Consider the following 72,089-nt stretch of genomic DNA (forward strand, 5'->3'; position numbering starts at 1 on the left):
ATCTTGTGTTTAGGTCCCCTGGAAGCTTGAAAATCACTTAAAACATCTAATTTTATCTCTAAAAGTGATTATCCACGTACAAATGTGAATTGTAGTTCAAAGACGCAACATTTGAAAATGGACCATTTTTTTCGTTTCTGAAGCATGTCGTAAGGGGGGGTGGTTATCTCTTTCACCAAAAAACGGGTGTTTTTGATTGAACAATAAAGGCCTCCAAATGTTATTTTATTCACTTCCCGTGGAGGAGAAACACTTTTTAAGGCCGCAGAGTGAGTAAATTGGCCATTTTCATTCACGTTTACCCATTTCTCAAATCTTGTGTTTAGGGCCCCTGGAAGCTTGAAAATCACTTTAAACATCTCATTTTGTCTTTAAAAGTGATTTTCCACGTACAAATGTGAATTGTAGTTCAAAGAGACAACATTTGAAAGCGGACCATATTTTTTAGTTTCTGAAGCATGTCGTAAGGGGGGGTGGTTATCTCTTTCGTCAAAAATCGTGTGTTTTCGCTTGAACAATAAAGGCCTACAAATGTTATTTAATTCACTTCCCGTGGAGGAGAAACACTTTTTAAGGCCTCAGAATGAGTAAATTGGCCATTTTCATTCATTTTTACCCATTTCTCAAATCTTGTGTTTAGGGCCCCTGGAAGCTTGAAAATCACTTAAAACATCTGATTTTATCTCTAAAAGTGATTATTCACGTACAAATGTGAATTGTAGTTCAAAGACGCAACATTTGAAAATGGACCATTTTTTTCGTTTCTGAAGCATGTCGTAAGGGGGGGGTGGTTATCTCTTTCACCAAAAAACTGGTGTTTTTGATTGAACAATAAAGGCCTCCAAATGTTATTTTATTCACTTCCCGTGGAGGAGAAACACTTTTTAAGGCCGCAGAGTGAGTAAATTGGCCATTTTCATTCACTTTTACCCATTCCTCAAATCTCGTGTTTAAGGCCCCTGGAAGCATGAAAATCACTATAAACATCTCATTTTATCTTTAAAAGTGATTTTCCACGTACAAATGTGAATTGCATTTCAAAGAGGCAACATTTGAAAACGGACCATTTTTTTAGTTTCTGAAGCATTTCGTAAGGGGGGGTGGTTATCTCTTTCACCAAAAAACTGGTGTTTTTGATTGAACAATAAAGGCCTCCAAATGTTATTTTATTCACTTCCTGTGGAGGAGAAACACTTTTTAAGGCCGCAGAGTGAGTAAATAGGCCATTTTCATTCACTTTTTCCCATTCCTCAAATCTCATGTTTAAGGACCCTGGAAGCATGAAAATCACTTTAAACATCTCATTTTATCTTTAAAAGTGATTTTCCACGTACAAATGTGAATTGTAGTTCAAAGAGGCAACATTTGAAAACGGACCTTTTTTTAGTTTCTGAAGCATGTCGTAAGGGGGGGTGGTTATCTCTTTCACCAAAAAACTGGTGTTTGTGATTGAACAATAAAGGCCTCCAAATGTTATTTTTTTCACTTCCCGTGGAGGAGAAACACTTTTTAAGGCCGCAGGGTGAGTAAATTGGCCATTTTCATTCACGTTTACCCATTTCTCAAATCTTGTGTTTAGTTCCCCTGGAAGCTTGAAAATCACTTTAAACATCTCATTTTATCTCTAAAAGTGATTATCCACGTACATTGTTAATTGTCGCTCAAAGAGGCAACATTTGAAAACGGATCATTTTTTTAGTTTCTGAAGCCTGTCGTAAGGGGGGTGGTTATCTCTTTCGTCAAAAATCAGGCATTTTCACTTGAACAATAACGGCCTCCAAATGTTATTTAATTCACTTCCCGTGTAGGAGAAACACTTTTTAAGGCCTCAGAGTGAGTAAATTGGCCATTTTCATTCACTTTTACCCTTTCCTCAAATCTCGTGTTTAAGGCCCCTGGAAGCATGAAAATCACTTTAAACATCTCATTTTATCTTTAAAAGTGATTTTCCACGTACAAATGTGAATTGTAGTTCAAAGACGCAACATTTGAAAACGGACCATTTTTTTAGTTTCTGAAGCATATCGTAAGGGGGGGTGGTTATCTCTTTCGTCAAAAATCGTGCGTTTTCGCTTGAACAATAAAGGCCTACAAATGTTATTTAATTCACTTCCCGTGGAGGAGAAACACTTTTTAAGGCCTCAGAATGAGTAAATTGGTCATTTTCATTAATTTTTACCCATGTCTCAAATCTTGTGTTTAGGTCCCCTGGAAGCTTGAAAATCACTTAAAACATCTAATTTTATCTCTAAAAGTGATTATCCACGTACAAATGTGAATTGTAGTTCAAAGACGTAACATTTGAAAATGGTCCATTTTTTTCGTTTCTGAAGCATGTCGTAAGGGGGGGTGGTTCTCTCTTTCACCAAAAAACGGGTGTTTTTGATTGAACAATAAAGGCCTCCAAATGTTATTTTATTCACTTCCCGTGGAGGAGAAACACTTTTTAAGGCCGCAGAGTGAGTAAATTGGCCATTTTCATTCACGTTTACCCATTTCTCAAATCTTGTGTTTAGGGCCCCTGGAAGCTTGAAAATCACTTTAAACATCTAATTTTATCTCTAAAAATGATTATCCACGTACAAATGTGAATTGTCGTTCAAAGACGCAACATTTGAAAGTGGACCATTTTTTTCGTTTCTGAAGCATGTCGTAAGGGGGGGTGGTTATCTCTTTCACCAAAAAACGGGCGTTTTTGATTGAACAATAAAGGCCTCCAAATGTTATTTTATTCACTTCCCGTGGAGGAGAAACACTTTTTAAGGCCGCAGAGTGAGTAAATAGGCCATTTTCATTCACTTTTTCCCATTCCTCAAATCTCATGTTTAAGGCCCCTGGAAGCATGAAAATCACTTTAAACATCTCATTTTATCTTTAAAAGTGATTATCCACATACAAATGTGAATTGTAGTTCAAAGAGGCAACATTTGAAAATGGACCATTTTTTTCGTTTCTGAAGCATGTCTTAAGGGGGGTGGTTATCTCTTTCACCAAAAAACTGGTGTTTTTGATTGAACAATAAAGGCCTCCAAATGTTATTTTATTCACTTCCCGTGGAGGAGAAACACTTTTTAAGGCTGCAGAGTGAGTAAATTGGCCATTTTCATTCACGTTTACACATTTCTCAAATCTTGTGTTTAGGGCCCCTGGAAGCTTGAAAATCAGTTTAAACATCCAATTTTATCTCTAAAAGTGATTATCCACGTACAAATGTGAATTGTCGCTCAAAGAGGCAACATTTGAAGACGGATCATTTTTTTTGTTTCTGAAGCCTTTCCTAAGGGGGGTGGTTATCTCTTTCGTCAAAAATCAGGCGTTTTCGCTTGAACAATAACGGCCTCCAAATGTTATTTATTTACTTCCCGTGGAGGAGAAACACTTTTTAAGGCCTCAGAGTGAGTAAATTGGCCATTTTCATTCACTTTTACCCTTTCCTCAAATCTTGTGTTTAAGGCCCCTGGAAGCATGAAAATCACTTTAAACATCTCATTTTATCTTTAAAAGTGATTTTCCACGTACAAATGTGAATTGTAGTTCAAAGACGCAACATTTGAAAATGGACCATTTTTTTAGTTTCTGAAGCATGTCGTAAGGGGGGGTGGTTATCTCTTTCGTCAAAAATCGTGCGTTTTCGCTTGAACAATAAAGGCCTACAAATGGTATTTAATTCACTTCCCGTGGAGGAGAAACACTTTTTAAGGCCTCAGAATGAGTAAATTGGCCATTTTCATTCACGTTTACCCATTTCTCAAATCTTGTGTTTAGGGCCCCTGGAAGCTTGAAAATCACTTTAAACATCTCATTTTATCTTTAAAAGTGATTTTCCACGTACAAATGTGAATTGTAGTTCAAAGACGCAACATTTGAAAATGGACCATTTTTTTAGTTTCTGAAGCATGTCGTAAGGGGGGGTGGTTATCTCTTTCATCAAAAATCGTGCGTTTTTGCTTGAACAATAAAGGCCTACAAATGTTATTTAATTCACTTCCTGTGGAGGAGAAACACTTTTTAAGGCCTCAGAATGAGTAAATTGGCCATTTTCATTCACGTTTACCCATTTCTCAAATCTTGTGTTTAGGGCCCCTGGAAGCTTGAAAATCACTTTAAACATCTCATTTTATCTTTAAAAGTGATTTTCCACGTACAAATGTGAATTGTAGTTCAAAGACGCAACATTTGAAAACGGACCATTTTTTTAGTTTCTGAAGCATGTCGTAAGGGGGGGTGGTTATCTCTTTCGTCAAAAATCGTGCGTTTTCGCTTGAACAATAAAGGCCTACAAATGTTATTTAATTCACCTCCCGTGGAGGAGAAACACTTTTTAAGGCCTCAGAATGAGTAAATTGGCCATTTTCATTAATTTTTACCCATTTCTCAAATCTTGTGTTTAGGTCCCCTGGAAGCTTGAAAATCACTTAAATCATCTAATTTTATCTCTAAAAGTGATTATCCACGTACAAATGTGAATTGTAGTTCAAAGACGCAACATTTGAAAATGGACCATTTTTTTCGTTTCTGAAGCATGTCGTAAGGGGGGGTGGTTATCTCTTTCACCAAAAAACGTGCATTTTTGATTGAACAATAAAGGCCTCCAAATGTTATTTTATTCACTTCCCGTGGAGGAGAAACACTTTTTAAGGCCGCAGAGTGAGTAAATAGGCCATTTTCATTCACTTTTTCCCATTCCTCAAATCTCATGTTTAAGGCCCCTGGAAGCATGAAAATCACTTTAAACATCTCATTTTATCTTTAAAAGTGATTTTCCACTTACAAATGTGAATTGCAGTTCAAAGAGGCAACATTTGAAAATGGACCATTTTTTTAGTTTCTACAGCATGTCGTAAGGGGGGGTGGTTATCTCTTTCACCAAAAAACTGGTGTTTTTGATTGAGCAATAAAGGCCTCCAAATGTTATTTTATTCACTTCCCGTGGAGGAGAAACATTTCTTAAGGCTGCAGAGTGAGTAAATTGGCCATTTTCATTCACGTTTACACATTTCTCAAATCTTGTGTTTAGGGCCCCTGGAAGCTTGAAAATCAGTTTAAACATCCAATTTTATCTCTAAAAGTGATTATCCACATACAAATGTGAATTGTCGCTCAAAGAGGCAACATTTGAAAACGGATCATTTTTTTTGTTTCTGAAGCCTTTCCTAAGGGGGGTGGTTATCTCTTTCGTCAAAAATCAGGCGTTTTCGCTTGAACAATAACGGCCTCCAAATGTTATTTATTTACTTCCCGTGGAGGAGAAACACTTTTTAAGGCCTCAGAGTGAGTAAATTGGCCATTTTCATTCACTTTTACCCTTTCCTCAAATCTTGTGTTTAAGGCCCGTGGAAGCATGAAAATCACTTTAAACATCTCATTTTATCTTTAAAAGTGATTTTCCACGTACAAATGTGAATTGTAGTTCAAAGACGCAACATTTGAAAACGGACCATTTTTTTAGTTTCTGAAGCATGTCGTAAGGGGGGGTGGTTATCTCTTTCGTCAAAAATCGTGCGTTTTCGCTTGAACAATAAAGGCCTACAAATGTTATTTAATTCACTTCCCGTGGAGGAGAAACACTTTTTAAGGCCTCAGAATGAGTAAATTAACCATTTTCATTCACGTTTACCCATTTCTCAAATCTTGTGTTTAGGGCCCCTGGAAGCTTGAAAATCACTTTAAACATCTCATTTTATCTCTAAAAGTGATTATCCACGTACATTGTTAATTGTAGTTCAAAGACGCAACATTTGAAAATGAACCATTTTTTTAGTTTCAGAAGCATGTCGTAAGGGGTGGTGGTTATCTCTTTCATCAAAAATCAGGCGTTTTTGCTTGAACAATAACGGCCTCCAAATGTTATTTAATTCCCTTCCCGTGGAGGAGAAACACTTCTTAAGGCCGCAGAGTGAGTAAATTGGCCATTTTTATTCACGTTTACACATTTCTCAAATCTTGTGTCTAGGGCCCCTGGAAGCTTGAAAATCAGTTTAAACATCCAATTTTATCTCTAAAAGTGATTATCCACGTACAAATGTGAATTGTCGCTCAAAGAGGCAACATTTGAAAACGGATCATTTTTTTTGTTTCTGAAGCCTTTCGTAAGGGGGGTGGTTATCTCTTTCGTCAAAAATCAGGCATTTTCGCTTGAACAATAACGGCCTCCAAATGTTATTTATTTACTTCCCGTGGAGGAGAAACACTTTTTAAGGCCTCAGAGTGAGTAAATTGGCCATTTTCATTCACTTTTACCCTTTCCTCAAATCTTGTGTTTAAGGCCCCTGGAAGCATGAAAATCACTTTAAACATCTCATTTTATCTTTAAAAGTGATTTTCCACGTACAAATGTGAATTGTAGTTCAAAGACGCAACATTTGAAAACGGACCATTTTTTTAGTTTTCGAAGCATGTCGTAAGGGGGGGTGGTTATCTCTTTCGTCAAAAATCGTGCGTTTTCGCTTGAACAATAAAGGCCTACAAATGTTATTTAATTCACTTCCCGTGGAGGAGAAACACTTTTTAAGGCCTCAGAATGAGTAAATTGGCCATTTTCATTCACGTTTACCCATTTCTCAAATCTTGTGTTTAGGGCCCCTGGAAGCTTGAAAATCACTTTAAACATCTCATGTTATCTTTAAAAGTGATTTTCCACGTACAAATGTGAATTGTAGTTCAAAGACGCAACATTTGAAAACGGACCATTTTTTTAGTTTCTGAAGCATGTCGTAAGGGGGGGTGGTTATCTCTTTCGTCAAAAATCAGATCGGGCGTTTTCGCTTGAACAATAAAGGCCTACAAATGTTATTTAATTCACTTCCCGTGGTGGAGAAACACTTTTTAAGGCCTCAGAATGAGTAAATTGGCCATTTTCATTAATTTTTACCCATTTCTCAAATCTTGTGTTTAGGTCCCCTGGAAGCTTGAAAATCACTTAAAACATCTAATTTTATCTCTAAAAGTGATTATCCACGTACAAATGTGAATTGTAGTTCAAAGACGCAACATTTGAAAATGGACCATTTTTTTCGTTTCTGAAGCATGTCGTAAGGGGGGGTGGTTATCTCTTTCACCAAAAAACGGGTGTTTTTGATTGAACAATAAAGGCCTCCAAATGTTATTTTATTCACATCCCGTGGAGGAGAAACACTTTTTAAGGCCGCAGAGTGAGTAAATTGGCCATTTTCATTCACGTTTACCCATTGCTCAAATCTTGTGTTTAGGGCCCCTGGAAGCTTGAAAATCACTTTAAACATCTCATTTTATCTCTAAAAATGATTATCCACGTACAAATGTGAATTGTCGTTCAAAGACGCAACATTTGAAAATGGACCATTTTTTTCGTTTCTGAAGCATGTCGTAAGGGGGGGTGGTTATCTCTTTCACCAAAAAACGGGCGTTTTTGATTGAACAATAAAGGTCTCCAAATGTTATTTTATTCACTTCCCGTGGAGGAGAAACACTTTTTAATGCCGCAGAGTGAGTAAATAGGCCATTTTCATTCACTTTTTCCCATTCCTCAAATCTCATGTTTAAGGCCCCTGGAAGCATGAAAATCACTTTAAACATCTCATTTTGTCTTTAAAAGTGATTTTCCACGTACAAATGTGAATTGTAGTTCAAAGAGACAACATTTGAAAGCGGACCATATTTTTTAGTTTCTGAAGCATGTCGTAAGGGGGGGTGGTTATCTCTTTCGTCAAAAATCGTGTGTTTTCGCTTGAACAATAAAGGCCTACAAATGTTATTTAATTCACTTCCCGTGGAGGAGAAACACTTTTTAAGGCCTCAGAATGAGTAAATTGGCCATTTTCATTCATTTTTACCCATTTCTCAAATCTTGTGTTTAGGGCCCCTGGAAGCTTGAAAATCACTTAAAACATCTGATTTTATCTCTAAAAGTGATTATTCACGTACAAATGTGAATTGTAGTTCAAAGACGCAACATTTGAAAATGGACCATTTTTTTCGTTTCTGAAGCATGTCGTAAGGGGGGGGTGGTTATCTCTTTCACCAAAAAACTGGTGTTTTTGATTGAACAATAAAGGCCTCCAAATGTTATTTTATTCACTTCCCGTGGAGGAGAAACACTTTTTAAGGCCGCAGAGTGAGTAAATTGGCCATTTTCATTCACTTTTACCCATTCCTCAAATCTCGTGTTTAAGGCCCCTGGAAGCATGAAAATCACTATAAACATCTCATTTTATCTTTAAAAGTGATTTTCCACGTACAAATGTGAATTGCATTTCAAAGAGGCAACATTTGAAAACGGACCATTTTTTTAGTTTCTGAAGCATTTCGTAAGGGGGGGTGGTTATCTCTTTCACCAAAAAACTGGTGTTTTTGATTGAACAATAAAGGCCTCCAAATGTTATTTTATTCACTTCCTGTGGAGGAGAAACACTTTTTAAGGCCGCAGAGTGAGTAAATTGGCCATTTTCATTCACTTTTACCCATTCCTCAAATCTCGTGTTTAAGGCCCCTGGAAGCATGAAAATCACTCTAAACATCTCATTTTATCTTTAAAAGTGATTTTCCACGTACAAATGTGAATTGTAGTTCAAAGACGCAACATTTGAAAACGGACCATTTTTTTAGTTTCTGAAGCATGTCGTAAGGGGGGGTGGTTATCTCTTTCGTCAAAAATCGTGCGTTTTCGCTTGAACAATAAAGGCCTACAAATGTTATTTAATTCACTTCCCGTGGAGGAGAAACACTTTTTAAGGCCTCAGAATGAGTAAATTGGCCATTTTCATTCACGTTTGCCCATTTCTCAAATCTTGTGTTTAGGGCCCCTGGAAGCTTGAAAACCACTTTAAACATCTAATTTTATCTCTAAAAATGATTATCCACGTACAAATGTGAATTGTCGTTCAAAGACGCAACATTTGAAAATGGACCATTTTTTTCGTTTCTGAAGCATGTCGTAAGGGGGGGTGGTTATCTCTTTCACCAAAAAACGGGCGTTTTTGATTGAACAATAAAGGCCTCCAAATGTTATTTTATTCACTTCCCGTGGAGGAGAAACACTTTTTAAGGCCGCAGAGTGAGTAAATTGGCCATTTTCATTCACGTTTACCCATTTCTCAAATCTTGTGTTTAGTTCCCCTGGAAGCTTGAAAATCACTTTAAACATCTCATTTAGGCCATATGTAGGTAGCCTAATACCGGTCGGTAGCGGCCGATTTTCGGTAAAAATCCCGTTACCGACCGGTATTCAGGCTTCTGGTATGTAAGGTGGACATTTCAGGATTCGGTAATTTACCGAATCGGTAATTTTACCGATTCGGTAAATACCTAATCCTGAAATGAGATGTAGGGGGAGTGTGTGGGTGTTGTGTGGATTCGTTATTTACCACCAACTAAAAGTTGGTGGTAAATGATGAATGTCTTATAAAAAGCATTTTTGGGCCCTTAGAAGTGTGCAATGTGGCAGACATACATGCCCTTAGGTCATTTATGTGTGCCACATGTGCACACATGCAGGAATCAGGGGTGCAACAGGGTGTCACTGTGACACCCTGCCACCCTTGATTGTGCTCCCCCCATTACCGAATCGGTATTTATCGATTCCGTAATGGTAACTGGCTTCCCATTGATTCCTATGGGCCTCCTGGCCCATAGGAATCAATGGGAAGCCAGTTACCATTACCGAATCGGTAAATACCGATTCTTAATTACCGACCAATTCCGAATCGGTAATTTTTACCGACTGATTACCTACATAGCATTTACCACTTCATAAATACCGAATCGGTAAAATTCGGTATTTATGAAGTGGTAAATGTTAGGCTACCTACATAAGGCCCTAAATGAGATGTTTAAAGTGATTTTGATGCTTCCAGCGTCCTTAAACACAGGATTTGTGGAATGGGTAAAAGTAAATGAAAATGGCCAATTTACTCGTTCTGAGGCCTTAAAAAGTGTTTCTCCTCCACGGGGAGTGAATTAAATAACATTTGGAGGCCTTTATTGTTCAATCAAAAACGCCCGATTTTTGATGAAAGAGATAACCACCCCCTTACAACATGCTTCTGAAACTAAAAAAATGGTTCTTTTTCAAATGTTGCGTCTTTGAACTACAATTAACATTTGTACGTGGAAAATCAGTTTTAAAGATAAAATGAGATGTTTAAAGTGATTTTCATGCTTCCAGGGGCCTTCAACACGAGATTTGAGGAATGGGTAAATGTGAATGAAAATGGCCAATTTACTCACTCTGCGGCCTTAAAAAGTGTTTCTCCACCCCAGAAAGTGAATTAAATAACATTTGTAGGCGTTTATTGTTCAATCAAAAATGCCTGTTTTTTGGTGAAAGAGATAACCACCCCCCCTTACGACATGCTTCAGAAACTAAAAAAATGGTCCGTTTTCAAATGTTGCGTCTTTGAACTACAATTAACATTTGTACGTGGAAAATCACTTTTAAAGATAAAATGAGATGTTTAAAGTGATTTTCATGCTTCCAGGGGCCTTCAACACGAGATTTGAGGAATGGGTAAATGTGAATGAAAATGGCCAATTTACTCACTCTGCGGCCTTAAAAAGTGTTTCTCCTCCACGGGAAGTGAATAAAATAACATTTGGAGGCCTTTACTGTTCAATCAAAAATGCCAGTTTTTTGGTGAAAGAGATAACCACCCCCACTTACGACATGCTTCAGAAACGAAAAAATTGGTTCATTTTCAAATGTTGCGTCTTTGAACTACAATTCACATTTGTACGTGAATAATCACTTTTAGAGATGTTTAAAGTGATTTTCAAGCTTCCAGGGGCCCTAAACACAAGATTTGAGAAATTGGTAAAAGTCAATGAAAATGGCCAATTTACTCACTCTGAGGCCTTAAAAAGTGTTTCTCCTCCACGGGAAGTGAATTAAATAACATTTGGAGGCCTTTTTTGTTCAAGCGAAAACGCCTGATTTTTGATGAAAGAGATAAGCACCCCCCCTTACGACATGCTTCTGAAACTAAAAAAAATGGTTCATTTTCAAATGTTGCGTCTTTAAACTACAATGAACACGGTACGTGGATAATCACTTTTAGAGATAAAATGAGATGTTTAAAGTGATTTTCAAGGTTCCAGGGGCCCTAAACACAAGGGGGCAGATCTATATCGGAGATGCGCCACTTTTACGCCGCCGTTGCGTCACTTTTGTGACGCAGCGGCGGTGTAAACCCTGCGCCACGTTGCGCCATATTTACATCGTGACGCATCTTTGGAGATGCGTCACGGTGTAAAGCCCTGCGCCACGTAAAACCTGCGTCAGGTTTCACGTGGGCGTGTCGACAGAGGGGGGGGAGTTCCGTCGCAGGAACGCCCCTGAAAAGTGACTCAGTCAAATTAATAAGATTTGACTGAGTCACTTTCCCAACGCTGATGCGCCAAAACCCTGCGCCTGCTTGAAGCAGGCGTAAGGCTTGACGCACCATGTTAGGGATAGGGTAGGTTGGAGCAGTGCTGGAGTTGCGTCGCGCTTGCGACGCAACTGAAGCACTGCGCCAACCTTACGCCATCGGATGCGTCACGCATCTGTTTATTCCTGCGCCATGATGCGCCGCATTGTAAATGCGGCGCATCATGTGTGGCGCAAGGGTAAACTTGCGTGACGCATCATTCCTGGCACATCCTTGCTGATTTGCAGGGATGCGCCAGGCAACATAAATCTGCCCCAAGATTTGAGAAATGGGTAAACGTGAATGAAAATGGCCAATTTACTCACTCTGCAGCCTTAAAAAGTGTTTTTCCTCCACGGGAAGTGAATCAAATAACATTTGGAGGCCTTTATTGTTCAATCAAAAACGCCCGTTTTTTGGTGAAAGAGATAACCACCCCCACTTACGACTTTCTTGTGAAACTAAAAAAATGATTCATTTTCAAATGTTGCCTCTTTGAACTACAATTCACATTTGTACGTGGAAAATCACTTTTAAAGATAAAATGAGATGTTTAAAGTGATTTTCATGCTTCCAGGGGCCTTAAACACGAGATTTGAGGAATGGGTAAAAGTGAATGAAAATGGCCAATTTACTCACTCTGCGGCCTTAAAAGTGTTTCTCCTCCACAGGAAGTGAATAAAAGAACATTTGGAGGCCTTTATTGTTCAATCAAAAACGCTTGTTTTTTGGTGAAAGAGATAACCACCCCCACTTACGACTTTCTTGTGAAACTAAAAAAATGATTCATTTTCAAATGTTGCCTCTTTGAACTACAATTCACATTTGTACGTGGATAATCACTTTTAGAGATAAAATTAGATGTTTAAAGTGATTTTCATGCTTCCAGGGGCCTTCAACACGAGATTTGAGGAATGGGTAAATGTGAATGAAAATGGCCAATTTACTCACTCTGCGGCCTTAAAAAGTGTTTCTCCACCCCAGAAAGTGAATTAAATAACATTTGTAGGCGTTTATTGTTCAATCAAAAACGCCTGTTTTTTGGTGAAAGAGATAACCACCCCCCCTTGCGACATGCTTCAGAAACTAAAAAAATGGTCCATTTTCAAATGTTGCGTCTTTGAACGACAATTCACATTTGTACGTGAATAATCACTTTTAGAGATGTTTACAGTGATTTTCAAGCTTCCAGGGGCCCTAAACACAAGATTTGAGAAATGGGTAAACGTGAATGAAAATGGCCAATTTACTCACTCTGCATCCTTAAAAAGTGTTTCTCCTCCACGGGAAGTGAATATAATAACATTTAGAGGCCTTTATTGTTCAATCAAAAACGCCTGTTTTTTGGTGAAAGTGATAACCACCCCCCCCTTACGACATGCTTCAGAAACGGAAAAAATGGTCCATTTTCAAATGTTGCGTCTTTGAACGACAATTCACATTTGTACGTGGATAATCACTTTTAGAGATAAAATTAGATGTTTAAAGTGATTTTCAAGCTTCCAGGGGCCCTAAACACAAGATTTGAGAAATGGGTAAAAGTGAATGAAAATGGCCAATTTACTCACTCTGAGGCCTTAAAAAGTGTTTCTCCTCCACGGGAAGTGAATTAAATACCATTTGGAGGCCTTTTTTGTTCAAGCGAACACGCCTGATTTTTGATGAAAGAGATAACCACCCCCCTTCCGACATGCTTCAGAAACTAAAAAAATGGTCCGTTTTCAAATGTTGCCTCTTTGAACTACAATTCACATTTGTACGTGGAAAATCACTTTTAAAGATAAAATGAGATGTTTAAAGTGATTTTCATGCTTCCAGGGGCCTTAAACACAAGATTTGAGGAATGGTTAAAAGTGAATGCAAATGGCCAATTTACTCATTCTGAGGCCTTAAAAAGTGTTTCTCCTCCACGGGAAGTGAATTAAATAACATTTGTAGGCCTTTATTGTTCAAGCGAAAACGCCCGATTTTTTAAGAAAGAGATAACCACCCCCCTTACGACATGCTTCAGAAACGAAAAAAATGGTCCATTTACAAATGTTGCGTGTTTGAACGACAATTCACATTTGTACATGGATAATCACTTTTAGAGATAAAATTAGATGTTTAAAGTGATTTTCAAGCTTCCAGGGGCCCTAAATACAAGATTTGAGAAATGGGTAAAAGTGAATGAAATGGCCAATTTACTCACTCTGAGGCCTTAAAAAGTGTTTCTCCTCCACGGGAAGTGAATTAAATAACATTCGGAGGCCTTTATTGTTCAAACGAAAATGCCTGATTTTTGATGAAAGCGATAACCATCCCCTCTTACGACAGCCTTCTGAAACTAAAAAAATGGTTCATTTTCAAATGTTGCGTCTTTGAACTACAATTAACATTGTAAGTGGATAATCACTTTTAGAGATAAAATGAGATGTTTAAAGTGATTTTCAAGCTTCCAGGGGCCCTAAACACAAGATTTGAGAAATGGGTAAACGTGAATGAAAATGGCCAATTTACTCACTCTGAGGCCTTAAAAAGTGTTTCTCCTCCACGGGAAGTGAATTAAATAACATTTGGAGGCCTTTATTGTTCAAACGAAAATGCCCGATTTTTTATGAAAAAGATAACCACCCCCCCTTACGACATGCTTCAGAAACGGAAAAAATGGTTCATTTTCAAATGTTGCGTCTTTGAACTACAATTAACATTGTACGTGGATAATCACTTTTAGAGATAAAATGAGGTGTTTAAAGTGATTTTCAAGCTTCCAGGGGCCCTAAATAAAAGATTTGAGAAATGGGTAAAAGTGAATGAAAATGGCCAATTTGCTCACTCTGCGGCCTTAAAAAGTGTTTCTCCTCCACGGGAAGTGAATAAAATACCATTTGGAGGCCTTTATTGTTCAATCAAAAATGGCCGTTTTTTTTTTAAAGAGATAACCACCCCCCCTTACGATATGCTTCAGAAACTAAAAAAATGGTCCATTTTCAAATGTTGCGTCTTTCAACTACAATTCACATTTGTACGTGGATAATCACTTTTAGAGATAAAATTAGATGTTTAAAGTGATTTTCAACCTTCCAGGGGCCCTAAACACAAGATTTGAGAAATGGGTAAAAGTGAATGAAAATGGCCAATTTACTCACTCTGCGGCCTTAAAAAGTGTTTCTCCTCCACGGGAAGTAAATAAAATATCATTTGGAGGCCTTTATTGTTCAATCAAAAACGCCTGTTGTTTGGTGAAAGAGATAACCACCCCCTCTTACTACATGCTTCAGAAACAAAAGAAATGTCCATTTTCAAATGTTGCGTCTTTGAACGACAATTCACATTTGTACGTGGCTAATCACTTTTAGAGATAAAATTAGATGTTTAAAGTGATGTTCAAGCTTCCAGGGGCCCTAAACACTAGATTTGAGGAATGGGTAAATGTGAATGAAAATGACCAATTTATTCACTCTGAGGCCTTAAAAAGTTTTTCTCCACCCCAGAAAGTGAATTAAATAACATTTGTAGGCCTTTATTGTTCAATCAAAAATGCCCGATTTTTTATAAAAAAGATAACCACCCCCCCTTACGACATGCTTCAGAAACGAAAAAAATGGTTCATTTTCAAATGTTGCGTCTTTGAACTACAATTAACATTGTACGTGGATAATCACTTTTAGAGATAAAATGAGATGTTTAAAGTGATTTTCAAGCTTCCAGGGGCCCTAAATAAAAGATTTGAGAAATGGGTAAAAGTGAATGAAAATGGCCAATTTGCTCACTCTGCGGCCTTAAAAAGTGTATCTCCTCCTCGGGAAGTGAATAAAATACCATTTGGAGGCCTTAATTGTTCAATCAAAAATGCCCATTTTTTGGTGAAAGAGATAACCACCCCCCCTTACGATATGCTTCAGAAACTAAAAAAATGGTCCATTTTCAAATGTTGCGTCTTTCAACTACAATTCACATTTGTACGTGGATAATCACTTTTAGAGATAAAATTAGATGTTTAAAGTGATTTTCAAGCTTCCAGGGGCCCTAAACACAAGATTTGAGGAATGGGTAAATGTGAATGAAAATGGCCAATGTATTCACTCTGAGGCCTTAAAAAGTTTTTCTCCACCCCAGAAAGTGAATTAAATAACATTTGTAGGCCTTTATTAATCAAGCGAAAACACCCGATTTTTGACGAAAGAGATAACCACCCCCCCTTACGACATGCTTCAGAAACTAAAAAAATGGTTCATTTTCAAATGTTGCGTCTTTGAACTACAATTAACATTGTACGTGGATAATCACTTTTAGAGATAAAATTAGATGTTTAAAGTGATTTTCAAGCTTCCAGGGGCCCTAAATAAAAGATTTGAGAAATGGGTAAAAGTGAATGAAAATGGCCAATTTGCTCACTCTGCGGCCTTAAAAAGTGTTTCTCCTCCACGGGAAGTAAATAAAATACCATTTGGAGGCCTTTATTGTTCAATCAAAAACGCCTGTTGTTTGGTGAAAGAGATAACCACCCCCCCTTACTACATGCTTCAGAAACAAAAAAATTGTCCATTTTCAAATGTTGCGTCTTTGAACGACAATTCACATTTGTACGTGGCTAATCACTTTTAGAGATAAAATTAGATGTTTAAAGTGATGTTCAAGCTTCCAGGGGCCCTAAACACTAGATTTGAGGAATGGGTAAATGTGAATGAAAATGACCAATTTATTCACTCTGAGGCCTTAAAAAGTTTTTCTCCACCCCAGAAAGTGAATTAAATAACATTTGTAGGCCTTTATTGTTCAATCAAAAATGCCCGATTTTTTATGAAAAAGATAACCACCCCCCCTTACGACATGCTTCAGAAACGAAAAAAATGGTTCATTTTCAAATGTTGCGTCTTTGAACTACAATTAACATTGTACGTGGATAATCACTTTTAGAGATAAAATGAGATGTTTAAAGTGATTTTCAAGCTTCCAGGGGCCCTAAATAAAAGATTTGAGAAATGGGTAAAAGTGAATGAAAATGGCCAATTTGCTCACTCTGCGGCCTTAAGAAGTGTTTCTCCTCCACGGGAAGTAAATAAAATACCATTTGGAGGCCTTTATTGTTCAATCAAAAACGCCTGTTGTTTGGTGAAAGAGATAACCACCCCCCCTTACTACATGCTTCAGAAACCAAAAAATTGTCCATTTTCAAATGTTGCGTCTTTCAACGACAATTCACATTTGTACGTGGCTAATCACTTTTAGAGATAAAATTAGATGTTTAAAGTGATGTTCAAGCTTCCAGGGGCCCTAAACACTAGATTTGAGGAATGGGTAAATGTGAATGAAAATGACCAATTTATTCACTCTGAGGCCTTAAAAAGTTTTTCTACACCCCAGAAAGTGAATTAAATAACATTTGTAGGCCTTTATTGTTCAATCAAAAATGCCCGATTTTTAATGAAAAAGATAACCACCCCCCCTTACGACATGCTTCAGAAACGAAAAAAATGGTTCATTTTCAAATGTTGCGTCTTTGAACTACAATTAACATTGTACGTGGATAATCACTTTTAGAGATAAAATTAGATGTTTAAAGTGATTTTCAAGCTTCTAGGGGCCCTAAATAAAAGATTTGAGAAATGGGTAAAAGTGAATGAAAATGGCCAATTTGCTCACTCTGCGGCCTTAAAAAGTGTATCTCCTCCTCGGGAAGTGAATAAAATACCATTTGGAGGCCTTAATTGTTCAATCAAAAATGCCCATTTTTTGGTGAAAGAGATAACCACCCCCCCTTACGATATGCTTCAGAAACTAAAAAAATGGTCCATTTTCAAATGTTGCGTCTTTCAACTACAATTCACATTTGTACGTGGATAATCACCTTTAGAGATAAAATGAGATGTTTAAAGTGATTTTCAAGCTTCCAGGGGCCCTAAACACAAGATTTGAGAAATGGGTAAAAGTGAATTAAAATGGCCAATTTACTCACTCTGAGGCCTTAAAAAGTGTTTCTCCTCCACGGGAAGTGAATTAAATAACATTTGTAGGCCTTTATTTTTCTAGCGAAAACACCCGATTTTTGACGAAAGAGATAACTGACCCCCTTACGACATGCTTCAGAAACTAAAAAAATGGTCCGTTTTCAAATGTTGGCTCTTTGAACTACAATTCACATTTGTACGTGGAAAATCACTTTTAAAAATAAAATGAGATGTTTAAAGTGATTTTCATGCTTCCAGGGGCCTTAAACACGAGATTTGAGGAATGGGTAAAAGTGAATGAAAATAGCCAATTTAATCACTCTGCGGCCTTAAAAAGTGTTTCTCCTCCATGGGAAGTGAATAAAATAATATTTGGAGGCCTCTATTGTTCAATGAAAAACGCCAGTTTTTTGGTGAAAGAGATAACCACCCCCCTAACGACATGCTTCAGACACAAAAAAAATGGTCCATTTTCAAATGTTGCGTCTTTGAAAGACAATTCACATTTGTACGTGGATAATCACTTTTAGAGATAAAATTAGATGTTTAAAGTGATTTTCAAACTTCCAGGGGCCCTAAATAGAAGATTTGAGAAATGGGTAAAAGTGAATGAAAATGGCCAATTTACTCACTCTGAGGCCTTAAAAGGTGTTTCTCCTCCACGGGAAGTGAATTAAATAACATTTGTAGGCCTTTATTTTTCTAGCGAAAACGCCCGATTTTTGACGAAAGAGATAACTGACCCCCTTACGACATGCTTCAGAAACGAAAAAAATGGTCCGTTTTCAAATGTTGCCTCTTTGAACTACAATTCACATTTGTACGTGGAAAATCACTTTTAAAGATAAAATGAAATGTTTCAAATGATTTTCATGCTTCCGGGGGCCTTAAACACAAGATTTGAGAAATGGGTAAAAGTGAATGAAAATGGCCAATTTAGTCACACTGAGGCCTTAAAAAGTGTTTCTCCTCCACGGGAAGTGAATTAAATAACATTTGGAGGCCTTTATTGTTCAATCAAAAACGCCCGATTTTTGGTGAAAGAGATAACCACCCCCCCTTACGACATGCTTCAGAAACTAAAAAAATGGTCCGTTTTCAAATGTTGCGTCTTTGAAAGACAATGCACATTTGTACGTGGATAATCATTTTTAGAGATAAAATTAGATGTTTTAAGTGATTTTCAAGCTTCCAGGGGACCTAAACACAAGATTTGAGAAATGGGTAAAAATTAATGAAAATGGCCAATTTACTCATTCTGAGGCCTTAAAAAGTGTTTCTCCTCCACGGGAAGTGAATTAAATAACATTTGTAGGCCTTTATTGTTCAAGCGAAAACGCACGATTTTTGACGAAAGAGATAACCACCCCCCCTTACGACATGCTCCAGAAACTAAAAAAATGGTCCGTTTTCAAATGTTGCGTCTTTGAACTACAATTCACATTTGTACGTGGAAAATCACTTTTAAACATAACATGAGATGTTTAAAGTGATTTTCAAGCTTCCAGGGGCCCTAAACACAAGATTTGAGAAATGGGTAAACGTGAATGAAAATGGCCAATTTACTCATTCTGAGGCCTTAAAAAGTGTTTCTCCTCCACGGGAAGTGAATTAAATAACATTTGTAGGCCTTTATTGTTCAAGCGAAAACGCACGATTTTTGACGAAAGAGATAACCACCCCCCCTTACGACATGCTTCGAAAACTAAAAAAATGGTCCGTTTTCAAATGTTGCGTCTTTGAACTACAATTCACATTTGTACGTGGAAAATCACTTTTAAAGATAAAATGAGATGTTTAAAGTGATTTTCATGCTTCCAGGGGCCTTAAACACAAGATTTGAGGAAAGGGTAAAAGTGAATGAAAATGGCCAATTTACTCACTCTGAGGCCTTAAAAAGTGTTTCTCCTCCACGGGAAGTGAATTAAATAACATTTGGAGGCCTTTTTTGTTCAAGCGAAAACGCCTGATTTTTGATGAAAGAGATAACCACCCCCCCCTTACGACATGCTTCTGAAACTAAAAAAAAGTGGTTCATTTTCAAATGTTGCGTCTTTAAACTACAATGAACATGGTACGTGGATAATCACTTTTAGAGATAAAATGAGATGTTTAAAGTGATTTTCAAGCTTCCAGGGGCCCTAAACACAAGATTTGAGAAATGGGTAAACGTGAATGAAAATGGCCAATTTACTCACTCTGCAGCCTTAAAAAGTGTTTTTCCTCCACGGGAAGTGAATCAAAGAACATTTGGAGGCCTTTATTGTTCAATCAAAAACGCCCGTTTTTTGGTGAAAGAGATAACCACCCCCACTTACGACTTGCTTGTGAAACTAAAAAAATGATTCATTTTCAAATGTTGCCTCTTTGAACTACAATTCACATTAGTACGTGGAAAATCACTTTTAAAGATAAAATGAGATGTTTAAAGTGATTTTCATGCTTCCAGGGGCCTTAAACACGAGATTTGAGGAATGGGTAAAAGTGAATGAAAATGGCCAATTTACTCACTCTGCGGCCTTAAAAAGTGTTTCTCCTCCACAGGAAGTGAATAAAAGAACATTTGGAGGCCTTTATTGTTCAATCAAAAGCGCCTGTTTTTTGGTGAAAGAGATAACCACCCCCCCTTACGACATGCTTCAGAAACGAAAAAAATGGTCCATTTTCTAATGTTGCGTCTTTGAACTACAATTCACATTGTTACGTGGATAATCACTTTTAGAGATAAAATTAGATGTTTAAAGTGATTTTCAAGCTTCCAGGGGCCCTAAACACAAGATTTGAGGAATGGGTAAATGTGAATGAAAATGGCCAATTTATTCACTCTGAGGCCTTAAAAAGTTTTTCTCCACCCCAGAAAGTGAATTAAATAACATTTGTAGGCCTTTCTTGTTCAATCAAAAACGCCCAATTTTTGATGAAAGAGATAACCACCCCCCTTACGACATGCTTCAGAAACTAAAAAAATGGTCCATTTTCAAATGTTGCGTCTTTGAACGACAATTCACATTTGTACGTGAATAATCACTTTTAGAGATGTTTAAAGTGATTTTCAAGCTTCCAGGGGCCCTAAACACAAGATTTGAGAAATTGGTAAAAGTCAATGAAAATGGCCAATTTACTCACTCTGCACCCTTAAAAAGTGTTTCTCCTCCACAGGAAGTGAATAAAAGAACATTTGGAGGCCTTTATTGTTCAATCAAAAACGCCTGTTTTTTGGTGAAAGAGATAACCACCCCCCCTTACGACATGCTTCTGAAACTAAAAAAACTGGTTCATTTTCAAATGTTGCGTCTTTGAACTACAATTAACATTGTACGTGGATAATCACTTTTAGAGATAAAATGAGATGTTTAAAGTGATTTTCAAGCTTCCAGGGTCCCTAAACACAAGATTTGAGAAATGGGTAAACGTAAATGAAAATGGCCAATTTACTCACTCTGCGGCCTTAAAAAGTGTGTCTCCTCCACGGGAAGTGAATAAAATGACATTTGGAGGCCTTTATTGTTCAATCAAAAACGCCTGTTTTTTGGTGAAAGAGATAACCACCCCCCCTTACGACATGCTTCAGAAACGAAAAAAATGGTCCATTTTCTAATGTTGCGTCTTTGAACTACAATTCACATTTTTACGTGGATAATCACTTTTAGAGATAAAATTAGATGTTTAAAGTGCTTTTCAAGCTTCCAGGGGCCCTAAACACAAGATTTGAGGAATGGGTAAATGTGAATGAAAATGGCCAATTTATTCACTCTGAGGCCTTAAAAAGATTTTCTCCACCCCAGAAAGTGAATAAAATACCATTTGTAGGCCTTTATTGTTCAATCAAAAACGCCCAATTTTTGATGAAAGAGATAACCACCTCCCCTTACGACATGCTTCAGAAACTAAAAAAATGGTCCATTTTCAAATGTTGCGTCTTTGAACGACAATTCACATTTGTACGTGGATAATCACTTTTAGAGATAAAATTCGGTGTTTAAAGTGATTTTTAAGCTTCCAGGGGCCCTAAACACAAGATTTGAGAAATGGGTAAATGTGAATGAAAATGGCCAATTTACTCACTCTGCGGCCTTAAAAAGTGTTTCTCCTCCACAGAAAGTGAATAAAATACCATTTGTAGGCCTTTATTGTTCAATCAAAAACGCCCGATTTTTGATGAAAGAGATAACCACCCCCCCTTACGACATGCTTCAGAAACAAAAAAAATGGTCCGTTTTCAAATGTTGCCTCTTTGAACTACAATTCACATTTGTACGTGGAAAATCACTTTTAAAGATAAAATGAGATGTTTAAAGTGATTTTCATGCTTCCAGGGGCCTTAAAGACAAGCTTTGAGGAATGGGTAAAAGTAAATGAAAATGGCCAATTTACTCACTCTGAGGACTTAAAAAGTGTTTCTTCTCCACGGGAAGTGAATAAAATAACATTTTCAGTCCTTTATTGCTCAAGCGAAAACGCCTGATTTTTAATTAAAGAGATAACCCTTACGACATGCTTCTGAAACTAAAAAAATTGTTAATTTTCAAATGTTGCGTCTTTGAACTACAATTCACATTTGTACGTGGATAATCACTTTTAGAGATAAAATGAGATGTTTAAAGTGATTTTCAAGCTTCCAGGGGCCCTAAACACAAGATTTGAGAAATGGGTAAACGTGAATGAAAATGGCCAATTTACTCACTCTGCGGCCTTAAAAAGTGTTTCTCCTCCACGGGAAGTGAATAAAATAACATTTGGAGGCCCTTATTCTTCAATCAAAAACGCCTGTTGTTTGGTGAAAGATATAACCACCCCCCCTTACGACATGCTTCAGAAACAAAAAAAACTTGTCCATTTTCAAATGTTGCGTCTTTGAACGACAATTCACATTTGTACGTGGATAATCACTTTTAGAGATAAAATTAGATTTTTAAAGTGATTTTCAAGCTTCCAGGGGCCATAAACACAAGATTTGAGAAATGGGTAAAAGTGAATGAAAATTGCCAATTTACTCACTCTGAGGCCATAAAAAGTGTTTCTCCTCCACGGGAAGTGAATTAAATAACATTTGGAGGCCGTTATTGTTCAAGCGAAAACGCCTGATTTTTGATGAAAGAGATAACCACCCCCCCCTTACGACATGCTTCAGAAACTAAAAAAATGGTTCATTTTCAAATGTTGCGTCTTTGAACTACAATTCACATTTCTACGTGGATAATCACTTTTAGAGATAAAATTAGATGTTTAAAGTGATTTTCAACCTTCCAGGGGCCCTAAACACAAGATTTAAGGAATGGGTAAATGTGAATGAAAATGGCCAATTTATTCACTCTGAGGCCTTAAAAAGTTTTTCTCCACCCCAGAAAGTGAATTATATAACATTTGTAGGCCTTTATTGTTCAATCAAAAACGCCCGATTTTTGATGAAAGAGATAACCACCCCCCCTTACGACATGCTTCAGAAACTAAAAAAATGGTCCGTTTTCAAATGTTGCCTCTTTGAACTACAATTCACATTTGTTCATGGAAAATCACTTTTAAAGATAAAATGAGATGTGTAAAGTGATTTTCATGCTTCCAGGGGCCTTAAAGACAAGATTTGAGGAATGGGTAAAAGTAAATGAAAATGGCCAATTTACTCATTCTGAGGCCTTAAAAAGTGTTTCTCCTCCACGGGAAGTGAATTAAATAACATTTGTAGGCCTTTATTGTTGAAGCGAAAACGCCCGATTTTTGACGAAAGAGATAACCACCCGACCTTACGACATGCTTCAGAAACTAAAAAAATGGTCCGTTTTCAAATGTTGCCTCTTTGAACGACAATTCACATTTGTACGTGGATAATCACTTTTAGAGATAAAATGAGATGTTTAAAGTGATTTTCAAGCTTCCAGGGGCCTTAAGCACGAGATTTCAGGAATGGGTAAACGTGAATGAAAATGGCCAATTTACTCACTCTGCGGCCTTAAAAAGTGTTTCTCCTCCACGGGAAGTGAATAAAATAACATTTGGAGGCCCTTACTCTTCAATCAAAAACGCCTGTTGTTTGGTGAAAGATATAACCACCCCCCCCTTACGACATGCTTCAGAAACAAAAAAAACTTGTCCATTTTCAAATGTTGCGTCTTTGAACGACAATTCACATTTGGAAGTGGATAATCACTTTTAGAGATAAAATTAGACGTTTAAAGTGATTTTCAAGCTTCCAGGGGCCCTAAACAAAAGATTTGAGAAATGGGTAAAAGTGAATGAAAATTGCCAATTTACTCACTCTGAGGCCATAAAAAGTGTTTCTCCTCCACGGGAAGTGAATTAAATAACATTTGGAGGCCGTTATTGTTCAAGCGAAAACGCCTGATTTTTGATGAAAGAGATAACCACCCCCCCTTACGACATGCTTCAGAAACAAAAAAAATGGTCCGTTTTCAAATGTTGCCTCTTTGAACCACAATTCACATTTGTACGTGGAAAATCACTTTTAAAGATAAAATGAGATGTTTAAAGTGATTTTCATGCTTCCAGGGGCCTTAAAGACAAGCTTTGAGGAATGGGTAAAAGTAAATGAAAATGGCCAATTTACTCACTCTGAGGACTTAAAAAGTGTTTCTTCTCCACGGGAAGTGAATAAAATAAAATTTTCAGTCCTTTATTGCTCAAGCGAAAACGCCTGATTTTTAATTAAAGAGATAACCACCCCCCCTTACGACATGCTTCTGAAACTAAAAAAATTGTTAATTTTCAAATGTTGCGTCTTTGAACTACAATTCACATTTGTACGTGGATAATCACTTTTAGAGATAAAATGAGATGTTTAAAGTGATTTTCAAGCTTCCAGGGGCCCTAAACACAAGATTTGAGAAATGGGTAAACGTGAATGAAAATGGCCAATTTACTCACTCTGCGGCCTTAAAAAGTGTTTCTCCTCCACGGGAAGTGAATAAAATAACATTTGGAGGCCCTTATTCTTCAATCAAAAACGCCTGTTGTTTGGTGAAAGATATAACCACCCCCCCTTACGACATGCTTCAGAAACAAAAAAAACTTGTCCATTTTCAAATGTTGCGTCTTTGAACGACAATTCACATTTGTACGTGGATAATCACTTTTAGAGATAAAATTAGATTTTTAAAGTGATTTTCAAGCTTCCAGGGGCCATAAACACAAGATTTGAGAAATGGGTAAAAGTGAATGAAAATTGCCAATTTACTCACTCTGAGGCCATAAAAAGTGTTTCTCCTCCACGGGAAGTGAATTAAATAACATTTGGAGGCCGTTATTGTTCAAGCGAAAACGCCTGATTTTTGATGAAAGAGATAACCACCCCCCCCTTACGACATGCTTCAGAAACTAAAAAAATGGTTCATTTTCAAATGTTGCGTCTTTGAACTACAATTCACATTTCTACGTGGATAATCACTTTTAGAGATAAAATTAGATGTTTAAAGTGATTTTCAACCTTCCAGGGGCCCTAAACACAAGATTTAAGGAATGGGTAAATGTGAATGAAAATGGCCAATTTATTCACTCTGAGGCCTTAAAAAGTTTTTCTCCACCCCAGAAAGTGAATTATATAACATTTGTAGGCCTTTATTGTTCAATCAAAAACGCCCGATTTTTGATGAAAGAGATAACCACCCCCCCTTACGACATGCTTCAGAAACTAAAAAAATGGTCCGTTTTCAAATGTTGCCTCTTTGAACTACAATTCACATTTGTTCATGGAAAATCACTTTTAAAGATAAAATGAGATGTGTAAAGTGATTTTCATGCTTCCAGGGGCCTTAAAGACAAGATTTGAGGAATGGGTAAAAGTAAATGAAAATGGCCAATTTACTCATTCTGAGGCCTTAAAAAGTGTTTCTCCTCCACGGGAAGTGAATTAAATAACATTTGTAGGCCTTTATTGTTGAAGCGAAAACGCCCGATTTTTGACGAAAGAGATAACCACCCGACCTTACGACATGCTTCAGAAACTAAAAAAATGGTCCGTTTTCAAATGTTGCCTCTTTGAACGACAATTCACATTTGTACGTGGATAATCACTTTTAGAGATAAAATGAGATGTTTAAAGTGATTTTCAAGCTTCCAGGGGCCTTAAGCACGAGATTTCAGGAATGGGTAAACGTGAATGAAAATGGCCAATTTACTCCCTCTGCGGCCTTAAAAAGTGTTTCTCCTCCACGGGAAGTGAATAAAATAACATTTGGAGGCCCTTACTCTTCAATCAAAAACGCCTGTTGTTTGGTGAAAGATATAACCACCCCCCCCCTTACGACATGCTTCAGAAACAAAAAAAACTTGTTCATTTTCAAATGTTGCGTCTTTGAACGACAATTCACATTTGGAAGTGGATAATCACTTTTAGAGATAAAATTAGACGTTTAAAGTGATTTTCAAGCTTCCAGGGGCCCTAAACAAAAGATTTGAGAAATGGGTAAAAGTGAATGAAAATTGCCAATTTACTCACTCTGAGGCCATAAAAAGTGTTTCTCCTCCACGGGAAGTGAATTAAATAACATTTGGAGGCCGTTATTGTTCAAGCGAAAACGCCTGATTTTTGATGAAAGAGATAACCACCCCCCCTTACGACATGCTTCAGAAACAAAAAAAATGGTCCGTTTTCAAATGTTGCCTCTTTGAACCACAATTCACATTTGTACGTGGAAAATCACTTTTAAAGATAAAATGAGATGTTTAAAGTGATTTTCATGCTTCCAGGGGCCTTAAAGACAAGCTTTGAGGAATGGGTAAAAGTAAATGAAAATGGCCAATTTACTCACTCTGAGGACTTAAAAAGTGTTTCTCCTCCACGGGAAGTGAATAAAATAACATTTTCAGGCCTTTATTGCTCAAGCGAAAACGCCTGATTTTTAATTAAAGAGATAACCACCCCCCCTTACGACATGCTTCTGAAACTAAAAAAATTGTTAATTTTCAAATGTTGCGTCTTTGAACTACAATTCACATTTGTACGTGGATAATCACTTTTAGAGATAAAATGAGATGTTTAAAGGTGTTTTCAAGCTTCCAGGGGCCCTAAACACAAGATTTGAGAAATGGGTAAACGTGAATAAAAATGGCCAATTTACTCACTCTGCGGCCTTAAAAAGTGTTTCTCCTCCACGGGAAGTGAATAAAATAACATTTGGAGGCCCTTATTCTTCAATCAAAAACGCCTGTTGTTTGGTGAAAGATATAACCACCCCCCCTTACGACATGCTTCAGAAACAAAAAAAACTTGTCCATTTTCAAATGTTGCGTCTTTTAACGACAATTCACATTTGTACGTGGATAATCACTTTTAGAGATAAAATTAGATTTTTAAAGTGATTTTCAAGCTTCCAGGGGCCCTAAACACAAGATTTGAGAAATGGGTAAAAGTAAATGAAAATTGCCAATTTACTCACTCTGAGGCCATAAAAAGTGTTTCTCCTCCACGGGAAGTGAATTAAATAACATTTGGAGGCCGTTATTGTTCAAGCGAAAACGCCTGATTTTTGATGAAAGAGATAACCACCCCCCCCTTACGACATGCTTCAGAAACTAAAAAAATGGTTCATTTTCAAATGTTGCGTCTTTGAACTACAATTCACATTTCTACGTGGAAATTCACTTTTAGAGATAAAATTAGATGTTTAAAGTGATTTTCAACCTTCCAGGGGCCCTAAACACAAGATTTAAGGAATGGGTAAATGTGAATGAAAATGGCCAATTTATTCACTCTGAGGCCTTAAAAAGTTTTTCTCCACCCCAGAAAGTGAATTATATAACATTTGTAGGCCTTTATTGTTCAATCAAAAACGCCCGATTTTTGATGAAAGAGATAACCACCCCCCTTACGACATGCTTCAGAAACTAAAAAAATGGTCCGTTTTCAAATGTTGCCTCTTCGAACTACAATTCACATTTGTTCATGGAAAATCACTTTTAAAGATAAAATGAGATGTGTAAAGTGATTTTCATGCTTCCAGGGGCCTTAAAGACAAGATTTGAGGAATGGGTAAAAGTAAATGAAAATGGCCAATTTACTCATTCTGAGGCCTTAAAAAGTGTTTCTCCTCCACGGGAAGTGAATTAAATAACATTTGTAGGCCTTTATTGTTGAAGCGAAAACGCCCGATTTTTGACGAAAGAGATAACCACCCAACCTTACGACATGCTTCAGAAACTAAAAAAATGGTCCGTTTTCAAATGTTGCCTCTTTGAACTACAATTCACATTTGTACGTGGATAATCACTTTTAGAGATAAAATGAGATGTTTAAAGTGATTTTCAAGCTTCCAGGGGCCTTAAGCACGAGATTTCAGGAATGGGTAAACGTGAATGAAAATGGCCAATTTACTCACTCTGCGGCCTTAAAAAGTGTTTCTCCTCCACGGGAAGTGAATAAAATAACATTTGGAGGCCCTTACTCTTCAATCAAAAACGCCTGTTGTTTGGTGAAAGATATAACCACCCCCCCTTACGACATGCTTCAGAAACAAAAAAAACTTGTCCATTTTCAAATGTTGCGTCTTTGAACGACAATTCACATTTGGAAGTGGATAATCACTTTTAGAGATAAAATTAGACGTTTAAAGTGATTTTCAAGCTTCCAGGGGCCCAAAACACAAGATTTGAGAAATGGGTAAAAGTGAATGAAAATTACCAATTTACTCACTCTGAGGCCTTAAAAAGTGTTTCTCCTCCACAGAAAGTGAATAAAATAACATTTGTAGGCCTTTATTGTTCAATCAAAAACGCCCGATTTTTGATGAAAAAGATAACCACCCCTCTTACGACATGCTTCTGAAACAAAAAAAATGGTTCATTTTCAAATGTTGCGTCTTTGAACGACAATTCACATTTGTACGTGGAAAATCACTTTTAGAGATAAAATTAGATGTTTAAAGTGATTTTCAAGCTTCCAGGGGCCCTAAACACAAGATTTGAGAAATGGGTAAAAGTGAACGAAAATTGCCAATTTACTCACTCTGAGGCCTTAAAAAGTGTTTCTCCTCCATGGGAAGTGAATTAAATAACATTTGGAGGCCGTTATTGTTCAAGCAAAAACGCCTGATTTTTGATGAAAGAGATAACCAAGAGATTACGACATGCTTCAGAAACGAAAAAAATGGTTCATTTTCAAATGTTGCGTCTTTGAACTACAATTCACATTTGTACGTGGATAATCACTTTTAGAGATAAAATTAGATGTTTAAAGTGATTTTCAAGCTTCCAGGGGCCCTAAGCACAAGATTTAAGGAATGGGTAAACATGAATGAAAATGGCCAATTTATTCACTCTGCGGCCTTAAAAAGTGTTTCTCCTCCACGGGAAGTGAATTAAATAACATTTGTAGGCCTTTATTGTTGAAGCGAAAACGCCCGATTTTTGACGAAAGAGATAACCACCCGACCTTACGACATGCTTCAGAAACTAAAAAAATGGTCCGTTTTCAAATGTTGCCTCTTTGAACTACAATTCACATTTGTACGTGGATAATCACTTTTAGAGATAAAATGAGATGTTTAAAGTGATTTTCAAGCTTCCAGGGGCCCTAAACACAAGATTTGAGAAATGGGTAAACGTGAATGAAAATGGCCAATTTACTCACTCTGCGGCCTTAAAAAGTGTTTCTCCTCCACGGGAAGTGAATAAAATAAAATTTGGAGGCCCTTATTCTTCAATCAAAAACGCCTGTTGTTTGGTGAAAGATATAACCACCCCCCCTTACGACATGCTTCAGAAACAAAAAAAACTTGTCCATTTTCAAATGTTGCGTCTTTGAACGACAATTCACATTTGTACGTGGATAATCACTTTTAGAGATAAAATTAGATGTTTAAAGTGATTTTCAAGCTTCCAGGGGCCCAAAACACAAGATTTGAGAAATGGGTAAAAGTGAATGAAAATTACCAATTTACTCACTCTGAGGCCTTAAAAAGTGTTTCTCCTCCACAGAAAGTGAATAAAAAACCATTTGTAGGCCTTTATTGTTCAATCAAAAACGCCCGATTTTTGATGAAAGAGATAACCACCCCCCTTACGACATGCTTCTGAAACAAAAAAAATGGTTCATTTTCAAATGTTGCGTCTTTGAACGACAATTCACATTTGTACGTGGATAATCACTTTTAGAGATAAAATTAGATGTTTAAAGTGATTTTCAAGCTTCCAGGGGCCCTAAACACAAGATTTGAGAAATGGGTAAAAGTGAACGAAAATTGCCAATTTACTCACTCTGAGGCCTTAAAAAGTGTTTCTCCTCCACGGGAAGTGAATTAAATAACATTTGGAGGCCGTTATTGTTCAAGCCAAAACGCCTGATTTTTGATGAAAGAGATAACCAAGAGATTACGACATGCTTCAGAAACGAAAAAAATGGTTCATGTTCAAATGTTGCGTCTTTGAACTACAATTCACATTTGTACGTGGATAATCACTTTTAGAGATAAAATTAGATGTTTAAAGTGATTTTCAAGCTTCCAGGGGCCCTAAACACAAGATTTAAAGAATGGGTAAATGTGAATGAAAATGGCCAATTTATTCACTCTGAGGCCTTAAAAAGTTTTTCTCCACCCCAGAAAGTGAATTATATAACATTTGTAGGCCTTTATTGTTCAATCAAAAACGCCCGATTTTTTAAGAAAGAGATAACCACCCCCTTACGACATGCTTCAGAAACGAAAAAAATGGTCCATTTTCAAATTGTGCGTGTTTGAACGACAATTCACATTTGTACGTGGATAATCACTTTTAGAGATAAAATTAGATGTTTAAAGTGATTTTCAAGCTTCCAGGGGCCCAAAACACAAGATTTGAGAAATGGGTAAAAGTGAATGAAAATTACCAATTTACTCACTCTGAGGCCTTAAAAAGTGTTTCTCCTCCACAGAAACTGAATAAAAAACCATTTGTAGGCCTTTATTGTTCAATCAAAAACGCCCGATTTTTGATGAAAGAGATAACCACCCCCCTTACGACATGCTTCTGAAACAAAAAAAATGGTTCATTTTCAAATGTTGCGTCTTTGAACGACAATTCACATTTGTACGTGGATAATCACTTTTAGAGATAAAATTAGATGTTTAAAGTGATTTTCAAGCTTCCAGGGGCCCTAAACACAAGATTTGAGAAATGGGTAAAAGTGAACGAAAATTGCCAATTTACTCACTCTGAGGCCTTAAAAATGTTTCTCCTCCACGGGAAGTGAATTAAATAACATTTGGAGGCCGTTATTGTTCAAGCGAAAACGCCTGATTTTTGATGAAAGAGATAACCAAGAGATTACGACATGCTTCAGAAACGAAAAAAATGGTTCATTTTCAAATGTTGCGTCTTTGAACTACAATTCACATTTGTACGTGGATAATCACTTTTAGAGATAAAATTAGATGTTTAAAGTGATTTTCAAGCTTCCACGGGCCCTAAACACAAGATTTAAGGAATGGGTAAATGTGAATGAAAATGGCCAATTTATTCATTCTGAGGCCTTAAAAAGTTTTTCTCCACCCCAGAAAGTGAATTATATAACATTTGTAGGCCTTTATTTTTCAATCAAAAACGCCCGATTTTTTATGAAAGAGATAACCACCCCCCCTTACGACATGCTTCAGAAACTAAAAAAATGGTCCATTTTCAAATGTTGCCTCTTTGAACTACAATTCACATTTGTACGTGGAAAATCACTTTTAAAGATAAAATGAGAAGTTTAAATTGATTTTCATGCTTCCAGGGGCCTAAACACGAGATTTGAGGAATGGGTAAAAGTGAATGAAAATGGCCAATTTACTCACTCTGCGGCCTTAAAAAGTGTTTCTCCTCCACGGGAAGTAAATAAAATAACATTAGGAGGCCTTTATTGTTCACTGAAAAACGCCTGTTTTTTGGTGAAAGAGATAACCACCCCCCCCTAACGACATGCATCAGAAACGAAAAAAATGGTCCATTTTCAAATGTTGCGTCTTTGAACGACAATTCACATTTGTACGTGGATAATCACTTTTAGAGATAAAATTAGATGTTTAAAGTGATTTTCAAACTTCCAGGGGCCCTAAACACAAGATTTGAGAAATGGGTAAAAGTGAATGAAAATGGCCAATTTACTCACTCTGAGGCCTTAAAAAGTGTTTCTCCTCCACGGGAAGTGAATAAAATAACATTTGGAGGCCTTTATTGTTCAATCAAAAATGCCCATTTTTTGGTGAAAGAGATAACCACCCCCCCCTAACGACATGCTTCAGAAACAAAAAAAATGGTCCGTTTTCAAATGTTGCCTTTTTGAACTACAATTCACATTTGTACGTGGAAAATCACTTTTAAAGATAAAATTAGATGTTTAAAGTGATTTTCATGCTTCCAGGGGCCTTAAAGACAAGCTTTGAGGAATGGGTAAAATTAAATGAAAATGGCCAATTTACTCATTCTGAGGCCTTAAAAATGTTTCTCCTCCACGGGAAGTGAATTAAATAACATTTGTAGGCCTTTATTGTTCAAGCGAAAACGCCCGATTTTTGATGAAAGAGGTAACCACCCGCCCTTACGACATGCTTCAGAAACTAAAAAAATGGTCCGTTTTCAAATGTTGCCTCTTTGAACTACAATTCACATTTGCTCATGGAAAATCACTTTTAAGGATAAAATGAGATGTTGAAAGTGATTTTCATGCTTCCAGGGGCCTTAAACTCGAGATTTCAGGAATGGGTAAAAGTGAATGAAAATGGCCAATTTACTCACTCTATGGCCTTAAAAAGTGTTTCTCCTCCACGGGAAGTGAATAAAATAACATTTTCAGGCCTTTATTGCTCAAGCGAAAACGCCTGATTTTTAATTAAAGAGATAACCACCCCCCCTTACGACATGCTTCTGAAACTAAAAAAATGGTTCATTTTCAAATGTTGCGTCTTTGAACTACAATTCACATTTGTACGTGGATAATCACTTTTAGAGATAAAATGAGATGTTTAAAGTGATTTTCAAGCTTCCAGGGGCCCTAAACACAAGATTTGAGAAATGGGTAAACGTGAATGAAAATGGCCAATTTACTCACTCTGCGGCCTTAAAAAGTGTTTCTCCTCCACGGGAAGTGAATAAAATACCATTTGGAGGCCCTTATTCTTCAATCAAAAACGCCTGTTGTTTGGTGAAAGATATAACCACCCCCCCTTACGACATGCTTCAGAAACAAAAAAAACTTGTCCATTTTCAAATGTTGCGTCTTTGAACGACAATTCACATTTGTACGTGGATAATCACTTTTAGAGATAAAATTAGATGTTTAACGTGATTTTCATGCTTCCAAGGGCCCTAAACACAAGATTTGAGAAATGGGTAAACATGAATGAAAATGGCCAATTTACTCACTCTGCGCCCTTAAAAAGTGTTTCTCCTCCACGGGAAGTGAATAAAATAACATTTGGAGGCCTTTACTGTTCAATCAAAAATGCCAGTTTTTTGGTGAAAGAGATAACCACCCCCACTTACGACATGCTTCAGAAACGAAAAAATTGGTTCATTTTCAAATGTTGCGTCTTTGAACTACAATTCACATTTGTACGTGGATAATCACTTTTAGAGATAAAATTAGATGTTTAAAGTGATTTTCAAGCTTCCAGGGGCCCTAAACACAAGATTTGAGGAATGGGTAAATGTGAATGAAAATGTCCAATTTATTCACTCTGAGGCCTTAAAAAGTTTTTCTCCACCCCAGAAAGTGAATTAAGTAACATTTGTAGGCCTTTATTGTTCAATCAAAAACGCCCGATTTTTGATGAAAGAGATAATCACCCCCTTACGACATGCTTCAGAAACTAAATAAATGGTCTGTTTTCAAATGTTGCCTCTTTGAACTACAATTCACATTTGTACGTGGAAAATCCCTTTTAAAGATAAAATGAGACGTTTAAAGTGATTTTCATGCTTCCAGGGGCCTTAAAGACAAGATTTGAGAAATGGGTAAAAGTGAATGAAAATGGCCAATTTACTCACTCTGAGGCCTTAAAAAGTGTTTCTCCTCCACGGGAAGTGAATTAAATAACATTTGGAGGCCTTTATTGTTCAAGCGAAAACGCCCGATTTTTGATGAAAGAGATAACCACCCCCCTTACGACATGCTTCTGAAACAAAAAAAAATGGTTCATTTTCAAATGTTGCGTCTTTGAACGACAATTCACATTTGTACGTGGATAATCACTTTTAGAGATAAAATTAGATGTTTAAAGTGATTTTCAAGTTTCCAAGGGCCCTAAACACAAGATTTGAGAAATGGGTAAATGTGAATGAAAATGGCCAATTTACTCACTCTGCGGCCTTAAAAAGTGTTTCTCCTCCACAGAAAGTGAATAAAATACCATTTGTAGGCCTTTATTGTTCAATCAAAAACGCCCGATTTTTGATGAAAGAGATAACCACCCCCCCTTACGACATGCTTCAGAAACAAAAAAAATGGTCCGTTTTCAAATGTTGCCTCTTTGAACCACAATTCACATTTGTACGTGGAAAATCACTTTTAAAGATAAAATGAGATGTTTAAAGTGATTTTCATGCTTCCGCGGGCCTTAAAGACAAGCTTTGAGGAATGGGTAAAAGTAAATGAAAATGGCCAATTTACTCACTCTGAGGACTTAAAAAGTGTTTCTCCTCCACGGGAAGTGAATAAAATAACATTTGGAGGCCGTTATTGTTCAAGCGAAAACGCCTGATTTTTGATGAAAGAGATAACCACCCCCCCTTACGACATGCTTCAGAAACAAAAAAAATGGTCCGTTTTCAAATGTTGCCTCTTTGAACCACAATTCACATTTGTACGTGGAAAATCACTTTTAAAGATAAAATGAGATGTTTAAAGTGATTTTCATGCTTCCAGGGGCCTTAAAGACAAGCTTTGAGGAATGGGTAAAAGTAAATGAAAATGGCCAATTTACTCACTCTGAGGACTTAAAAAGTGTTTCTCCTCCACGGGAAGTGAATAAAATAACATTTTCAGTCCTTTATTGCTCAAGCGAAAACGCCTGATTTTTAATTAAAGAGATAACCACCCCCCCTTACGACATGCTTCTGAAACTAAAAAAATTGTTAATTTTCAAATGTTGCGTCTTTGAACTACAATTCACATTTGTACGTGGATAATCACTTTTAGAGATAAAATGAGATGTTTAAAGTGATTTTCAAGCTTCCAGGGGCCCTAAACACAAGATTTGAGAAATGGGTAAACGTGAATGAAAATGGCCAATTTACTCACTCTGCGGCCTTAAAAAGTGTTTCTCCTCCACGGGAAGTGAATAAAATAACATTTGGAGGCCCTTATTCTTCAATCAAAAACGCCTGTTGTTTGGTGAAAGATATAACCACCCCCCCTTACGACATGCTTCAGAAACAAAAAAAACTTGTCCATTTTCAAATGTTGCGTCTTTGAACGACAATTCACATTTGTACGTGGATAATCACTTTTAGAGATAAAATTAGATTTTTAAAGTGATTTTCAAGCTTCCAGGGGCCATAAACACAAGATTTGAGAAATGGGTAAAAGTGAATGAAAATTGCCAATTTACTCACTCTGAGGCCATAAAAAGTGTTTCTCCTCCACGGGAAGTGAATTAAATAACATTTGGAGGCCGTTATTGTTCAAGCGAAAACGCCTGATTTTTGATGAAAGAGATAACCACCCCCCCCTTACGACATGCTTCAGAAACTAAAAAAATGGTTCATTTTCAAATGTTGCGTCTTTGAACTACAATTCACATTTCTACGTGGATAATCACTTTTAGAGATAAAATTAGATGTTTAAAGTGATTTTCAACCTTCCAGGGGCCCTAAACATAAGATTTAAGGAATGGGTAAATGTGAATGAAAATGGCCAATTTATTCACTCTGAGGCCTTAAAAAGTTTTTCTCCACCCCAGAAAGTGAATTATATAACATTTGTAGGCCTTTATTGTTCAATCAAAAACGCCCGATTTTTGATGAAAGAGATAACCACCCCCCCTTACGACATGCTTCAGAAACTAAAAAAATGGTCCGTTTTCAAATGTTGCCTCTTTGAACTACAATTCACATTTGTTCATGGAAAATCACTTTTAAAGATAAAATGAGATGTGTAAAGTGATTTTCATGCTTCCAGGGGCCTTAAAGACAAGATTTGAGGAATGGGTAAAAGTAAATGAAAATGGCCAATTTACTCATTCTGAGGCCTTAAAAAGTGTTTCTCCTCCACGGGAAGTGAATTAAATAACATTTGTAGGCCTTTATTGTTGAAGCGAAAACGCCCGATTTTTGACGAAAGAGATAACCACCCGACCTTACGACATGCTTCAGAAACTAAAAAAATGGTCCGTTTTCAAATGTTGCCTCTTTGAACGACAATTCACATTTGTACGTGGATAATCACTTTTAGAGATAAAATGAGATGTTTAAAGTGATTTTCAAGCTTCCAGGGGCCTTAAGCACGAGATTTCAGGAATGGGTAAACGTGAATGAAAATGGCCAATTTACTCACTCTGCGGCCTTAAAAAGTGTTTCTCCTCCACGGGAAGTGAATAAAATAACATTTGGAGGCCCTTACTCTTCAATCAAAAACGCCTGTTGTTTGGTGAAAGATATAACCACCCCCCCCCTTACGACATGCTTCAGAAACAAAAAAAACTTGTCCATTTTCAAATGTTGCGTCTTTGAACGACAATTCACATTTGGAAGTGGATAATCACTTTTAGAGATAAAATTAGACGTTTAAAGTGATTTTCAAGCTTCCAGGGGCCCTAAACAAAAGATTTGAGAAATGGGTAAAAGTGAATGAAAATTGCCAATTTACTCACTCTGAGGCCATAAAAAGTGTTTCTCCTCCACGGGAAGTGAATTAAATAACATTTGGAGGCCGTTATTGTTCAAGCGAAAACGCCTGATTTTTGATGAAAGAGATAACCACCCCCACTTACGACATGCTTCAGAAACAAAAAAAATGGTCCGTTTTCAAATGTTGCCTCTTTGAACCACAATTCACATTTGTACGTGGAAAATCACTTTTAAAGATAAAATGAGATGTTTAAAGTGATTTTCATGCTTCCAGGGGCCTTAAAGACAAGCTTTGAGGAATGGGTAAAAGTAAATGAAAATGGCCAATTTACTCACTCTGAGGACTTAAAAAGTGTTTCTCCTCCACGGGAAGTGAATAAAATAACATTTTCAGGCCTTTATTGCTCAAGCGAAAACGCCTGATTTTTAATTAAAGAGATAACCACCCCCCCTTACGACATGCTTCTGAAACTAAAAAAATTGTTAATTTTCAAATGTTGCGTCTTTGAACTACAATTCACATTTGTACGTGGATAATCACTTTTAGAGATAAAATGAGATGTTTAAAGGTGTTTTCAAGCTTCCAGGGGCCCTAAACACAAGATTTGAGAAATGGGTAAACGTGAATAAAAATGGCCAATTTACTCACTCTGCGGCCTTAAAAAGTGTTTCTCCTCCACGGGAAGTGAATAAAATAACATTTGGAGGCCCTTATTCTTCAATCAAAAACGCCTGTTGTTTGGTGAAAGATATAACCACCCCCCCTTACGACATGCTTCAGAAACAAAAAAAACTTGTCCATTTTCAAATGTTGCGTCTTTGAACGACAATTCACATTTGTACGTGGATAATCACTTTTAGAGATAAAATTAGATGTTTAAAGTGATTTTCAAGCTTCCAGGGGCCCTAAACACAAGATTTGAGAAATGGGTAAAAGTGAATGAAAATGGCCAATTTACTCACTCTGTGGCCTTAAAAAGTGTTTCTCCTCCACGGGAAGTGAATAAAATAACATTTGGAGGCCTTTATTGTTCAATCAAAAATGCCCATTTTTTGGTGAAAGAGATAACCACCCCCCCCTAACGACATGCTTCAGAAACAAAAAAAATGGTCCGTTTTCAAATGTTGCCTTTTTGAACTACAATTCACATTTGTACGTGGAAAATCACTTTTAAAGATAAAATTAGATGTTTAAAGTGATTTTCATGCTTCCAGGGGCCTTAAAGACAAGCTTTGAGGAATGGGTAAAATTAAATGAAAATGGCCAATTTACTCATTCTGAGGCCTTAAAAATGTTTCTCCTCCACGGGAAGTGAATTAAATAACATTTGTAGGCCTTTATTGTTCAAGCGAAAACGCCCGATTTTTGATGAAAGAGGTAACCACCCGCCCTTACGACATGCTTCAGAAACTAAAAAAATGGTCCGTTTTCAAATGTTGCCTCTTTGAACTACAATTCACATTTGCTCATGGAAAATCACTTTTAAGGATAAAATGAGATGTTGAAAGTGATTTTCATGCTTCCAGGGGCCTTAAACTCGAGATTTCAGGAATGGGTAAAAGTGAATGAAAATGGCCAATTTACTCACTCTATGGCCTTAAAAAGTGTTTCTCCTCCACGGGAAGTGAATAAAATAACATTTTCAGGCCTTTATTGCTCAAGCGAAAACGCCTGATTTTTAATTAAAGAGATAACCACCCCCCCTTACGACATGCTTCTGAAACTAAAAAAATGGTTCATTTTCAAATGTTGCGTCTTTGAACTACAATTCACATTTGTACGTGGATAATCACTTTTAGAGATAAAATGAGATGTTTAAAGTGATTTTCAAGCTTCCAGGGGCCCTAAACACAAGATTTGAGAAATGGGTAAACGTGAATGAAAATGGCCAATTTACTCACTCTGCGGCCTTAAAAAGTGTTTCTCCTCCACGGGAAGTGAATAAAATACCATTTGGAGGCCCTTATTCTTCAATCAAAAACGCCTGTTGTTTGGTGAAAGATATAACCACCCCCCCTTACGACATGCTTCAGAAACAAAAAAAACTTGTCCATTTTCAAATGTTGCGTCTTTGAACGACAATTCACATTTGTACGTGGATAATCACTTTTAGAGATAAAATTAGATGTTTAACGTGATTTTCATGCTTCCAAGGGCCCTAAACACAAGATTTGAGAAATGGGTAAACATGAATGAAAATGGCCAATTTACTCACTCTGCGCCCTTAAAAAGTGTTTCTCCTCCACGGGAAGTGAATAAAATAACATTTGGAGGCCTTTACTGTTCAATCAAAAATGCCAGTTTTTTGGTGAAAGAGATAACCACCCCCACTTACGACATGCTTCAGAAACGAAAAAATTGGTTCATTTTCAAATGTTGCGTCTTTGAACTACAATTCACATTTGTACGTGGATAATCACTTTTAGAGATAAAATTAGATGTTTAAAGTGATTTTCAAGCTTCCAGGGGCCCTAAACACAAGATTTGAGGAATGGGTAAATGTGAATGAAAATGTCCAATTTATTCACTCTGAGGCCTTAAAAAGTTTTTCTCCACCCCAGAAAGTGAATTAAGTAACATTTGTAGGCCTTTATTGTTCAATCAAAAACGCCCGATTTTTGATGAAAGAGATAATCACCCCCTTACGACATGCTTCAGAAACTAAATAAATGGTCTGTTTTCAAATGTTGCCTCTTTGAACTACAATTCACATTTGTACGTGGAAAATCCCTTTTAAAGATAAAATGAGACGTTTAAAGTGATTTTCATGCTTCCAGGGGGCTTAAAGACAAGATTTGAGAAATGGGTAAAAGTGAATGAAAATGGCCAATTTACTCACTCTGAGGCCTTAAAAAGTGTTTCTCCTCCACGGGAAGTGAATTAAATAACATTTGGAGGCCTTTATTGTTCAAGCGAAAACGCCCGATTTTTGATGAAAGAGATAACCACCCCCCTTACGACATGCTTCTGAAACAAAAAAAAATGGTTCATTTTCAAATGTTGCGTCTTTGAACGACAATTCACATTTGTACGTGGATAATCACTTTTAGAGATAAAATTAGATGTTTAAAGTGATTTTCAAGTTTCCAAGGGCCCTAAACACAAGATTTGAGAAATGGGTAAATGTGAATGAAAATGGCCAATTTACTCACTCTGCGGCCTTAAAAAGTGTTTCTCCTCCACAGAAAGTGAATAAAATACCATTTGTAGGCCTTTATTGTTCAATCAAAAACGCCCGATTTTTGATGAAAGAGATAACCACCCCCCCTTACGACATGCTTCAGAAACAAAAAAAATGGTCCGTTTTCAAATGTTGCCTCTTTGAACCACAATTCACATTTGTACGTGGACAATCACTTTTAAAGATAAAATGAGATGTTTAAAGTGATTTTCATGCTTCCGCGGGCCTTAAAGACAAGCTTTGAGGAATGGGTAAAAGTAAATGAAAATGGCCAATTTACTCACTCTGAGGACTTAAAAAGTGTTTCTCCTCCACGGGAAGTGAATAAAATAACATTTGGAGGCCGTTATTGTTCAAGCGAAAACGCCTGATTTTTGATGAAAGAGATAACCACCCCCCCTTACGACATGCTTCAGAAACAAAAAAAATGGTCCGTTTTCAAATGTTGCCTCTTTGAACCACAATTCACATTTGTACGTGGAAAATCACTTTTAAAGATAAAATGAGATGTTTAAAGTGATTTTCATGCTTCCAGGGGCCTTAAAGACAAGCTTTGAGGAATGGGTAAAAGTAAATGAAAATGGCCAATTTACTCACTCTGAGGACTTAAAAAGTGTTTCTCCTCCACGGGAAGTGAATAAAATAACATTTTCAGTCCTTTATTGCTCAAGCGAAAACGCCTGATTTTTAATTAAAGAGATAACCACCCCCCCTTACGACATGCTTCTGAAACTAAAAAAATTGTTAATTTTCAAATGTTGCGTCTTTGAACTACAATTCACATTTGTACGTGGATAATCACTTTTAGAGATAAAATGAGATGTTTAAAGTGATTTTCAAGCTTCCAGGGGCCCTAAACACAAGATTTGAGAAATGGGTAAACGTGAATGAAAATGGCCAATTTACTCACTCTGCGGCCTTAAAAAGTGTTTCTCCTCCACGGGAAGTGAATAAAATAACATTTGGAGGCCCTTATTCTTCAATCAAAAACGCCTGTTGTTTGGTGAAAGATATAACCACCCCCCCTTACGACATGCTTCAGAAACAAAAAAAACTTGTCCATTTTCAAATGTTGCGTCTTTGAACGACAATTCACATTTGTACGTGGATAATCACTTTTAGAGATAAAATTAGATTTTTAAAGTGATTTTCAAGCTTCCAGGGGCCATAAACACAAGATTTGAGAAATGGGTAAAAGTGAATGAAAATTGCCAATTTACTCACTCTGAGGCCATAAAAAGTGTTTCTCCTCCACGGGAAGTGAATTAAATAACATTTGGAGGCCGTTATTGTTCAAGCGAAAACGCCTGATTTTTGATGAAAGAGATAACCACCCCCCCCTTACGACATGCTTCAGAAACTAAAAAAATGGTTCATTTTCAAATGTTGCGTCTTTGAACTACAATTCACATTTCTACGTGGATAATCACTTTTAGAGATAAAATTAGATGTTTAAAGTGATTTTCAACCTTCCAGGGGCCCTAAACATAAGATTTAAGGAATGGGTAAATGTGAATGAAAATGGCCAATTTATTCACTCTGAGGCCTTAAAAAGTTTTTCTCCACCCCAGAAAGTGAATTATATAACATTTGTAGGCCTTTATTGTTCAATCAAAAACGCCAGATTTTTGATGAAAGAGATAACCACCCCCCCTTACGACATGCTTCAGAAACTAAAAAAATGGTCCGTTTTCAAATGTTGCCTCTTTGAACTACAATTCACATTTGTTCATGGAAAATCACTTTTAAAGATAAAATGAGATGTGTAAAGTGATTTTCATGCTTCCAGGGGCCTTAAAGACAAGATTTGAGGAATGGGTAAAAGTAAATGAAAATGGCCAATTTACTCATTCTGAGGCCTTAAAAAGTGTTTCTCCTCCACGGGAAGTGAATTAAATAACATTTGTAGGCCTTTATTGTTGAAGCGAAAACGCCCGATTTTTGACGAAAGAGATAACCACCCGACCTTACGACATGCTTCAGAAACTAAAAAAATGGTCCGTTTTCAAATGTTGCCTCTTTGAACGACAATTCACATTTGTACGTGGATAATCACTTTTAGAGATAAAATGAGATGTTTAAAGTGATTTTCAAGCTTCCAGGGGCCTTAAGCACGAGATTTCAGGAATGGGTAAACGTGAATGAAAATGGCCAATTTACTCACTCTGCGGCCTTAAAAAGTGTTTCTCCTCCACGGGAAGTGAATAAAATAACATTTGGAGGCCCTTACTCTTCAATCAAAAACGCCTGTTGTTTGGTGAAAGATATAACCACCCCCCCCCTTACGACATGCTTCAGAAACAAAAAAAACTTGTCCATTTTCAAATGTTGCGTCTTTGAACGACAATTCACATTTGGAAGTGGATAATCACTTTTAGAGATAAAATTAGACGTTTAAAGTGATTTTCAAGCTTCCAGGGGCCCTAAACAAAAGATTTGAGAAATGGGTAAAAGTGAATGAAAATTGCCAATTTACTCACTCTGAGGCCATAAAAAGTGTTTCTCCTCCACGGGAAGTGAATTAAATAACATTTGGAGGCCGTTATTGTTCAAGCGAAAACGCCTGATTTTTGATGAAAGAGATAACCACCCCCACTTACGACATGCTTCAGAAACAAAAAAAATGGTCCGTTTTCAAATGTTGCCTCTTTGAACCACAATTCACATTTGTACGTGGAAAATCACTTTTAAAGATAAAATGAGATGTTTAAAGTGATTTTCATGCTTCCAGGGGCCTTAAAGACAAGCTTTGAGGAATGGGTAAAAGTAAATGAAAATGGCCAATTTACTCACTCTGAGGACTTAAAAAGTGTTTCTCCTCCACGGGAAGTGAATAAAATAACATTTTCAGGCCTTTATTGCTCAAGCGAAAACGCCTGATTTTTAATTAAAGAGATAACCACCCCCCCTTACGACATGCTTCTGAAACTAAAAAAATTGTTAATTTTCAAATGTTGCGTCTTTGAACTACAATTCACATTTGTACGTGGATAATCACTTTTAGAGATAAAATGAGATGTTTAAAGGTGTTTTCAAGCTTCCAGGGGCCCTAAACACAAGATTTGAGAAATGGGTAAACGTGAATAAAAATGGCCAATTTACTCACTCTGCGGCCTTAAAAAGTGTTTCTCCTCCACGGGAAGTGAATAAAATAACATTTGGAGGCCCTTATTCTTCAATCAAAAACGCCTGTTGTTTGGTGAAAGATATAACCACCCCCCCTTACGACATGCTTCAGAAACAAAAAAAACTTGTCCATTTTCAAATGTTGCGTCTTTGAACGACAATTCACATTTGTACGTGGATAATCACTTTTAGAGATAAAATTAGATGTTTAAAGTGATTTTCAAGCTTCCAGGGGCCCTAAACACAAGATTTGAGAAATGGGTAAAAGTGAATGAAAATTGCCAATTTACTCACTCTGAGGCCATAAAAAGTGTTTCTCCTCCACGGGAAGTGAATTAAATAACATTTGGAGGCCGTTATTGTTCAAGCGAAAATGCCTGATTTTTGATGAAAGAGATAACCACCCCCCCCTTACGACATGCTTCAGAAACTAAAAAAATGGTTCATTTTCAAATGTTGCGTCTTTGAACTACAATTCACATTTCTACGTGGAAATTCACTTTTAGAGATAAAATTAGATGTTTAAAGTGATTTTCAACCTTCCAGGGGCCCTAAACACAAGATTTAAGGAATGGGTAAATGTGAATGAAAATGGCCAATTTATTCACTCTGAGGCCTTAAAAAGTTTTTCTCCACCCCAGAAAGTGAATTATATAACATTTGTAGGCCTTTATTGTTCAATCAAAAACGCCCGATTTTTGATGAAAGAGGTAACCACCCCCCTTACGACATGCTTCAGAAACTAAAAAAATGGTCCGTTTTCAAATGTTGCCTCTTCGAACTACAATTCACATTTGTTCATGGAAAATCACTTTTAAAGATAAAATGAGATGTGTAAAGTGATTTTCATGCTTCCAGGGGCCTTAAAGACAAGATTTGAGGAATGGGTAAAAGTAAATGAAAATGGCCAATTTACTCATTCTGAGGCCTTAAAAAGTGTTTCTCCTCCACGGGAAGTGAATTAAATAACATTTGTAGGCCTTTATTGTTGAAGCGAAAACGCCCGATTTTTGACGAAAGAGATAACCACCCAACCTTACGACATGCTTCAGAAACTAAAAAAATGGTCCGTTTTCAAATGTTGCCTCTTTGAACTACAATTCACATTTGTACGTGGATAATCACTTTTAGAGATAAAATGAGATGTTTAAAGTGATTTTCAAGCTTCCAGGGGCCTTAAGCACGAGATTTCAGGAATGGGTAAACGTGAATGAAAATGGCCAATTTACTCACTCTGCGGCCTTAAAAAGTGTTTCTCCTCCACGGGAAGTGAATAAAATAACATTTGGAGGCCCTTACTCTTCAATCAAAAACGCCTGTTGTTTGGTGAAAGATATAACCACCCCCCCTTACGACATGCTTCAGAAACAAAAAAAACTTGTCCATTTTCAAATGTTGCGTCTTTGAACGACAATTCACATTTGGAAGTGGATAATCACTTTTAGAGATAAAATTAGACGTTTAAAGTGATTTTCAAGCTTCCAGGGGCCCAAAACACAAGATTTGAGAAATGGGTAAAAGTGAATGAAAATTACCAATTTACTCACTCTGAGGCCTTAAAAAGTGTTTCTCCTCCACAGAAAGTGAATAAAATAACATTTGTAGGCCTTTATTGTTCAATCAAAAACGCCCGATTTTTGATGAAAAAGATAACCACCCCTCTTACGATATGCTTCTGAAACAAAAAAAATGGTTCATTTTCAAATGTTGCGTCTTTGAACGACAATTCACATTTGTACGTGGAAAATCACTTTTAGAGATAAAATTAGATGTTTAAAGTGATTTTCAAGCTTCCAGGGGCCCTAAACACAAGATTTGAGAAATGGGTAAAAGTGAACGAAAATTGCCAATTTACTCACTCTGAGGCCTTAAAAAGTGTTTCTCCTCCATGGGAAGTGAATTAAATAACATTTGGAGGCCGTTATTGTTCAAGCAAAAACGCCTGATTTTTGATGAAAGAGATAACCAAGAGATTACGACATGCTTCAGAAACGAAAAAAATGGTTCATTTTCAAATGTTGCGTCTTTGAACTACAATTCACATTTGTACGTGGATAATCACTTTTAGAGATAAAATTAGATGTTTAAAGTGATTTTCAAGCTTCCAGGGGCCCTAAACACAAGATTTAAGGAATGGGTAAACGTGAATGAAAATGGCCAATTTATTCACTCTGCGGCCTTAAAAAGTGTTTCTCCTCCACGGGAAGTGAATTAAATAACATTTGTAGGCCTTTATTGTTGAAGCGAAAACGCCCGATTTTTGACGAAAGAGATAACCACCCGACCTTACGACATGCTTCAGAAACTAAAAAAATGGTCCGTTTTCAAATGTTGCCTCTTTGAACTACAATTCACATTTGTACGTGGATAATCACTTTTAGAGATAAAATGAGATGTTTAAAGTGATTTTCAAGCTTCCAGGGGCCCTAAACACAAGATTTGAGAAATGGGTAAACGTGAATGAAAATGGCCAATTTACTCACTCTGCGGCCTTAAAAAGTGTTTCTCCTCCACGGGAAGTGAATAAAATAACATTTGGAGGCCCTTATTCTTCAATCAAAAACGCCTGTTGTTTGGTGAAAGATATATCCACCCCCCCCTTACGACATGCTTCAGAAACAAAAAAAACTTGTCCATTTTCAAATGTTGCGTCTTTGAACGACAATTCACATTTGTACGTGGATAATCACTTTTAGAGATAAAATTAGATGTTTAAAGTGATTTTCAAGCTTCCAGGGGCCCAAAACACAAGATTTGAGAAATGGGTAAAAGTGAATGAAAATTACCAATTTACTCACTCTGAGGCCTTAAAAAGTGTTTCTCCTCCACACAAAGTGAATAAAAAACCATTTGTAGGCCTTTATTGTTCAATCAAAAACGCCCGATTTTTGATGAAAGAGATAACCACCCCCCTTACGACATGCTTCTGAAACAAAAAAAATGGTTCATTTTCAAATGTTGCGTCTTTGAACGACAATTCACATTTGTACGTGGATAATCACTTTTAGAGATAAAATTAGATGTTTAAAGTGATTTTCAAGCTTCCAGGGGCCCTAAACACAAGATTTGAGAAATGGGTAAAAGTGAACGAAAATTGCCAATTTACTCACTCTGAGGCCTTAAAAAGTGTTTCTCCTCCACGGGAAGTGAATTAAATAACATTTGGAGGCCGTTATTGTTCAAGCGAAAACGCCTGATTTTTGATGAAAGAGATAACCAAGAGATTACGACATGCTTCAGAAACGAAAAAAATGGTTCATGTTCAAATGTTGCGTCTTTGAACTACAATTCACATTTGTACGTGGATAATCACTTTTAGAGATAAAATTAGATGTTTAAAGTGATTTTCAAGCTTCCAGGGGCCCTAAACACAAGATTTAAAGAATGGGTAAATGTGAATGAAAATGGCCAATTTATTCACTCTGAGGCCTTAAAAAGTTTTTCTCCACCCCAGAAAGTGAATTATATAACATTTGTAGGCCTTTATTGTTCAATCAAAAACGCCCGATTTTTTAAGAAAGAGATAACCACCCCCTTACGACATGCTTCAGAAACGAAAAAAATGGTCCATTTTCAAATTGTGCGTGTTTGAACGACAATTCACATTTGTACGTGGATAATCACTTTTAGAGATAAAATTAGATGTTTAAAGTGATTTTCAAGCTTCCAGGGGCCCTAAACACAAGATTTGAGAAATGGGTAAAAGTGAATGAAAATGGCCAATTTACTCACTCTGCGGCCTTAAAAAGTGTTTCTCCTCCGCGGGAAGTGAATAAAATAACATTTGGAGGCCTTTATTGTTCAATTAAAAATGCCCATTTTTTGGTGAAAGAGATAACCACCCCCCCTAACGACATGCTTCAGAAACAAAAAAAATGGTCCGTTTTCAAATGTTGCCTCGTTGAACTACAATTCACATTTGTACGTGGAAAATCACTTTTAAAGATAAAATGAGATGTTTAAAGTGATTTTCATGCTTCCAGGGGCCTTAAAGACAAGCTTTGAGGAATGGGTAAAAGTAAATGAAAATGGCCAATTTACTCATTCTGAGGCCTTAAAAAGTGTTTCTCCTCCACGGGAAGTGAATTAAATAACATTTGTAGGCCTTTATTGTTCAAGCGAAAACGCCCGATTTTTGACGAAAGAGATAACCACCCGCCCTTACGACATGCTTCAGAAACTAAAAAAATGGTCCGTTTTCAAATGTTGCCTCTTTGAACTACAATTCACATTTGCTCATGGAAAATCACTTTTAAGGATAAAATGAGATGTTTAAAGTGATTTTCATGCTTCCATGGGCCTTAAACTTGAGATTTCAGGAATGGGTAAAAGTGAATGAAAATGGCCAATTTACTCACTCTATGGCCTTAAAAAGTGTTTCTCCTCCACGGGAAGTGAATAAAATAACATTTTCAGGCCTTTATTTCTCAAGCGAAAACGCCTGATTTTTAATTAAAGAGATAACCACCCCCCCTTACGACATGTTTCTGAAACTAAAAAAATGGTTCATTTTCAAATGTTGCGTCTTTGAACTACAATTCACATTTGTACGTGGATAATCACTTTTAGAGATAAAATGAGATGTTTAAAGTGATTTTCAAGCTTCCAGGGGCCCTAAACACAAGATTTGAGAAATGGGTAAACGTGAATGAAAATGGCCAATTTACTCACTCTGCGGCCTTAAAAAGTGTTTCTCCTCCACGGGAAGTGAATAAAATAACATTTGGAGGCCCTTATTCTTCAATCAAAAACGCCTGTTGTTTGGTGAAAGATATAACCACCCCCCCTTACGACATGCTTCAGAAACAAAAAAAACTTGTCCATTTTCAAATGTTGCGTCTTTGAACGACAATTCACATTTGTACGTGGATAATCACTTTTAGAGATAAAATTAGATGTTTAAAGTGATTTTCAAGCTTCCAGGGGCCCTAAACACAAGATTTGAGAAATGGGTAAAAGTGAACGAAAATTGCCAATTTACTCACTCTGAGGCCTTAAAAATGTTTCTCCTCCACGGGAAGTGAATTAAATAACATTTGGAGGCCGTTATTGTTCAAGCGAAAACGCCTGATTTTTGATGAAAGAGATAACCAAGAGATTACGACATGCTTCAGAAACGAAAAAAATGGTTCATTTTCAAATGTTGCGTCTTTGAACTACAATTCACATTTGTACGTGGATAATCACTTTTAGAGATAAAATTAGATGTTTAAAGTGATTTTCAAGCTTCCACGGGCCCTAAACACAAGATTTAAGGAATGGGTAAATGTGAATGAAAATGGCCAATTTATTCATTCTGAGGCCTTAAAAAGTTTTTCTCCACCCCAGAAAGTGAATTATATAACATTTGTAGGCCTTTATTTTTCAATCAAAAACGCCCGATTTTTTATGAAAGAGATAACCACCCCCCCTTACGACATGCTTCAGAAACTAAAAAAATGGTCCATTTTCAAATGTTGCCTCTTTGAACTACAATTCACATTTGTACGTGGAAAATCACTTTTAAAGATAAAATGAGAAGTTTAAATTGATTTTCATGCTTCCAGGGGCCTAAACACGAGATTTGAGGAATGGGTAAAAGTGAATGAAAATGGCCAATTTACTCACTCTGCGGCCTTAAAAAGTGTTTCTCCTCCACGGGAAGTAAATAAAATAACATTAGGAGGCCTTTATTGTTCACTGAAAAACGCCTGTTTTTTGGTGAAAGAGATAACCACCCCCCCCTAACGACATGCATCAGAAACGAAAAAAATGGTCCATTTTCAAATGTTGCGTCTTTGAACGACAATTCACATTTGTACGTGGATAATCACTTTTAGAGATAAAATTAGATGTTTAAAGTGATTTTCAAACTTCCAGGGGCCCTAAACACAAGATTTGAGAAATGGGTAAAAGTGAATGAAAATGGCCAATTTACTCACTCTGAGGCCTTAAAATGTGTTTCTCCTCCACGGGAAGTGAATTAAATAACATTTGTAGGCCTTTATTGTTCAAGCGAAAACGCCAGATTTTTTAAGAAAGAGATAACCACCCCCCTTACGACATGCTTCAGAAACGAAAAAAATGGTCCATTTTCAAATTGTGCGTGTTTGAACGACAATTCACATTTGTACGTGGATAATCACTTTTAGAGATAAAATTAGATGTTTAAAGTGATTTTCAAGCTTCCAGGGGCCCTAAACACAAGATTTGAGAAATGGGTAAAAGTGAATGAAAATGGCCAATTTACTCACTCTGTGGCCTTAAAAAGTGTTTCTCCTCCACGGGAAGTGAATAAAATAACATTTGGAGGCCTTTATTGTTCAATCAAAAATGCCCATTTTTTGGTGAAAGAGATAACCACCCCCCCCTAACGACATGCTTCAGAAACAAAAAAAATGGTCCGTTTTCAAATGTTGCCTTTTTGAACTACAATTCACATTTGTACGTGGAAAATCACTTTTAAAGATAAAATTAGATGTTTAAAGTGATTTTCATGCTTCCAGGGGCCTTAAAGACAAGCTTTGAGGAATGGGTAAAATTAAATGAAAATGGCCAATTTACTCATTCTGAGGCCTTAAAAATGTTTCTCCTCCACGGGAAGTGAATTAAATAACATTTGTAGGCCTTTATTGTTCAAGCGAAAACGCCCGATTTTTGATGAAAGAGGTAACCACCCGCCCTTACGACATGCTTCAGAAACTAAAAAAATGGTCCGTTTTCAAATGTTGCCTCTTTGAACTACAATTCACATTTGCTCATGGAAAATCACTTTTAAGGATAAAATGAGATGTTGAAAGTGATTTTCATGCTTCCAGGGGCCTTAAACTCGAGATTTCAGGAATGGGTAAAAGTGAATGAAAATGGCCAATTTACTCACTCTATGGCCTTAAAAAGTGTTTCTCCTCCACGGGAAGTGAATAAAATAACATTTTCAGGCCTTTATTGCTCAAGCGAAAACGCCTGATTTTTAATTAAAGAGATAACCACCCCCCCTTACGACATGCTTCTGAAACTAAAAAAATGGTTCATTTTCAAATGTTGCGTCTTTGAACTACAATTCACATTTGTACGTGGATAATCACTTTTAGAGATAAAATGAGATGTTTAAAGTGATTTTCAAGCTTCCAGGGGCCCTAAACACAAGATTTGAGAAATGGGTAAACGTGAATGAAAATGGCCAATTTACTCACTCTGCGGCCTTAAAAAGTGTTTCTCCTCCACGGGAAGTGAATAAAATACCATTTGGAGGCCCTTATTCTTCAATCAAAAACGCCTGTTGTTTGGTGAAAGATATAACCACCCCCCCTTACGACATGCTTCAGAAACAAAAAAAACTTGTCCATTTTCAAATGTTGCGTCTTTGAACGACAATTCACATTTGTACGTGGATAATCACTTTTAGAGATAAAATTAGATGTTTAACGTGATTTTCATGCTTCCAAGGGCCCTAAACACAAGATTTGAGAAATGGGTAAACATGAATGAAAATGGCCAATTTACTCACTCTGCGCCCTTAAAAAGTGTTTCTCCTCCACGGGAAGTGAATAAAATAACATTTGGAGGCCTTTACTGTTCAATCAAAAATGCCAGTTTTTTGGTGAAAGAGATAACCACCCCCACTTACGACATGCTTCAGAAACGAAAAAATTGGTTCATTTTCAAATGTTGCGTCTTTGAACTACAATTCACATTTGTACGTGGATAATCACTTTTAGAGATAAAATTAGATGTTTAAAGTGATTTTCAAGCTTCCAGGGGCCCTAAACACAAGATTTGAGGAATGGGTAAATGTGAATGAAAATGTCCAATTTATTCACTCTGAGGCCTTAAAAAGTTTTTCTCCACCCCAGAAAGTGAATTAAGTAACATTTGTAGGCCTTTATTGTTCAATCAAAAACGCCCGATTTTTGATGAAAGAGATAATCACCCCCTTACGACATGCTTCAGAAACTAAATAAATGGTCTGTTTTCAAATGTTGCCTCTTTGAACTACAATTCACATTTGTACGTGGAAAATCCCTTTTAAAGATAAAATGAGACGTTTAAAGTGATTTTCATGCTTCCAGGGGCCTTAAAGACAAGATTTGAGAAATGGGTAAAAGTGAATGAAAATGGCCAATTTACTCACTCTGAGGCCTTAAAAAGTGTTTCTCCTCCACGGGAAGTGAATTAAATAACATTTGGAGGCCTTTATTGTTCAAGCGAAAACGCCCGATTTTTGATGAAAGAGATAACCACCCCCCTTACGACATGCTTCTGAAACAAAAAAAAATGGTTCATTTTCAAATGTTGCGTCTTTGAACGACAATTCACATTTGTACGTGGATAATCACTTTTAGAGATAAAATTAGATGTTTAAAGTGATTTTCAAGTTTCCAAGGGCCCTAAACACAAGATTTGAGAAATGGGTAAATGTGAATGAAAATGGCCAATTTACTCACTCTGCGGCCTTAAAAAGTGTTTCTCCTCCACAGAAAGTGAATAAAATACCATTTGTAGGCCTTTATTGTTCAATCAAAAACGCCCGATTTTTGATGAAAGAGATAACCACCCCCCCTTACGACATGCTTCAGAAACAAAAAAAATGGTCCGTTTTCAAATGTTGCCTCTTTGAACCACAATTCACATTTGTACGTGGAAAATCACTTTTAAAGATAAAATGAGATGTTTAAAGTGATTTTCATGCTTCCGCGGGCCTTAAAGACAAGCTTTGAGGAATGGGTAAAAGTAAATGAAAATGGCCAATTTACTCACTCTGAGGACTTAAAAAGTGTTTCTCCTCCACGGGAAGTGAATAAAATAACATTTGGAGGCCGTTATTGTTCAAGCGAAAACGCCTGATTTTTGATGAAAGAGATAACCACCCCCCCTTACGACATGCTTCAGAAACAAAAAAAATGGTCCGTTTTCAAATGTTGCCTCTTTGAACCACAATTCACATTTGTACGTGGAAAATCACTTTTAAAGATAAAATGAGATGTTTAAAGTGATTTTCATGCTTCCAGGGGCCTTAAAGACAAGCTTTGAGGAATGGGTAAAAGTAAATGAAAATGGCCAATTTACTCACTCTGAGGACTTAAAAAGTGTTTCTCCTCCACGGGAAGTGAATAAAATAACATTTTCAGTCCTTTATTGCTCAAGCGAAAACGCCTGATTTTTAATTAAAGAGATAACCACCCCCCCTTACGACATGCTTCTGAAACTAAAAAAATTGTTAATTTTCAAATGTTGCGTCTTTGAACTACAATTCACATTTGTACGTGGATAATCACTTTTAGAGATAAAATGAGATGTTTAAAGTGATTTTCAAGCTTCCAGGGGCCCTAAACACAAGATTTGAGAAATGGGTAAACGTGAATGAAAATGGCCAATTTACTCACTCTGCGGCCTTAAAAAGTGTTTCTCCTCCACGGGAAGTGAATAAAATAACATTTGGAGGCCCTTATTCTTCAATCAAAAACGCCTGTTGTTTGGTGAAAGATATAACCACCCCCCCTTACGACATGCTTCAGAAACAAAAAAAACTTGTCCATTTTCAAATGTTGCGTCTTTGAACGACAATTCACATTTGTACGTGGATAATCACTTTTAGAGATAAAATTAGATTTTTAAAGTGATTTTCAAGCTTCCAGGGGCCATAAACACAAGATTTGAGAAATGGGTAAAAGTGAATGAAAATTGCCAATTTACTCACTCTGAGGCCATAAAAAGTGTTTCTCCTCCACGGGAAGTGAATTAAATAACATTTGGAGGCCGTTATTGTTCAAGCGAAAACGCCTGATTTTTGATGAAAGAGATAACCACCCCCCCCTTACGACATGCTTCAGAAACTAAAAAAATGGTTCATTTTCAAATGTTGCGTCTTTGAACTACAATTCACATTTCTACGTGGATAATCACTTTTAGAGATAAAATTAGATGTTTAAAGTGATTTTCAACCTTCCAGGGGCCCTAAACATAAGATTTAAGGAATGGGTAAATGTGAATGAAAATGGCCAATTTATTCACTCTGAGGCCTTAAAAAGTTTTTCTCCACCCCAGAAAGTGAATTATATAACATTTGTAGGCCTTTATTGTTCAATCAAAAACGCCCGATTTTTGATGAAAGAGATAACCACCCCCCCTTACGACATGCTTCAGAAACTAAAAAAATGGTCCGTTTTCAAATGTTGCCTCTTTGAACTACAATTCACATTTGTTCATGGAAAATCACTTTTAAAGATAAAATGAGATGTGTAAAGTGATTTTCATGCTTCCAGGGGCCTTAAAGACAAGATTTGAGGAATGGGTAAAAGTAAATGAAAATGGCCAATTTACTCATTCTGAGGCCTTAAAAAGTGTTTCTCCTCCACGGGAAGTGAATTAAATAACATTTGTAGGCCTTTATTGTTGAAGCGAAAACGCCCGATTTTTGACGAAAGAGATAACCACCCGACCTTACGACATGCTTCAGAAACTAAAAAAATGGTCCGTTTTCAAATGTTGCCTCTTTGAACGACAATTCACATTTGTACGTGGATAATCACTTTTAGAGATAAAATGAGATGTTTAAAGTGATTTTCAAGCTTCCAGGGGCCTTAAGCACGAGATTTCAGGAATGGGTAAACGTGAATGAAAATGGCCAATTTACTCACTCTGCGGCCTTAAAAAGTGTTTCTCCTCCACGGGAAGTGAATAAAATAACATTTGGAGGCCCTTACTCTTCAATCAAAAACGCCTGTTGTTTGGTGAAAGATATAACCACCCCCCCCCTTACGACATGCTTCAGAAACAAAAAAAACTTGTCCATTTTCAAATGTTGCGTCTTTGAACGACAATTCACATTTGGAAGTGGATAATCACTTTTAGAGATAAAATTAGACGTTTAAAGTGATTTTCAAGCTTCCAGGGGCCCTAAACAAAAGATTTGAGAAATGGGTAAAAGTGAATGAAAATTGCCAATTTACTCACTCTGAGGCCATAAAAAGTGTTTCTCCTCCACGGGAAGTGAATTAAATAACATTTGGAGGCCGTTATTGTTCAAGCGAAAACGCCTGATTTTTGATGAAAGAGATAACCACCCCCACTTACGACATGCTTCAGAAACAAAAAAAATGGTCCGTTTTCAAATGTTGCCTCTTTGAACCACAATTCACATTTGTACGTGGAAAATCACTTTTAAAGATAAAATGAGATGTTTAAAGTGATTTTCATGCTTCCAGGGGCCTTAAAGACAAGCTTTGAGGAATGGGTAAAAGTAAATGAAAATGGCCAATTTACTCACTCTGAGGACTTAAAAAGTGTTTCTCCTCCACGGGAAGTGAATAAAATAACATTTTCAGGCCTTTATTGCTCAAGCGAAAACGCCTGATTTTTAATTAAAGAGATAACCACCCCCCCTTACGACATGCTTCTGAAACTAAAAAAATTGTTAATTTTCAAATGTTGCGTCTTTGAACTACAATTCACATTTGTACGTGGATAATCACTTTTAGAGATAAAATGAGATGTTTGAAGGTGTTTTCAAGCTTCCAGGGGCCCTAAACACAAGATTTGAGAAATGGGTAAACGTGAATAAAAATGGCCAATTTACTCACTCTGCGGCCTTAAAAAGTGTTTCTCCTCCACGGGAAGTGAATAAAATAACATTTGGAGGCCCTTATTCTTCAATCAAAAACGCCTGTTGTTTGGTGAAAGATATAACCACCCCCCCTTACGACATGCTTCAGAAACAAAAAAAACTTGTCCATTTTCAAATGTTGCGTCTTTGAACGACAATTCACATTTGTACGTGGATAATCACTTTTAGAGATAAAATTAGATTTTTAAAGTGATTTTCAAGCTTCCAGGGGCCCTAAACACAAGATTTGAGAAATGGGTAAAAGTGAATGAAAATTGCCAATTTACTCACTCTGAGGCCATAAAAAGTGTTTCTCCTCCACGGGAAGTGAATTAAATAACATTTGGAGGCCGTTATTGTTCAAGCGAAAATGCCTGATTTTTGATGAAAGAGATAACCACCCCCCCCTTACGACATGCTTCAGAAACTAAAAAAATGGTTCATTTTCAAATGTTGCGTCTTTGAACTACAATTCACATTTCTACGTGGAAATTCACTTTTAGAGATAAAATTAGATGTTTAAAGTGATTTTCAACCTTCCAGGGGCCCTAAACACAAGATTTAAGGAATGGGTAAATGTGAATGAAAATGGCCAATTTATTCACTCTGAGGCCTTAAAAAGTTTTTCTCCACCCCAGAAAGTGAATTATATAACATTTGTAGGCCTTTATTGTTCAATCAAAAACGCCCGATTTTTGATGAAAGAGATAACCACCCCCCTTACGACATGCTTCAGAAACTAAAAAAATGGTCCGTTTTCAAATGTTGCCTCTTCGAACTACAATTCACATTTGTTCATGGAAAATCACTTTTAAAGATAAAATGAGATGTGTAAAGTGATTTTCATGCTTCCAGGGGCCTTAAAGACAAGATTTGAGGAATGGGTAAAAGTAAATGAAAATGGCCAATTTACTCATTCTGAGGCCTTAAAAAGTGTTTCTCCTCCACGGGAAGTGAATTAAATAACATTTGTAGGCCTTTATTGTTGAAGCGAAAACGCCCGATTTTTGACGAAAGAGATAACCACCCAACCTTACGACATGCTTCAGAAACTAAAAAAATGGTCCGTTTTCAAATGTTGCCTCTTTGAACTACAATTCACATTTGTACGTGGATAATCACTTTTAGAGATAAAATGAGATGTTTAAAGTGATTTTCAAGCTTCCAGGGGCCTTAAGCACGAGATTTCAGGAATGGGTAAACGTGAATGAAAATGGCCAATTTACTCACTCTGCGGCCTTAAAAAGTGTTTCTCCTCCACGGGAAGTGAATAAAATAACATTTGGAGGCCCTTACTCTTCAATCAAAAACGCCTGTTGTTTGGTGAAAGATATAACCACCCCCCCTTACGACATGCTTCAGAAACAAAAAAAACTTGTCCATTTTCAAATGTTGCGTCTTTGAACGACAATTCACATTTGGAAGTGGATAATCACTTTTAGAGATAAAATTAGACGTTTAAAGTGATTTTCAAGCTTCCAGGGGCCCAAAACACAAGATTTGAGAAATGGGTAAAAGTGAATGAAAATTACCAATTTACTCACTCTGAGGCCTTAAAAAGTGTTTCTCCTCCACAGAAAGTGAATAAAATAACATTTGTAGGCCTTTATTGTTCAATCAAAAACGCCCGATTTTTGATGAAAAAGATAACCACCCCTCTTACGATATGCTTCTGAAACAAAAAAAATGGTTCATTTTCAAATGTTGCGTCTTTGAACGACAATTCACATTTGTACGTGGAAAATCACTTTTAGAGATAAAATTAGATGTTTAAAGTGATTTTCAAGCTTCCAGGGGCCCTAAACACAAGATTTGAGAAATGGGTAAAAGTGAACGAAAATTGCCAATTTACTCACTCTGAGGCCTTAAAAAGTGTTTCTCCTCCATGGGAAGTGAATTAAATAACATTTGGAGGCCGTTATTGTTCAAGCAAAAACGCCTGATTTTTGATGAAAGAGATAACCAAGAGATTACGACATGCTTCAGAAACGAAAAAAATGGTTCATTTTCAAATGTTGCGTCTTTGAACTACAATTCACATTTGTACGTGGATAATCACTTTTAGAGATAAAATTAGATGTTTAAAGTGATTTTCAAGCTTCCAGGGGCCCTAAACACAAGATTTAAGGAATGGGTAAACGTGAATGAAAATGGCCAATTTATTCACTCTGCGGCCTTAAAAAGTGTTTCTCCTCCACGGGAAGTGAATTAAATAACATTTGTAGGCCTTTATTGTTGAAGCGAAAACGCCCGATTTTTGACGAAAGAGATAACCACCCGACCTTACGACATGCTTCAGAAACTAAAAAAATGGTCCGTTTTCAAATGTTGCCTCTTTGAACTACAATTCACATTTGTACGTGGATAATCACTTTTAGAGATAAAATGAGATGTTTAAAGTGATTTTCAAGCTTCCAGGGGCCCTAAACACAAGATTTGAGAAATGGGTAAACGTGAATGAAAATGGCCAATTTACTCACTCTGCGGCCTTAAAAAGTGTTTCTCCTCCACGGGAAGTGAATAAAATAACATTTGGAGGCCCTTATTCTTCAATCAAAAACGCCTGTTGTTTGGTGAAAGATATATCCACCCCCCCCTTACGACATGCTTCAGAAACAAAAAAAACTTGTCCATTTTCAAATGTTGCGTCTTTGAACGACAATTCACATTTGTACGTGGATAATCACTTTTAGAGATAAAATTAGATGTTTAAAGTGATTTTCAAGCTTCCAGGGGCCCAAAACACAAGATTTGAGAAATGGGTAAAAGTGAATGAAAATTACCAATTTACTCACTCTGAGGCCTTAAAAAGTGTTTCTCCTCCACACAAAGTGAATAAAAAACCATTTGTAGGCCTTTATTGTTCAATCAAAAACGCCCGATTTTTGATGAAAGAGATAACCACCCCCCTTACGACATGCTTCTGAAACAAAAAAAATGGTTCATTTTCAAATGTTGCGTCTTTGAACGACAATTCACATTTGTACGTGGATAATCACTTTTAGAGATAAAATTAGATGTTTAAAGTGATTTTCAAGCTTCCAGGGGCCCTAAACACAAGATTTGAGAAATGGGTAAAAGTGAACGAAAATTGCCAATTTACTCACTCTGAGGCCTTAAAAAGTGTTTCTCCTCCACGGGAAGTGAATTAAATAACATTTGGAGGCCGTTATTGTTCAAGCGAAAACGCCTGATTTTTGATGAAAGAGATAACCAAGAGATTACGACATGCTTCAGAAACGAAAAAAATGGTTCATGTTCAAATGTTGCGTCTTTGAACTACAATTCACATTTGTACGTGGATAATCACTTTTAGAGATAAAATTAGATGTTTAAAGTGATTTTCAAGCTTCCAGGGGCCCTAAACACAAGATTTAAAGAATGGGTAAATGTGAATGAAAATGGCCAATTTATTCACTCTGAGGCCTTAAAAAGTTTTTCTCCACCCCAGAAAGTGAATTATATAACATTTGTAGGCCTTTATTGTTCAATCAAAAACGCCCGATTTTTTAAGAAAGAGATAACCACCCCCTTACGACATGCTTCAGAAACGAAAAAAATGGTCCATTTTCAAATTGTGCGTGTTTGAACGACAATTCACATTTGTACGTGGATAATCACTTTTAGAGATAAAATTAGATGTTTAAAGTGATTTTCAAGCTTCCAGGGGCCCTAAACACAAGATTTGAGAAATGGGTAAAAGTGAATGAAAATGGCCAATTTACTCACTCTGCGGCCTTAAAAAGTGTTTCTCCTCCGCGGGAAGTGAATAAAATAACATTTGGAGGCCTTTATTGTTCAATTAAAAATGCCCATTTTTTGGTGAAAGAGATAACCACCCCCCCTAACGACATGCTTCAGAAACAAAAAAAATGGTCCGTTTTCAAATGTTGCCTCGTTGAACTACAATTCACATTTGTACGTGGAAAATCACTTTTAAAGATAAAATGAGATGTTTAAAGTGATTTTCATGCTTCCAGGGGCCTTAAAGACAAGCTTTGAGGAATGGGTAAAAGTAAATGAAAATGGCCAATTTACTCATTCTCAGGCCTTAAAAAGTGTTTCTCCTCCACGGGAAGTGAATTAAATAACATTTGTAGGCCTTTATTGTTCAAGCGAAAACGCCCGATTTTTGACGAAAGAGATAACCACCCGCCCTTACGACATGCTTCAGAAACTAAAAAAATGGTCCGTTTTCAAATGTTGCCTCTTTGAACTACAATTCACATTTGCTCATGGAAAATCACTTTTAAGGATAAAATGAGATGTTTAAAGTGATTTTCATGCTTCCATGGGCCTTAAACTTGAGATTTCAGGAATGGGTAAAAGTGAATGAAAATGGCCAATTTACTCACTCTGCGGCCTTAAAAAGTGTTTCTCCTCCACGGGAAGTGAATAAAATAACATTTGGAGGCCCTTATTCTTCAATCAAAAACGCCTGTTGTTTGGTGAAAGATATAACCACCCCCCCTTACGACATGCTTCAGAAACAAAAAAAACTTGTCCATTTTCAAATGTTGCGTCTTTGAACGACAATTCACATTTGTACGTGGATAATCACTTTTAGAGATAAAATTAGATGTTTAAAGTGATTTTCAAGCTTCCAGGGGCCCTAAACACAAGATTTGAGAAATGGGTAAAAGTGAACGAAAATTGCCAATTTACTCACTCTGAGGCCTTAAAAATGTTTCTCCTCCACGGGAAGTGAATTAAATAACATTTGGAGGCCGTTATTGTTCAAGCGAAAACGCCTGATTTTTGATGAAAGAGATAACCAAGAGATTACGACATGCTTCAGAAACGAAAAAAATGGTTCATTTTCAAATGTTGCGTCTTTGAACTACAATTCACATTTGTACGTGGATAATCACTTTTAGAGATAAAATTAGATGTTTAAAGTGATTTTCAAGCTTCCACGGGCCCTAAACACAAGATTTAAGGAATGGGTAAATGTGAATGAAAATGGCCAATTTATTCATTCTGAGGCCTTAAAAAGTTTTTCTCCACCCCAGAAAGTGAATTATATAACATTTGTAGGCCTTTATTGTTCAATCAAAAACGCCCGATTTTTTATGAAAGAGATAACCACCCCCCCTTACGACATGCTTCAGAAACTAAAAAAATGGTCCATTTTCAAATGTTGCCTCTTTGAACTACAATTCACATTTGTACGTGGAAAATCACTTTTAAAGATAAAATGAGAAGTTTAAATTGATTTTCATGCTTCCAGGGGCCTAAACACGAGATTTGAGGAATGGGTAAAAGTGAATGAAAATGGCCAATTTACTCACTCTGCGGCCTTAAAAAGTGTTTCTCCTCCACGGGAAGTAAATAAAATAACATTAGGAGGCCTTTATTGTTCACTGAAAAACGCCTGTTTTTTGGTGAAAGAGATAACCACCCCCCCTAACGACATGCATCAGAAACGAAAAAAATGGTCCATTTTCAAATGTTGCGTCTTTGAACGACAATTCACATTTGTACGTGGATAATCACTTTTAGAGATAAAATTAGATGTTTAAAGTGATTTTCAAACTTCCAGGGGCCCTAAACACAAGATTTGAGAAATGGGTAAAAGTGAATGAAAATGGCCAATTTACTCACTCTGAGGCCTTAAAATGTGTTTCTCCTCCACGGGAAGTGAATTAAATAACATTTGTAGGCCTTTATTGTTCAAGCGAAAACGCCAGATTTTTTAAGAAAGAGATAACCACCCCCCTTACGACATGCTTCAGAAACGAAAAAAATGGTCCATTTTCAAATTGTGCGTGTTTGAACGACAATTCACATTTGTACGTGGATAATCACTTTTAGAGATAAAATTAGATGTTTAAAGTGATTTTCAAGCTTCCAGGGGCCCTAAACACAAGATTTGAGAAATGGGTAAAAGTGAATGAAAATGGCCAATTTACTCACTCTGTGGCCTTAAAAAGTGTTTCTCCTCCACGGGAAGTGAATAAAATAACATTTGGAGGCCTTTATTGTTCAATCAAAAATGCCCATTTTTTGGTGAAAGAGATAACCACCCCCCCTAACGACATGCTTCAGAAACAAAAAAAATGGTCCGTTTTCAAATGTTGCCTTTTTGAACTACAATTCACATTTGTACGTGGAAAATCACTTTTAAAGATAAAATTAGATGTTTAAAGTGATTTTCATGCTTCCAGGGGCCTTAAAGACAAGCTTTGAGGAATGGGTAAAAGTAAATGAAAATGGCCAATTTACTCATTCTGAGGCCTTAAAAATGTTTCTCCTCCACGGGAAGTGAATTAAATAACATTTGTAGGCCTTTATTGTTCAAGCGAAAACGCCCGATTTTTGATGAAAGAGGTAACCACCCGCCCTTACGACATGCTTCAGAAACTAAAAAAATGGTCCGTTTTCAAATGTTGCCTCTTTGAACTACAATTCACATTTGCTCATGGAAAATCACTTTTAAGGATAAAATGAGATGTTGAAAGTGATTTTCATGCTTCCAGGGGCCTTAAACTCGAGATTTCAGGAATGGGTAAAAGTGAATGAAAATGGCCAATTTACTCACTCTATGGCCTTAAAAAGTGTTTCTCCTCCACGGGAAGTGAATAAAATAACATTTTCAGGCCTTTATTGCTCAAGCGAAAACGCCTGATTTTTAATTAAAGAGATAACCACCCCCCCTTACGACATGCTTCTGAAACTAAAAAAATGGTTCATTTTCAAATGTTGCGTCTTTGAACTACAATTCACATTTGTACGTGGATAATCACTTTTAGAGATAAAATGAGATGTTTAAAGTGATTTTCAAGCTTCCAGGGGCCCTAAACACAAGATTTGAGAAATGGGTAAACGTGAATGAAAATGGCCAATTTACTCACTCTGCGGCCTTAAAAAGTGTTTCTCCTCCACGGGAAGTGAATAAAATACCATTTGGAGGCCCTTATTCTTCAATCAAAAACGCCTGTTGTTTGGTGAAAGATATAACCACCCCCCCTTACGACATGCTTCAGAAACAAAAAAAACTTGTCCATTTTCAAATGTTGCGTCTTTGAACGACAATTCACATTTGTACGTGGATAATCACTTTTAGAGATAAAATTAGATGTTTAACGTGATTTTCAAGCTTCCAGGGGCCTTAAACACAAGATTTGAGAAATGGGTAAAGGTGAATGAAAATGGCCAATTTACTCACTCTGAGGACTTAAAAAGTGTTTCTCCTCCACGGGAAGTGAATTAAATACCATTTGGAGGCCGTTATTGTTCAAGCGAAAACGCCTGATTTTTGATGAAAGAGATAACCTCCCCCCCTTACGACATGCTTCTGAAACTAAAAAAATTATTCATTTTCAAATGTTGCGTCTTTGAACTACAATTAACATTGTACGTGGATAATCACTTTTAGAGATAAGATGAGATGTTTAAAGTGATTTTCAAGCTTCCAGGGGCCCTAAACACAAGATTTGAGAAATGGGTAAAAGTGAATTAAAATGGCCAATTTACTCACTCCGCGGCCTTAAAAAGTGTTTCTACTCCACGGGAAGTGAATAAAATAACATTTGGAGGCCTTTATTGTTCAATCAAAAACACCCGTTTAATGGTAAAAGAGATAACCACCCCCCCTTACGACATGCTTCAGAAACGAAAAAAATGGTCCATTTTCAAATGTTGCGTCTTTGAACTACAATTCACATTTGTACGTGGATAATCACTTTTAGAGATAAAATTAGATGTTTAAAGTGATTTTCAAGCTTCCAGGGGCCCTAAACACAAGATTTGAGAAATGGGTAAACGTGAATGAAAATGGCCAATTTACTCACTCTGCGGCCTTAAAAAGTTTTTCACCACCCCAGAAAGTAAATTAAATAACATTTGTAGGCCTTTATTGTTCAATCAAAAACGCCTGATTTTTGATGAAAGAGATAACCACCCCCTCCTTACGACATGCTTCAAAAACGGAAAAAATGGTCCATTTTGAAATGTTGCGTCTTTGAACTACAATTCACATTTGTACGTGGAAAATCACTTTTAAAGACAAAATGAGATGTTTAAAGTGATTTTCATGCTTCCAGTGGCCTTAAACACAAGATTTGAGGAATGGGTAAAAGTGAATGAAAATGGCCAATTTACTCATTCTGAGGCCTTAAAAAGTGTTTCTACTCCACGGGAAGTGAATTAAATAACATTTGTAGGCCTTTATTGTTCAAGCGAAAACGCCCGCATTTGACGAAAGAGATAACCACCCCCCCTTACGACATGCTTCAGAAACTAAAAAAATGGTCCATTTTCAAAAGTTGCCTCTTTGAACTACAATTCACATTTGTACATGGAAAATCACTTTTAAAGATAAAAGGAGATGTTTATAGTGATTTTCATGCTTCCAGGGGCCTTAAACACGAGATTTGAGGAATGGGTAAACGTGAATGAAAATGGCCAATTTACTCACTCTGCGGCCTTAAAAAGTGTTTCTCCTCCACGGGAAGTGAATAAAAAACATTTGGAGGCCTTTATTGTTCAATCAAAAACGCCTGTTGTTTGGTGAAAAAGATAACCACCCCCCTTACGACATGCTTCATAAACAAAAAAAATTGTCCATTTTCAAATGTTGCGTCTTTGAACAACAATTCAAATTTGTACGTGGATAATCACTTTTAGATATAAAATTAGATGTTTAAAGTGATTTTCAAGCTTCCAGGGGCCCAAAACACTAGATTTGAGAAATGGGTAAAAGTGAATGAAAATGGTCAATTTACTCACTCTGAGGCCTTAAAAAGTGTTTCTCCTCCACGGGAAGTGAATTAAATAACATTTGGAGGCCTTTATTGTTCTAGCGAAAACGCCCGATTTTTGACAAAAGTGATAACCACCCCCCCTAACGACATGCTTCAGAAACGGAAAAAAATGGTCCATTTTCAAATATTGCGTCTTTGAACTACAATTCACATTTGTACGTGGATAATCACTTTTAGAGATAAAATTAGATGTTTAACGTGATTTTCAAGCTTCCAGGGGCCTTAAACACAAGATTTGAGAAATGGGTAAAAGTGAATGAAAATGGCCAATTTACTCACTCTGAGGACTTAAAAAGTGTTTCTCCTCCACGGGAAGTGAATTAAATACCATTTGGAGGCCGTTATTGTTCAAGCGAATACGCCTGATTTTTGATGAAAGAGATAACCACCCCCCTTACGACATGCTTCTGAAACTAAAAAAATTATTCATTTTCAAATGTTGCGTCTTTGAACTACAATTAACATTGTACGTGGATAATCACTTTTAGAGATAAGATGAGATGTTTAAAGTGATTTTCAAGCTTCCAGGGGCCCTAAACACAAGATTTGAGAAATGGGTAAAAGTGAATTAAAATGGCCAATTTACTCACTCCGCGGCCTTAAAAAGTGTTTCTACTCCACGGGAAGTGAATAAAATAACATTTGGAGGCCTTTATTGTTCAATCAAAAACACCCGTTTATTGGTGAAAGAGATAACCACCCCCCTTACGACATGCTTCAGAAACGAAAAAAATGGTCCATTTTCAAATGTTGCGTCTTTGAACTACAATTCACATTTGTACGTGGATAATCACTTTTAGAGATAAAATTAGATGTTTAAAGTGATTTTCATGCTTCCAGTGGCCTTAAACACAAGATTTGAGGAATGGGTAAAAGTGAATGAAAATGGCCAATTTACTCACTCTGCGGCCTTAAAAAGTGTTTCTCCTCCACGGGAAGTGAATAAAATAACATTTGGAGGCCCGTATTCTTCAATCAAAAACGCCTGTTGTTTGGTGAAAGATATAACCACCCCCCCTTACGACATGCTTCAGAAACAAAAAAAACTTGTCCATTTTCAAATGTTGCGTCTTTGAACGACAATTCACATTTGTACGTGGATAATCACTTTTAGAGATAAATTAGATTTTTAAAGTGATTTTCAAGCTTCCAGGGGCCCTAAACACAAGATTTGAGAAATGGGTAAAAGTGAATGAAAATGGCCAATTTACTCACTCTGAGGCCTTTAAAAGTGTTTCTCCTCCACATGAAGTGAATAAAATACCATTTGGAGGCCTTTATTGTTCTAGCGAAAACGCCCGATTTTTGATGAAAGAGATTACCCCCCCCTTACGACATGCTTCAGAAACAAAAAAAATGGTCTGTTTTCCAAAGTTAACTCTTTGAACTACAATTCACATCTGTACGTGGAAAATCACTTTTAAAGATAAAATGAGATGTTTAAAGTGATTTACATGCTTCCATGGGCCTTTAACACAAGATTTGAGAAATGGGTAAAAGTGAATGAAAATGGCCAATTTACTAACTCTGAGGCCTTAAAAAGTGTTTCTCCTCCACGGGAAGTGAATTAAATACCATTTGGAGGCCGTTATTGTTCAAGCGAAAATGCCTGATTTTTGATGAAAGAGATAACCACCCCCCCTTACGACATGCTTCTGAAACTAAAAAAATGGTTCATTTTCAAATGTTGCGTCTTTGAACTACAATTAACATTGTACGTGGATAATCACTTTTAGAGATAAAATTAGATGTTTAAAGTGATTTTCAAGCTTCCAGGGGCCCTAAACACAAGATTTGAGGAATGGGTAAATGGGAATGAAAATGGCCAATGTATTCACTCTGAGGCCTTAAAAAGTTTTTCTCCACCCTAGAAAGTGAATTAAATAACATTTGTAGGCCTTTATTGTTCAATCAAAAACGCCTGATTTTTGATTAAAGAGATAACCACCCCCCTTACGACACGCTTCAGAAACTAAAAAAATGGTCCATTTTCAAATGTTGCGTCTTTGAACGACAATTCACATTTGTACGTGGACAATCACTTTTAGAGATAAAATTAGATGTTTAAAGTGATTTTCAAGCTTCTAGGGGCCCTAAACACAAGATTTGGGAAATGGGTAAAAGTGAATGAAAATGGCCAATTTACTCATTCTGAGGCCTTAAAAAGTGTTTCTCCTCCAAGGGAAGTGAATTAAATAACATCTGTAGGCCCTTATTGTTCAAGCGAAAACACCCAATTTTTGACGAAAGAGATCAACACCCCCCCTTACGACATGCTTCTGAAACTAAAAAAATGGTTCATTTTCAAATGTTGCGTCTTTGAACTACAATTAACATTGTACGTGGATAATCACTTTTAGAGATAAAATGAGATGTTTAAAGTGATTTTCATGCTTCCTGGGGCCCTAAACACAAGATTTGAGAAATTGGTAAAAGTGAATTAAAATGGCTAATTTACTCACTCCGCGGCCTTAAAAAGTGTTTCTCCTCCACGGGAAGTGAATAAAATACCATATTGAGGCATTTATTGTTCAATCAAAAACGCCTGTTTTTTGGTGAAAGAGATAACCACCCCCCCTCACGACATGCTGCAGAAACAAAAAAAATGGTCCATTTTCAAATGTTGCGTCTTTGAACGACAATTCACATTTGTACGTGGATAATCACTTTTAGAGATAAAATTAGATGTTTAAAGTGATTTTCAAGCTTCCTGGGGCCCTAAACACAAGAATTGAGGAATGGGTAAATGTGAATGAAAATGGCCAATGTATTCACTCTGAGGCCTTAAAAAGTTTTTCTCCACCCCAGAAAGTGAATTAAATAACATTTGTAGGCCTTTATTGTTCAAGCGAAAATGCCCGATTTTTGATGAAAGAGATTACCACCCCCCCTTACGACATGCTTCAGAAACTAAAAAAATGGTCCGTTTTCCAAAGTTGCCTCTTTGAACCACAATTCACATCTGTACGTGGAAAATCACTTTTAAAGATAAAATGAGATGTTTAAAGTGATTTACATGCTTCCATGGGCCTTAAACAAGAGAATTGAGGAATGGGTAAAAGTGAATGAAAATGGCCAATTTACTCACTTTGCGGCCTTAAAAAGTGTTTCTCCTCCACAGGAACTGAATAAAATAACATTTGGAGGCCTTTATTGTTCAATCAAAAACGCCTGTTTTTTGGTGAAAGATATAACCACCCCCCCCTAACGACATGCTTCAGAAACGAAAAAAAATTGTCCATTTTCAAATATTGCGTCTTTGAACGTCAATTCACATTTGTACGTGGATAATCACTTTTAGAGATAAAATTAGATGTTTAAAGTGATTTTCAAGCTTTCAGGGGCCCAAAACACTAGATTTGAGAAATGGGTAAAAGTGAATGAAAATGGTCAATTTACTCACTCTGAGGCCTTAAAAAGTGTTTCTCCTCCACGGGAAGTGAATTAAATAACATTTGGATGCCTTTATTGTTCAATCAAAAATGCCCGTTTTTTTACCCCCCCTTACGACATGCTTCAGAAACGAAAAAAATGGTCCATTTTCAAATGTTGCGTCTTTGAACTACAATTCACTTTTGTACGTGGATATTCACTTTTAGAGATAAAATTAGATGTTTAGAGTTATTTTCAAGCTTCCAGGGGCCCTAAACACAAGATTTGAGGAATGGGTAAATGTGAATGAAAATGGCCAATGTATTCACTCTGAGGCCTTAAAAAGTTTTTCTCCACCCCAGAAAGTGAATTAAATACCATTTGTAGGCCTTTATTGTTCAAGCGAAAATGCCCGATTTTTGATGAAAGAGATTACCCCCCCCCCTTACGACATGCTTCAGAAACAAAAAAAATGGTCCGTTTTCCAAAGTTAACTCTTTGAACTACAATTCACATCTGTACGTGGAAAATCACTTTTAAAGATAAAATGAGATTTTAAAGTGATTTACATGCTTCCATGGGCCTTTAACACAAGATTTGAGGAATGGGTAAAAGTGAATGAAAATGGCCAATTTACTCACTTTGCGGCCTTAAAAAGTGTTTCTCCTCCACGGGAACTGAATAAAATAACATTTGGAGGCCTTTATTGTTCAATCAAAAACGCCTGTTTTTTGGTGAAAGATATAACCACCCCCCCTAACGACATGCTTCAGAAACGAAAAAAAATGGTCCATTTTCAAATATTGCGTCTTTGAACGTCAATTCACATTTGTACGTGGATAATCACTTTTAGAGATAAAATTAGATGTTTAACGTGATTTTCAAGCTTCCAGGGGCCTTAAACACAAGATTTGAGAAATGGGTAAAAGTGAATGAAAATGGCCAATTTACTAACTCTGAGGCCTTAAAAAGTGTTTCTCCTCCACGGGAAGTGAATTAAATACCATTTGGAGGCCGTTATTGTTCAAGCGAAAATGCCTGATTTTTGATGAAAGAGATAACCACCCCCCCCTTACGACATGCTTCTGAAACTAAAAAAATGGTTCATTTTCAAATGTTGCGTCTTATGAACTACAATTAACATTGTACGTGGATAATCACTTTTAGAGATAAAATTAGATGTTTAAAGTGATTTTCAAGCTTCCAGGGGCCCTAAACACAAGATTTGAGAAATGGGTAAAAGTGAATTAAAATGGCCAATTTACTCACTCCGCGGCCTTAAAAAGTGTTTCTACTCCACGGGAAGTGAAAAAAATAACATTTGGAGGCCTTTATTGTTCAATCAAAAACACCTGTTTTTTGGTGAAAGAGATAACCACCCCCCCTTACGACATGCTTCAGAAACGAAAAAAATGGTCCATTTTCAAATGTTGCATCTTTGAACTACAATTCACATTTGTACGTGGATAATCACTTTTAGAGATAAAATTAGATGTTTAAAGTGAATTTCAAGCTTCCAGGGGCCCTAAACACAAGATTTGAGGAATGGGTAAATGGGAATGAAAATGGCCAATGTATTCACTCTGAGGCCTTAAAAAGTTTTTCTCCACCCTAGAAAGTGAATTAAATAACATTTGTAGGCCTTTATTGTTCAATCAAAAACGCCTGATTTTTGATTAAAGAGATAACCACCCCCCTTACGACACGCTTCAGAAACTAAAAAAATGGTCCATTTTCAAATGTTGCGTCTTTGAACGACAATTCACATTTGTAACTGGACAATCACTTTTAGAGATAAAATTAGATGTTTAAAGTGATTTTCAAGCTTCCAGGGGCCCTAAACACAAGATTTGGGAAATGGGTAAAAGTGAATGAAAATGGCCAATTTACTCATTCTGAGGCCTTAAAAAGTGTTTCTCCTCCAAGGGAAGTGAATTAAATAACATCTGTAGGCCCTTATTGTTCAAGCGAAAACACCCAATTTTTGACGAAAGAGATCAACACCCCCCCTTACGACATGCTTCTGAAACTAAAAAAATGGTTCATTTTCAAATGTTGCGTCTTTGAACTACAATTAACATTGTACGTGGATAATCACTTTTAGAGATAAAATGAGATGTTTAAAGTGATTTTCATGCTTCCAGTGGCCCTAAACACAAGATTTGAGAAATTGGTAAAAGTGAATTAAAATGGCCAATTTACTCACTCCGCGGCCTTAAAAAGTGTTTCTCCTCCACGGGAAGTGAATAAAATACCATATGGAGGCATTTATTGTTCAATCAAAAACGGCTGTTTTTTGGTGAAAGAGATAACCACCCCCCCCTCACGACATGCTGCAGAAACAAAAAAAATGGTCCATTTTCAAATGTTGCGTCTTTGAACGACAATTCACATTTGTACGTGGATAATCACTTTTAGAGATAAAATTAGATGTTTAAAGTGATTTTCAAGCTTCCAGGGGCCCTAAACACAAGATTTGAGAAATGGGTAAAAGTGAATGAAAATGGCCAAATTACTCATTCTGAGGCCTTAAAAAGTGTTTCTCCTCCACGGGAAGTGAATTAAATAACATTTGTAGGCCTTTATTGTTCAATCAAAAACGCCTGTTGTTTGGTGAAAAAGATAACCACCCCCTTACGACATGCTTCAGAAACAAAAAAAATTGTCCATTTTCAAATGTTGCGTCTTTGAACTACAATTCACATTTGTACGTGGATAATCACTTTTAGAGATAAAATTAGATGTTTAAAGTGATTTTCAAGCTTCCAGGGGCCCTAAACACAAGATTTGAGGAATGGGTAAATGTGAATGAAAATGGCCAATGTATTCACTCTGAGGCCTTAAAAAGTTTTTCTCCACCCCAGAAAGTGAATTAAATAACATTTGTAGGCCTTTATTGTTCAAGCGAAAATGCCCGATTTTTGATGAAAGAGATTACCACCCCCCCTTACGACATGCTTCAGAAACTAAAAAAATGGTCCGTTTTCCAAAGTTGCCTCTTTGAACCACAATTCACATCTGTACGTGGAAAATCACTTTTAAAGATAAAATGAGATGTTTAAAGTGATTTACATGCTTCCATGGGCCTTAAACAAGAGATTTGAGGAATGGGTAAAAGTGAATGAAAATGGCCAATTTACTCACTTTGCGGCCTTAAAAAGTGTTTCTCCTCCACAGGAACTGAATAAAATAACATTTGGAGGCCTTTATTGTTCAATCAAAAACGCCTGTTTTTTGGTGAAAGACATAACCACCCCCCCCCTAACGACATGCTTCAGAAACGAAAAAAAATTGTCTATTTTCAAATATTGCGTCTTTGAACGTCAATTCACATTTGTACGTGGATAATCACTTTTAGAGATAAAATTAGATGTTTAACGTGATTTTCAAGCTTCCAGGGGCCTTAAACACAAGTTTTGAGAAATGGGTAAAAGTGAATGAAAATGGCCAATTTACTCACTCTGAGGCCTTAAAAAGTGTTTCTCCTCCACGGGAAGTGAATTAAATACCATTTGGAGGCCTTTATTGTTCAAGCGAAAATGCCCGATTTTTGATGAAAGAGATTACCCCCCCCCCTTACGACATGCTTCAGAAACAAAAAAAATGGTCCGTTTTCCAAAGTTAACTCTTTGAACTACAATTCACATCTGTACGTGGAAAATCACTTTTAAAGATAAAATGAGATGTTTAAAGTGATTTACATGCTTCCATGGGCCTTAAACACAAGATTTGAGGAATGGGTAAAAGTGAATGAAAATGGCCAATTTACTCACTTTGCGGCCTTAAAAAGTGTTTCTCCTCCACGGGAACTGAATAAAATACCATTTGGAGGCCTTTATTGTTCAATCAAAAACGCCTGTTTTTTGGTGAAAGATATAACCACCCCCCCTAACGACATGCTTCAGAAACTAAAAAAATGTTCCATTTTCAAATATTGCGTCTTTGAACGTCAATTCACATTTGTACGTGGATAATCACTTTTAAAGATAAAATTAGATGTTTAACGTGATTTTCAAGCTTCCAGGGGCCCTAAACACAAGATTTGGGAAATGGGTAAAAGTGAATGAAAATGGGCAATTTACTCATTCTGAGGCCTTAAAAAGTGTTTCTCCTCCACGGGAAGTGAATTAAATAACATTTGGAGGCCGTTATTGTTCAAGCGAAAACGCCTGATTTTTGATGAAAGAGATAACCACCCCCCCCTTACGACATGCTTCAGAAACTAAAAAAATGGTTCATTTTCAAATGTTGCGTCTTTGAACTACAATTCACATTTCTACGTGGATAATCACTTTTAGAGATAAAATTAGATGTTTAAAGTGATTTTCAACCTTCCAGGGGCCCTAAACACAAGATTTAAGGAATGGGTAAATGTGAATGAAAATGGCCAATTTATTCACTCTGAGGCCTTAAAAAGTTTTTCTCCACCCCAGAAAGTGAATTATATAACATTTGTAGGCCTTTATTGTTCAATCAAAAACGCCCGATTTTTGATGAAAGAGATAACCACCCCCCCTTACGACATGCTTCAGAAACTAAAAAAATGGTCCGTTTTCAAATGTTGCCTCTTTGAACTACAATTCACATTTGTTCATGGAAAATCACTTTTAAAGATAAAATGAGATGTGTAAAGTGATTTTCATGCTTCCAGGGGCCTTAAAGACAAGATTTGAGGAATGGGTAAAAGTAAATGAAAATGGCCAATTTACTCATTCTGAGGCCTTAAAAAGTGTTTCTCCTCCACGGGAAGTGAATTAAATAACATTTGTAGGCCTTTATTGTTGAAGCGAAAACGCCCGATTTTTGACGAAAGAGATAACCACCCGACCTTACGACATGCTTCAGAAACTAAAAAAATGGTCCGTTTTCAAATGTTGCCTCTTTGAACGACAATTCACATTTGTACGTGGATAATCACTTTTAGAGATAAAATGAGATGTTTAAAGTGATTTTCAAGCTTCCAGGGGCCTTAAGCACGAGATTTCAGGAATGGGTAAACGTGAATGAAAATGGCCAATTTACTCCCTCTGCGGCCTTAAAAAGTGTTTCTCCTCCACGGGAAGTGAATAAAATAACATTTGGAGGCCCTTACTCTTCAATCAAAAACGCCTGTTGTTTGGTGAAAGATATAACCACCCCCCCCCTTACGACATGCTTCAGAAACAAAAAAAACTTGTCCATTTTCAAATGTTGCGTCTTTGAACGACAATTCACATTTGGAAGTGGATAATCACTTTTAGAGATAAAATTAGACGTTTAAAGTGATTTTCAAGCTTCCAGGGGCCCTAAACAAAAGATTTGAGAAATGGGTAAAAGTGAATGAAAATTGCCAATTTACTCACTCTGAGGCCATAAAAAGTGTTTCTCCTCCACGGGAAGTGAATTAAATAACATTTGGAGGCCGTTATTGTTCAAGCGAAAACGCCTGATTTTTGATGAAAGAGATAACCACCCCCCCTTACGACATGCTTCAGAAACAAAAAAAATGGTCCGTTTTCAAATGTTGCCTCTTTGAACCACAATTCACATTTGTACGTGGAAAATCACTTTTAAAGATAAAATGAGATGTTTAAAGTGATTTTCATGCTTCCAGGGGCCTTAAAGACAAGCTTTGAGGAATGGGTAAAAGTAAATGAAAATGGCCAATTTACTCACTCTGAGGACTTAAAAAGTGTTTCTCCTCCACGGGAAGTGAATAAAATAACATTTTCAGGCCTTTATTGCTCAAGCGAAAACGCCTGATTTTTAATTAAAGAGATAACCACCCCCCCTTACGACATGCTTCTGAAACTAAAAAAATTGTTAATTTTCAAATGTTGCGTCTTTGAACTACAATTCACATTTGTACGTGGATAATCACTTTTAGAGATAAAATGAGATGTTTAAAGGTGTTTTCAAGCTTCCAGGGGCCCTAAACACAAGATTTGAGAAATGGGTAAACGTGAATAAAAATGGCCAATTTACTCACTCTGCGGCCTTAAAAAGTGTTTCTCCTCCACGGG

The sequence above is a fragment of the Triturus cristatus genome, chromosome 8, assembly GCF_964204655.1.
Source record: "Triturus cristatus chromosome 8, aTriCri1.1, whole genome shotgun sequence".
Classification (NCBI taxonomy): domain Eukaryota; kingdom Metazoa; phylum Chordata; class Amphibia; order Caudata; family Salamandridae; genus Triturus; species Triturus cristatus.